The 65295-nt window shown below is 33.1% G+C and overlaps 4 protein-coding genes and 1 long non-coding RNA gene across 6 annotated transcripts; 2 read left to right on the forward strand and 3 right to left on the reverse strand.

Moving 5' to 3' along the window:
* The first annotated feature begins 1594 nt into the window (after nt 1-1594).
* LOC134718187 (uncharacterized) lies at nt 1595-5603 on the forward strand. The gene is made up of 2 exons (XM_063580679.1): nt 1595-4652; nt 5539-5603. Exons 1-2 carry the CDS (start codon nt 1595-1597, stop codon nt 5601-5603), a joined length of 3123 nt encoding a protein of 1040 aa, XP_063436749.1.
* A 1109-nt stretch (nt 5604-6712) lies between these two features.
* Nucleotides 6713-10459, reverse strand: LOC134719040 (histone H3.v1-like). Its single transcript, XM_063581971.1, has 4 exons — nt 9732-10459; nt 8946-9089; nt 8558-8739; nt 6713-7868 (listed from the first exon to the last, which is right to left on the reverse strand). Exons 1-3 carry the CDS (start codon nt 9960-9962, stop codon nt 8569-8571), a joined length of 546 nt encoding a protein of 181 aa, XP_063438041.1. The 5' UTR covers nt 9963-10459; the 3' UTR covers nt 6713-7868; nt 8558-8568.
* Nucleotides 10460-11882: 1423 nt separating this feature from the next.
* Nucleotides 11883-14315, reverse strand: LOC134719041 (uncharacterized). 2 transcript variants are annotated; one of them, XM_063581973.1, is made up of 4 exons: nt 13530-14315; nt 13259-13348; nt 12991-13063; nt 11883-12473 (listed from the first exon to the last, which is right to left on the reverse strand). In XM_063581973.1, exons 1-4 carry the CDS (start codon nt 13851-13853, stop codon nt 12307-12309), a joined length of 654 nt encoding a protein of 217 aa, XP_063438043.1. In that variant the 5' UTR covers nt 13854-14315; the 3' UTR covers nt 11883-12306. The 2 variants fall into 2 exon arrangements, with proteins under 2 accessions (XP_063438043.1, XP_063438042.1); XM_063581972.1 differs by lacking the exon at nt 11883-12473 and adding an exon at nt 12513-12685 and having other exon boundaries at nt 13530-14294.
* Nucleotides 14316-19352: 5037 nt separating this feature from the next.
* Nucleotides 19353-21175, forward strand: LOC134718188 (uncharacterized protein F54H12.2-like). The gene is made up of 2 exons (XM_063580680.1): nt 19353-19610; nt 19847-21175. Exons 1-2 carry the CDS (start codon nt 19353-19355, stop codon nt 21173-21175), a joined length of 1587 nt encoding a protein of 528 aa, XP_063436750.1.
* A 521-nt stretch (nt 21176-21696) lies between these two features.
* On the reverse strand, nt 21697-23934 carry LOC134719798 (uncharacterized). Its single transcript, XR_010107703.1, has 3 exons — nt 23835-23934; nt 23064-23162; nt 21697-21729 (listed from the first exon to the last, which is right to left on the reverse strand). It is a non-coding gene; the product is annotated as an uncharacterized LOC134719798 (long non-coding RNA).
* Between the last annotated feature and the right edge of the window lie 41361 nt (nt 23935-65295).

Below are 65295 nucleotides of genomic sequence, written 5' to 3' on the forward strand. Positions count from 1 at the left end.
CGAGCAAGAGGTGATCATCATGAGTTTGGTGAAATTTCAAACACCCATGACTTCAATATGTGTCGGTCCAACGGGTTCAGGAAAAACTACATACATTAAAAGATTATTAGAGAACGCTCAGGAAATGTTTACAATACCACCTCAGAAGATATACTACTGTTACAGCATATGGCAAGATGTCTTCGATGAATTGAAAAAAACTGTCTCCAACATTTCATTTCAACTGGAACTGCCTGATGAAAGTGATTTTCTTGTTGATAAGGATATACACACATTATGGATCATTGATGATAAAATGGATGAAGTAGTGGACTGTAAACTGATGCAGAAGATTTATTGCGTTTTAAGTCATCACACCTTAACATCAATTATTTTTATACTACAAAATTTATATCAGAAGGGGAAGGTTATGCGATCAATCAGTTTGAATTCTCACGTCTTTTTTCTTTTCAAAAATGGTAGAGATTCACTGCAAATACAATCTTTAGCTCGACAAATGTTTCCAGGTCAAGTTCGCTTTTTCATGGACGTTTACCAACGTGCAATTAGCAGACCATACAATTGCTTGATAGTGGATATAGCACCAGGTTCAAACCCTGAATATCAGTTGCGCGCAAATCCTTTTCCGGGGGAGGACACGATTGTTTATCAACCAAAATGATTTTAAAAGAATCAAGTAGAAGCTTCCTTAAATTATTGGCGAACACTACACCTGAACAATCTGCTCAAATCATAAAAAGCACGGACCACAGACAATTACAACTATTAGTAGAAATAGTATTCAACTGTCTAAAAAGCGTCATACCATTGTCTGAGAGGGTTAAAAGGAATCTTTCAACTTTTGCAAAGTTCATTCGTGCTGTGGTAGTTAATAATATAACACCTCAGTTGAGGAGAAAACGTTTACTGAAGATAATTGTTATTATTCCAACATTGATATCATCTTTTTTCAAATACTATGACTCGGGAGTTAATACTATTACCCAAGGAGAAATATGAAAGATTGATGAATATGTCCAACCAATGTGAAATTGTTAATGTGAAAGAAAAAGAAAAGGAATATGATGGTAAAGATAGTGACAGTATAAAAACAGAAATAAACCTAGAAGAAGATGTAACCAAACAACATGGTAGTGGTCAGGTTTTGCAAAAAACAGAATTGAAAAATTTAAAAGAAACTGTAGATCGATCAAAATCAGACAATCAAGAGGAAAATAGGATGGATGTTGATGAATATGATGGTGCAGCAGAGGGTAAAGCTATCAAGATGTCTCCTGAAAAATTCTTAAGAAATGTGGAAAAATCGCAAAATCGCAAAAGATTAAAGAGTAAATGGTTATCATTTCATTTGTAATGAAGAAGTGGATTATTTAAAACTATTGGAGACTTCAATCAATCACTTGTATTTTTCTTTAAATTTGTCTATATTTATATATGTATATAATATATTGTCTATTTGTATATTTACACTGTGTACCTTTAAATTTAATTAATAAAATAAATATTTAGATAACATATGTTCGCCTATTAGTTCTAGTCCACGATCGCGTAGTATATATAAAACGTTGAAAGTGCTATTGATATCACAATTGTCATGGCTGATGATCATTTCTGCGAGGATTTATTGCGTCTTTATCCTGACAGTAACCCTCAATATCAACAGCAGTTGCGAGAGTTAAATGATCGATTGAGTGTTGATAATGACAACAGATCAAATCTTACGGTTAAGGTCTATTCATGTTATTATTGTAAACTTCTGTTTGATCACCCTTCCAAACTGAAGAGACACCAGAGAAACAGTTGTACATTTCCATGTCGACAATGTGATAGACATTTTGATTCAGCGGAAAATTTGTTTAAACATAGCAACATCGATCATACAACTTATCAGACTGGTTCAGGAAACACTGATTCAAATTCACATACTACAATCAAACATAAAAGTGTGGATAAGTCTGCTCTCTTGGGAATAGCACGAGCTCGTTTCATTTATCCGAATGAGGATAATGGGGAAAAGTATGATCTTCTAGCATTTTTATCTGGAATTAAGCATGAGGTAAAAACTCATTTACAAGAGATGTGTGTTGAACTCGGTCATATTAAGTGGTATATGAATTGTCTTGTGCAAATGATCAAGCCGAATGGAGGTGAAGGTGGTAATGATTTAAAGAATAATGCACATTTTATCTCGAAGACATCGAATCTAGTTGATAGAGCAAATATAGATGATGAACATGATATTAATGTGACATATCAAAAAATATTCAAAAGTTTTGATGAGTATATACGAAATGGGAGCGGTTGGTCATTAGATCATATTAAACACATTGAGATTAATACAGCTAAATATAAACCTTTAGGCGGTGGATCGTATATACCCCTACCAAGAACTCTTGCTGCAACCAGAGCGTTACTCAACATAAGAAACTTAGATGAAAAATGTTTTGTATATGCTATTATAGCATCCATACATCCTACGTGTTCAGGTGACCCTTCTAAAGTGCATCACTACATCCCATATGAACATGAATTGAACATGGAAGGTATACAATTGCCCGTTGCACCATCATTTGTGAGTAAATTTGAAAGGCAGAATAACATTTCAGTAATGGTGTTAGGATTTGAAGAGGGTGAATTTTTCCCCCTCCATGTAACAGGTCTAAGAGAAGCTCATCATGAAGTTGACTTATTGTATTTGAAAAGTGGGAATAAAAGTCACTGGTGTTTGATTACAGATCTCAATAGACTTTTATATCGAACAAAATGCTTGGGACGCAGTCATAAGTATTGCAGATTCTGTTTATCAGGTTTCACCAGTGAACATACTTTAGAGAAACATATAAAATACTGCTCAAAATTTGAAGCTCAACATGTGACATATCCCACCAAGGGGGTAGACGATATACTAACATTTCAAGATCACGCCAAACAGTTACAAACATCATTTGTTATTTATGCTGACATGGAAACATTTTGCGAACCTATGGTTACTGAAGAGCCAGAAGATAATCGAACCAGCACAACGAAATTAACAAAGTTGATACCATGCGGGTACGGTTATCAAGTTGTTTGCATCGATGACAGATACACTCAACCACCTAAAATATATAGAGGTGAAAATGTTAGTGAACACTTCCTTCATAGTCTTCTTGACGAAAATAAACGTATAAAGGCTATTTTGAACAATCCTGAACCCTTGTGCATGACTGTTGAAGATGAGGAAGATTTTCAATCAAGTACACATTGCCACATTTGCATGGAAGAATTTACAGATTCCACTATCCGCGTTCGAGACCATGCACATGTTTCAGGTAAATTTCGTGGCGCTTCATGCAGAGATTGCAATCTTAATTTTAAAGAACACACATTCGTGCCAGTTATATTTCATAACCTGAAACAGTTTGATGCACATTTAATCTGTTCCTCGATAGGTATTTTCAAGAGTGAAGAAATTGGCTGCATAGCCACGAATGCAGAAAAGTACATCAGTTTCAACCTATCCAATCTGCGCTTTATCGATTCATACCAGTTTTTGAATTGTTCACTAGAGGAATTGGTATCGTCAATGTCTAAGGAGAATCCGAAAGAAACATTTAAACATTTTACAAAAGAATTTGATGATGATAAGCGGATTGCTCTTTTGTTGAAAAAAGGAACATATCCTTACGAATACATTGACAATGCAGCAAGGTTCAATGAAACTGAATTACCCTCTATAGACAAATTCTACAGCAATTTATCAGAGAAAACAATTAGTCAAACCGAGTATGAACATGCGCAACGGGTATGGAATCAAATGAATATTAAGAATATAGGCGAATATCACGATCTTTATCTAAAAACTGACGTTCTATTATTAGCTGATGTATTTGAAACTTTCAGGAAGAAGTGGATAACGAACTATTCCCTCGACCCTGCAAATTATTACACTCTTCCAGGGCTTTCCTGGCAATCTGCATTGAAAATGACTGGTGTGAGACTTGAGCTATTGACAGATCCTACAATGTGGCTCTTCTTTGAGCAGAGTATACGAGGAGGTTTAACAATGGTGAGCTGCAGACATGCAAAAGCAAACAATCCCTACTTGAGCAATTATGATCCAGCTTTACCAACTTCATACTTGATGTATGTAGATGCGAACAATTTATACGGTTTAAGCATGAGCATGCCATTAGCTGTGGGGAAATTCCAGTGGTTGTCAGAAGAGGAAATAAACGATTTCAATGTCTTAAATGTATCCAATAACGCTGACATCGGATATGTCATTGAATGCGATTTGGATTACCCAGATAACTTACACGATCTTCACAATGATTTTCCTCTTGCAGTTGAAAAAGGAGTGATAACAAATGAAATGCTTTCACCTCATTCACGTCATCTGTATGAGCAAGCAAATGATGATGGGAAAGAATACCAACCGAGCACCAAATTGCTAGCTACTTTGAAAGATAAAAAGCATTACATCTTGCACTATGTGAATCTAAAGTTATACCTCAAACTAGGTTTGGTTTTGAAGAAGATTCACAATATAGTTTCATTTGAACAGCGTCCATGGTTGAAACAGTATATTGACTTCAATACCGAAATGAGGAAAAAGGCTACTAGCAATTTCGAGCAAAAACTTTTTAAAAATGGCAACAATGCTATTTTCGGTAAATCAATGGAATCGTTGCGGAAACATATCAACTTCTCTCTCTGTCATAGGTGGGATAAGTTTCAAAAACTTACTGCAAAATCATCATTTAAAAGCTTTAAGATATTCAACGACCACTTGTGCGGCGTGCTACAAACCAAAACAAAAATTTTCTTCAACAAACCAATTTACCTAGGACAAATGATTCTCGATCTGTCAAAGGCGCACATGGTTGATTACTACTACAACCACATGAAAAAACTATACAAGGAGAATGTAACATTATGTTACACAGATACTGACAGTTTCATTATGCATGTGAGAACTGATGACATATATAGAGACATGTCGTTAAACAGTGAGCTATATGACTTTTCAAATTATCCAGCTGATCACCCTCTTTACACCAAAGACAGGAAATCGATTATTGGTTTATTCAAAGATGAATGCAAGTCCATTCAAATGGTGGAATATATCGGACTAAGAGCAAAAATGTATAGTTTTATCACCGCAGACGACAAGGAAACTGTAGTAGCAAAGGGTATTAAAACCCGAAATGTTAGATTCGAACAATATAAAAACACCTTGTTCAATTGTTCTCCACTACTCTCGCATATGTACACTTTGAGAAGTTTCAACCATCAGATTCACATGGTGAAGGTTGTGAAAAGTGGACTATCACCATATGATGACAAGAGACACTTGCTGGATGATAATGTGCATTCGCTAGCATATTTTCATAGAAAATTAAAAGAAAAACATTAATACAATTGTAAATTGAAAAAAAAATCCATATCCGTAATAAATTCAAGAAAAAGAAAACACACTGTACAATAATTATATAATATTTTATTTCATGTAAATAAATATATGATTTTATAATAAAATATATCAACATATTTAAGTTTTATCCGTTTGCTATCAACCTGGGGAAGTGAAATACATAGGGCAATGGGGAGTAGCATGGTAAAATGGCGACTTTAACTTAAAAACCCCAATGAAAATACATAACTTTAAAACCCAAATGGACCTTCAAACAAACTTCAAACATAATGACAATAGGACAATGGGGAATAACACCTTCAAACATTAAGGCAATAGGACAATGGGGAATAACACCTTCAAACATAGGACAATGTGAAATAACACCTTCGAACATTAGAACAATGGGGAATAGCACCTTCAAACATTAGAACAATGGGGAATAACACCTTCAAACATTATGTCAATGGGGAATAACACCTTCAAATGGGGAATAACACCTTCAAACACACCAGTGAAATACATTGGACAATGGGGAATAACACCTTCAAACACGATGAAAATATTACAAATAAATTTTAGATTAAAATATAAGAGACATATTCTTTGGTAAATTAAACACAATTATGAAAATGGGGAATTACACCTTCAAACGCACCAGTGAAATACATTGTGCAATGGGGAAAAAGACCTTCAAACACGATGAAAATATTACAAATAAATTTCTTAAATTTTAGATTAAAATATATGAGACATATTCTTTGGTAAATTAAACACGTGAAAATCGCATGTTTAATATTTTCCTTAAAATATCAGAAAAGTTCTCCCTATTGAACGAAAGTCCGAGTGAATTTAAAACAGACCCTGGGACGTTCTTTAAATGAATGAATATCTCTTCAGATGTGAAATGGCTGCATTCCCTTATCATTTTATTTAATTGATATCTTTGATCAAAAATTTCCTCGGCAGCATTAAACACATCTAATTCGGCAAATCCAGGATTTAAAACAAATTGAAAGTCTGCATAATCCATAAAAATAATTAAAATTGGTGAGGGAATTTTACAAAAAAAATCTCTCATTTGAATATCACATTTTGTTGTTAATTTATTATAAATACATGCAACAGATAAAGTTTGGTGAAGGTTGTGAAAAGTGGACTATCACCATATGATGACAAGAGACACTTGCTGGATGATAATGTGCATTCGCTAGCATATTTTCATAGAAAATTAAAAGAAAAACATTAATACAATTGTAAATTGAAAAAAAAATCCATATCCGTAATAAATTCAAGAAAAAGAAAACACACTGTACAATAATTATATAATATTTTATTTCATGTAAATAAATATATGATTTTATAATAAAATATATCAACATATTTAAGTTTTATCCGTTTGCTATCAACCTGGGGAAGTGAAATACATAGGGCAATGGGGAGTAGCATGGTAAAATGGCGACTTTAACTTAAAAACCCCAATGAAAATACATAACTTTAAAACCCAAATGGACCTTCAAACAAACTTCAAACATAATGACAATAGGACAATGGGGAATAACACCTTCAAACATTAAGGCAATAGGACAATGGGGAATAACACCTTCAAACATAGGACAATGTGAAATAACACCTTCGAACATTAGAACAATGGGGAATAGCACCTTCAAACATTAGAACAATGGGGAATAACACCTTCAAACATTATGTCAATGGGGAAAAACACCTTCAAATGGGGAATAACACCTTCAAACACACCAGTGAAATACATTGGACAATGGGGAATAACACCTTCAAACACGATGAAAATATTACAAATAAATTTTAGATTAAAATATAAGAGACATATTCTTTGGTAAATTAAACACAATTATGAAAATGGGGAATTACACCTTCAAACGCACCAGTGAAATACATTGTGCAATGGGGAAAAAGACCTTCAAACACGATGAAAATATTACAAATAAATTTCTTAAATTTTAGATTAAAATATATGAGACATATTCTTTGGTAAATTAAACACGTGAAAATCGCATGTTTAATATTTTCCTTAAAATATCGGAAAAGTTCTCCCTATTGAACGAAAGTCCGAGTGAATTTAAAACAGACCCTGGGACGTTCTTTAAATGAATGAATATCTCTTCAGATGTGAAATGGCTGCATTCCCTTATCATTTTATTTAATTGATATCTTTGATCAAAAATTTCCTCGGCAGCATTAAACACATCTAATTCGGCAAATCCAGGATTTAAAACAAATTGAAAGTCTGCATAATCCATAAAAATAATTAAAATTGGTGAGGGAATTTTACAAAAAAAATCTCTCATTTGAATATCACATTTTGTTGTTAATTTATTATAAATACATGCAACAGATAAAGTTCTTAATGAAGGTGGAGCTGACCGCTTTCGTTTTTCACTCAGTGTCTTTTTTTCTACTTCTTCTCCCATTGTCCTTTTTCTGTTCTGATTGGCTAAAAGAAATAAATAAGATACATAAACTCTAGTAAAATAGTTTTCACATCATAAATCTACAGATACATGCATGAAAACAAATGAACAAAGTGCGACACCTGTATTAAGAAATTGGATTTCATAATGGAGATTTCTAAAATAAATGAAAAGGATGAATTGAGTAGTGCAAATGTGGAAGAATATTCACTTAAAATGACAGATGAGCATGATTACAATTTTATCAATATGGATACAGCTGAAATCAGTGACCAGTTTCCACAACTGCACAGGCTTGGTGCAAAGATGAAAATTGTCGGATTGTTATTCTGTTCGATAACTCTAGCAGTTATATTAATAAATGGGCCATTAAACAGTGAAAATGATCCTCCATTCATATCTGATGATGTTAAACGAAACAGTAGCGGAAACGATTTATTTTGTAATAAAATGGACACTTTTGCTTTATCTGAAGATATTTTTGTAAATACATGTATATTGAATAGTGAACTGTTTGTATTATTGAGAAATGATCCTCTTAGAAATGAGATCGCTTTAAATCAAAGGCAATGGTTTTATCTTAAAGCGAGTATTTCACATATTGATAAATCAATCTTTGATTGGAAAAATGTTGCTAAGTTATGAATGATTTCTATCCTAACTATTGTATATAAGAACATATTAGAAACAGAATAAAAATTTGATCACTTACTGGTGTTATCTTCACTCGCCATCTTCAACTGCTTCAGAAAGTATGAATCCAGCTCCAGCTGTTTTCTTTTTCTTCTTTAGCCCCTTGAACGGGCCAGATTCTGCTGCAACAATCACCTTTCTGACGTCCGACTCTGACACTCCCGCCTCCTCATCGCTATCGCTGATAGCAATCACCTTTCTCTAAAATAAGAATATCATAATATAGAAAATCATCTTAAAATTTTAAAGTTATTTCAATGTTTTCAATTTTTTTTTTTTTTTTTTTTTTTTTTTTTTTCTTTTTATGGTACATTTAATTGGATAATTACTTTAAATTCATAAACTTGAAAATTATAACTACTTATTTTGATTTACATAGAAAAAAAAAAAAAAAAAAGTTGTTTTACCTTTCTTTTCAAAGTAACTTTTTTTACTTCTTCTTCTTCTACTTCTTCTTCTTCTTCTTCTTCTTCTTCTTCTTCTTCTTCTTCTTCTTCTTCTTCTTCCTCTTCAACAACTATAACCTTCTTTTTCCTGCTAGGTTTTTGCAGCTAAAAAAATTAATATATAATAAAAACAATTGAACGTGTAAGAAATCATATAAATCAACGTTTGCTGTGGGAAAGAAATTCGTATTTATTAGCGGTTGAGAAATTTACCTAGAAACAAAAATGTTGAAATATCTGCAACTGAACGTTTATCAAAACATTTTTTACTTGCTATCAATAACTTTGAAAATTAATACTAACAGTGGTGAAATCAACCCAGAAACAAGTGAAATATCTGCAGCTGAACGCAAGCCGCTTGTAAATACTCTCTATCAATAACTTACTTTTAACTAAAACGTTTGTTGTATATTAAACCTATAAAGTATATATTTATGTTCAATTATTTGCTGTTGAAGGATAATTAGAACGTTTATCATATAGTTTTTACTCGCTTTCAATAACTTTGAAAATTATGTGTACTTACTAGCAGTAGTGAAATTTACGAAAAAACATATAAGGTGAAACATCTGCAGCTGGTGCTTTTATTAAACACTCGCAATATCTTACTTTAAAATAATTTTGTAGATCGCTCCTATTTCTTAGAGAATAAAATATATATCACGCTCAACTATTTGCTGCTGAACGATAATAATTTAGCTATATGTTCATGTAAATATTTACTGCTAAATATTAGAAATCACTAACCTGTTTTTTTATTTCTGCCTCAGCTTTTAAAAGAACTGGCTTCAGATTGCATAGCTCTTTAAACTCATCAGTCCCAAGAGTTATGCTTCTGCTACTTGTTAAACTGCCTATGTGGATATAAACATATCCCTTGTACGGTGTAACCGCAATGTTCTTCTTTCTTCCAAAATTCAACTCAGCCCGCTCTACTTCTCCACCAAATCCCCTCATGTACTCAACCTGGTTCATCATTTTTATCGCTTTATGATAGAATTGAGTGTACCGCGTTAATAAAGGAATAAAGCTTCCGTTTCATTAAATTTGAATAATAGTTTCCAACACTTATTTACTCCTAAAGGCTCGCCAACCTTCCATTATCCATGTTACACCATTTTATTAATTCATATGTAATTTCAGTGTAGATCTGTCCCGATCGCGATTTTTCATGTCAGATTGATCTCCAATATTGCGGCAGTATTTGGATAATACACCTTCTGTTTACATTAAATCTTAGTTCATCAGTTTAAATATAAAGTGTTTATCACCTTTCAAATTTGAAAAGTGATCATTACTCAATAAATTTTGATTGTTTTTATTTAAGATCAATTATATATTATAGATTTGTTCGAACCGGATTTTGATGGTTATTTTTTACATCTCATTACTATTTTTTCTCTCTATATATAATTTTTCCTTCATTAAAACAAAACCTATTTTCTTTTCTTTTCTTTGGATCATATTTTCAATGGTAAATCGAGTTGGATTTTGACGATTATTTTTACATCTCATTACTATCTCCTTTTTTTTCTCTCTCTCTCTCGCTCTGATTTTTTTCATCGTTAAAACACCTTTTTTCTTTTCTTTGGATCATAGTTTCAATGGTGAATCCTATCTCCTTTTTCTCTCTCTCTATTTTTTCCTTCGTTAGAACATAAGCGACTTTTTTCTTTTCTTTGGATCATCTTTTCTTTGGATCATATTTTCAATGGTGGATCATATCTCCTTTTTCTCTCTCTCTCTATTTTTCCCCCTACATGCTACTTTTTTCTTTTCTTTTCTTTGGATCGTAGTTAATTGTTTTGCTCATGACTTTTTTGCAGCTAGCTAATTTTTCCCATGTGTAAATATTTCATTTGATAAGATTTGAGATTGAAGCTTGTGGATTACCATCTTTTATAATTAATAGTTGATAAAAATGTTTTAAGCAAAGTTTTTGTTTTGCAAATTTCTAGATATGCTCTTTTCTTTTCTTTGGATCATTGTAAATGGTGAATCTTGTTTTGTTCATGACTTTTTTTCAGCTAGCTTCTTTTTTCCTGTGTAAATATTTCATTTTCTTGACAAGATTTGAGATTGAAGCTTGTGGTTTGACCTCTTTGAAGAGTTGTCTCATCAGCAATTAAACCATATTTCTTTTATAATTAATAAATTTAAAGTAGATAAAAATTAATTAAGCAAAGTTTTTGTTTGCAAATTTCTAGATGATATACAAATGGTGTCAACTGGTAATCATCCACATTGATTGGGGTAGCAATGCAGTGGGAAAAGTTTAAGAAAAGTCTAATTTATTAACACATATCAAATACAAATACTTTATTCCATGAAACAACATAGTAAGTTTCAAAACAAATCAAGTTTTCTGCACTATTTATATAACAATTGTAAATAATATAAACAAGAGAACTATCAAATGAAATTTGGTTATAAAAAACTTACATCATTTGTAATGCACCATTTTTTTCACATAAAACATGTTATAGAAAGCACCATGACAGCGGTTACAAATCAAGAATTTTTATATATTTATCTCTAGGTTTAACTTAATCATATAGCACTATAAAAAGTAATAAAAACAAAAGAAAAAAAGTTTAAGCAAACACAATATGATAAAATAGGCGATAATATGTTGTAATTAAATTTGGATGCTGTAAATTCTCATATGAAAAAATTCCAAAGATGAAAATGATGATAAAGTAAACATAAAAACAAAAAGTTCTCCAAACATTATATACATATATATATTATTTACATATATACAATAATACCAATCATATTTGTTTTTTAATTTAATTTATTTCTATTACAAAACTAAACATATGTAAATGGAAAACTAAAAAGAATAATTTAATGAAAGGAATAGATTAATAATGAACTTTAATACCAGAGAAAGTAGATTATTTAATGAAAAGAATAGATTTATAATGAAATTTATGGTTTGAATGAGCATGAAACATATAAACTAAGGTGAATTTATAAAAACAAACTACATGTATACTACTATTTACAATATAATAAAATGAGAGTAGAGAAATGCGAGTATAATCAAAATCTTTTCTTTAATTAAAATAAAGTGTAACTAATCCAAATAAATCAAATGAAAGAAAATTGAAAAGTTTTGGTGATATAATTTTTCATAATATAAGTAGATTTGTAGAATACATCCTCATCAGTGATTATTAAAATTTAGATAACAGTGTATAAATAAGTTTATAAAATTTAGAAAAAAGATTATAAAATTTAGAAAAAAAAAAAAAAAAAAATATAAAATTTAGAAAAAAAATTTAAAAAATTTCATAAAATTTAAAAGTTTAGAAAATTAATCATAGGTTAGTCTCTGTGGCCGAATAGATATCCTGTTTGATCTTCTCAATATTCTTGGTGGTTGTTGTTGTGCTGGGGCTACTCGTCTGTTATTTTCACGTGGTGGAAAAAAATAATTTATAATTTCTTGAAGCCTTTCATAAATTGCGATGAGGATATATTCTACAAATTAAAAAGTAGTAAATACAGAGATACATTAACTTAAACAGTTTTTTTTGGTGTATTAACAAAATCTGCAATTTCTATTTCGGATAGTGAATCTGCATCGACATTGAAGGAGAATTGGTGTTGGCGGAAATTGGTTTTTGCAGTTCTCTTCTTTTTGCAGATGCAAAATAACATCAGCGACAAGAGCATAACACATGCTAGAGATGCTGTAAAGATAAATTTGAATATGTCACTTACTTTAAAAATTATAAAATATATTGATATATATAAATAGATTAGACCATTGGTTTTTCTGTTTGAATTGTCTTTATAGCTTACTGTTTGGTGTGAGCTTTTGCTCTGTGTTGAAGGTCATACTTTGATCTATAATACATTGGCACTCATACCGCATCTTTTTCTTATTTATAAATAAGTGTTTTTATTAGAACATGTATATATTTTTATTTTATTTATTTATTTTATTTTTATATTGTTTGTCAATCAAATAAATAAATTAAATTTAGATACTTACCAAAAATCATTATAAGAATGATCTTAATATTATCTAGACCCTTGTCTTCCTCCTGTGCATGTGGTGTTGACTTCTGAAATAAAGAAATAAAATCATGTATTTCATGAAAATGTTGATATTAAAAAATCTTATCCTTCACATTTTAATTTGTTTTTAAGCACTATACTATAGAGAATACAAATTGACTCGTTCATGTACATGTATTTCCTAATAAAAATAGAAAACAAAACGGACGTTTTAATTAAAAAAATATCAGATAAATGCTTACCAGTTGTTTATCAGTGGTGCCGATTGACAATGTGGATCCTGGTGTTACTCTTGTTGCTGCTGTTGTTGTTGTAGAAGCTATGACTCCATTCTGTAAAAAAAAATATACATAATGTAAGAAATGTTTTACACAATAAAATTAATAAATAATATATAAGATCTGCTCATAGTTTAGGTTGTTTCTAGTCACTTTACATATAGAGACAATACTACGTGATTACTTTAAAGCTCTTATTATTCTGTTATTCTTTTCTAATTTCCTATATACTTACATCACAATGTATACCATTAACAATTGTTATTGTTTCTGGTGCTGCTAAAACATTGCTGCATTTAGAATTTCCTTGTTTGATCTCAATTGAATGCAGGTCTCTATTATTTGCAAGGTCCAATTGTCCGGCAACAAAAAATCTTTCGAATACGACTTTCTTTACATCTAGTCGGATTCTGGTGTTGTAGAGCCCTGCTCCAGTCCATCTGCAATGGAGAGTATCCCCCTCCACTGTGCATACATCTCTCAATTCATGCGAGCATGAAACAGCTGACATTGTGAAACAAATGATGATGAATATAAACATGGTGTTGATGGGTGACATTTTGCAAATATTTTGAGGAATTAAATACCCGGATGAGAAATAAAAACAATAGTCTAATTAGGGAATGAATTAGGGGTAATTAATTCCGTGATATATGGTTGGGATAAGAGTGGTAGATGGATAAGGTTTAATTAATGTTTGAGTATGGATTGTTTTAATAAATAATAATAATAGTTTTTACAATATACGCTAGGGTTAGGGTTAATTAATATATTTTCAATTCTTATTCATTTTTTGTTACAAATGAAACTTAAAAGTTTTATAAAATTTCTTCTCTCAACGCGAAGTCATTTAATCTTCTATTTTTTCAGTTTTACTTTTAACTTCTTTATCCAAAATATTAACAATTTAAATTGTCTATATGTTAAATGCGATGGAAAATAAATCAAAACATTCTTTTATAAGTGAAAAAACAAAATTTTCATTTAATATTATACAACAGTTATATTATGTAATTTTCTTGACGTCTGCAAAATTCAACGTGTGAAAAAATCAAAACAGTCTTTTATATTTCTACAAATTTTAAAATCCAATATTTTGATATTATTCAGCAAAATTCAACGTGTGAAAAAATCAAAACAGTCTTTTATATTTCTACAAATTTTAAAATCCAATATTTTGATATTATTCAACAAATATATTATACAATTTTGCTAGCGGGAACAAATTTTTGTCAACGTGGCAAAAATATTTGCTGCTGCCACACAATATATACTACTATTATTAACATTATATATAAACGAGACGAAAGAAAAGGAAGGCAAACGAAGAAACCAAAAGAATACCTGGCATGTGCAAATACATAATTGATAAGAGAATGGATATTAAGAAAAAATATTTGTCCGGTATCTTTCCTTTCCTGGTATAAAAATATGATATTCAAGATTTTAGCTCAGCACAGGAAGAGATTATCTACCTGTGGGGTAATCTTTTTGAATATTCTCTATTGATATAACGGTTTGTGGTAAAAAGGATAAAACACAAAAAAACTGAACTCCGAGAAAAATTCAAAAAGGAAAATCAAAAGTCCAAACACATCAAACGAATGGATAACAACTGTCATATTCCAGACTTTCCCTGAAATTGCACGTATAACCTTTGCGAATCAACACATGGAACCTACAATAGATCTCGTACCATGAAGTTCAAATTCAGAACAAGCTGTTATATTCAACCCTTTTCAAATGAAACTGTTTACACTGTCGATTTGTAATATGAAAATTTTCGATTATTTGAAAATTCTTAAGATCTGCCGCCAGAAAATACTAAATTGTAGGAAAAGAGGCAACATAGAAAAGTATCAAATGGCTAGGTCATAGTTGTTAAACTAAGGTCACAAATTCCTCAGACAAACTCAACCTTTGATTGATTATATTTATGTTCTTGTTATATAGCTCTTAAAATTTTTCGGTTCTTACTCATTCTACACAAAACATTTCGAAACGTGAAATTATTCATCGTTGTCATTTTCTTGTTCAACAAAATATATAGCAAATGAGAATATGTAGTGTTCGTTTGTGGATAAAGAAATGATTGTTCACATGAGATATTCGTTCAACAGTTCTAGATTTTTTTCCTCTTTTGCATAGCTATGACGGGATTTTTGTGCTCCTACGGGTTGTTCTGTACTGTTTTTATTCATTATCTGTGGCATATCAGTATAATTGAGCATCTTTATTTTCCACAAGGTCTGAAATAGAGTCCGGCACTTTTTTCCTAACCCAAAATAAAATTCATCTTTATCCACAATAGTAATGTAGTAATAGGTATAAGCGCAGGTGTTAAAGTGGTTAAGAGTGGTTATATTTGTTTAGGGGTGGTTATATTTACCAGCGCTTAGGATAAACGCAGGTGTAAGAGTGGTTAAGAGTGGTTATCCAGATAAGCAAATCTGTCAAAGTGTTTAAGAGTGTATGGTTTTTTTTAAGGTGCTCATTTATACCTTTGCATGAGATAAGCAATCTTCTTAAAGAGGTAACGAGTGGCATTTATTTGTTTTAGGGTGGTTATTTAAATCTTTGCTTGGGCTGAGCAAACCTTTTAAAGAGGTTAAGGAGTGAATAAATATATAAAGTTTAATAAATTGTTTTATACATAAAATTAAATCGATCATGAGTGGACATATTATCGAGAATTTCGCTTTCTTAAAAGCCTTGTATTATGCTGAACCCATACAGAGAAAGTTAATGATCGATTTGATTTCCGACGAAAAAGTTCAAGCCTTTTCAGAAATTGCTTCTTTTCTTCTGCAGGGAAGAATAAGTCTTCCAAATATACACAAACATAAATTAAAAGACTATTGGCTTACAGTCAGATCTTTAGCAAAAGCTCGCATTAGTTTAGGAAGAAAAAAACGAACATTACGTACATTTCATTATTTGTTACCTCTACTGATAAAGTCAGTTTTGTGCATATTAGACGACCAATTTGATGCCCTTCACAATGAGTTTGCATTCTTGCATAGATCAAGCGAAGTGTACCTTTTCATATTGAAAACTAAAACCAGTATCTTAAAAGAATTGAAAGTTTTATATGAAAATAGTCCTCACATCATAGAAAATTGGAAGTACAGCATTTTACAAGACCACCTTAAACCTCTATTTTATTAGTATGAATAGTGTGTAGTTGCTCTTATTAAATGTAGTGTCGTTTATCTTTAAGTATTGCTTACAATACAAAAGGAAGTCCGTGAAACATCAATTCAGAGGTAATTAATCTCACTATAAAAAGTGTCTCTTTTCTAGCCTATATCATTATGAAATAAGAATATCCTTTCATATCTACCACGATGGAATTGGATTCACATTTATTAGATTTGTTTTGTTTCAATCCTCTCCACCCGCATATGCTTTATTACATTACCAGAGAACAAACTTACAAAGATTGGCCAACTCAACTTGCTCAGAAACCTGCAGATCTAATTCGAAATGGTTTTTATTATGCCAACGTAGGAGATCGCGTGACATGCTTCTGTTGTGGTGTGACATTAAAACAGTGGAACAGTTCTGACCATATCGAAACTGAACATTTGAAATATGAACCAAACTGTTTGTTTGCAAAAATGGTGTCACCCAAAGTTCCGAATTTCAATGCTTAACTTTTCTACCAACTTATTATACAAGATCGATTAAGTATGTGATTATCTGTTCTTTTCGAACCACCCTGAGATGACTCATCTATCTGCATTCTGAAACACTATATAAAGGGGTTCTTTTATCATCAGAAAAGACACTCCATCACGACAAGCATTGCTAGCAGCATGGAATATTCAAGGCATGAAAAATGTTTTTTGAACACTTACGATTTCTGCTTTGCAAAGAAAATTCAGGAGATGATACCCACTTTAACTAGAGAACATTGTTATGGTTGTATGGTAGACCACCCATCTCAAAGAGAGCATTCATGTTTATTTTTTACGGAACTGGAATGTTTGGAACAATTTTTTGTTGAAGCCTATGATAAAATTTCCTTAAAGGATGTTATCAGTACAGTGAAACCATGTTCTATATGGGATTGCATAGACGATTGCGAAATGAAATTGAAAAAAGAAGTGTATGACAAACTTACCCAGGATAGAAGTTATTGTGAGAAAAATAAACCAAAGCCAAGTAAGGTGTATCAGCTTGTGGAAGCTTTAATAAAAACTGAAGATAGATTTTCATAGTCCAGGACATTTTTAACTCTGACACTTCTATTCAGTTACACTTGACTACCATATGATTCATAGATCATCTTGCATTGTTTGTAACTGTATACTTGATTGGAAAAGGTACAAAATAAAATATGTTTACAATCGTCTTTTTGTTTGTTTGTTTTTTTTTCGTTTTTTTTTTATTTGTTTTTTTTCCCTTGTGAACTCATCAGTGAAACATTGCTTTTTTGTTATATGTTTCTAGTATAAAAGATCAGGTTTTCAAATTTGCAATCATTTGTCGTCTTGTGTTGAAAATGTGCAAAACAAAAAAAGTTCATGATTTATTAGAGAAGACATATTTCAATTTATCAAAGTCTGGTGCATATTCAGTTCCAGATAAACTTTTAAAGTTTTAAAATCCAGAGGCATATCCAACATCGGGAAACAAACAATTCGAAAATGGCTCCACAATCAAGATAGTTATAGTCTCAGAAAGGAACTAAGGCGACGCTTCACTAGAACTCGAGTCGTTGTATCAGGAATCCATGATCAGTTCGATATGGACTTGATTGACATATCCAATATAAAAAGTGAAAATTCAGGTGTGTCTTTCTTGCTTGTGGTTATTGACATCTTCTCCAAGTATCTTTGGGTTGAGACACTGAAAAATAAAACAGCAAAAGAAGTTGTAACTGCATTAAAAAAAATACTTAATCATACAACATTTACTAAAGGTAGATCGGATAAAGGTGGTGAGTTCAACAACAAAATAATGAAAGCTTATCTAAAAAGCAAAAACATTTACTACTTCACCACAGAAAATTCAGAAACAAAAGCTAATTTTGCTGAAAGAGTAATTAAAACCATAAAAAACATGATGTATCGTTATTTTACTAAACAAAGATCACATCGATATATCAATGTGCTACAAGATTTTGTCAAGACCTATAATTCGACACCCCACAGAAGTCTTAATAACATTGCTCCTAAGGATGTAAACAAAGAAAACGAAGCAGACCTTTGGGCTTTCATGTATCTAAAACCTAAAAAACCTAAAAAACCTAAAAAATTTCATTTTAGATTGAATGATTCAATCAGACTCTCTAAAATTCATATGGTTTTTAATCGATCGTACGATGAACATTTCACTAGAGAAATTTTCAAAATCAGAAAACGCTTTCGCATGCAAGCTATACCTGTTTATAAAATTTCCGAATTTGATAATTCCCCAGTCCAATGATTATTTTATGAGCAAAAAATGATAAAAATAGACAAAGGTTAAAATTCTATGTGGTTTATAAAAAAGAAAGTTAAAAAGCGTAAACGGAATGGACATATTCAGTGGTTAGTGAAATTTGAAGGATGGCCAGACAAATATAATCAATGGATTGAAGAGGGAGATATCACTGAGCCACAAGACTCTTAACCTATCGCAATGAGTATTTACGTGACCATGAGCAGTGACAAGGCATTGGAATATTTTCCTAACAATAAAGCATACAAATTTACTTCTCATCTGAATTCACCCCTATTTTTAGATGGTTTATGGAGGGTAGCTTTAGTCGAAGCAGAAATATCCTGTTCTTTATCTAAAGAGGAATCTATTTACCTGTATTCAAATCTATGTGGATAATCTATCGTTGATGGAGAACAGAAACCACTACTCCGAAGGCTTACTGCTATCAACCAAGGTAACTGGTCGTCAATTTTTGAAGCACCTCATTATGTTCCTGTAAGAATTCATGAAATTTATGATATGGATGTGTATATTACTACAAGTCAAGATGAATTAGCTTCATTTTTAAATAATACTTCAACGGTGACACTTCATTTTAAATCATTTCCATTCTTTTAAAATGAATAAAATGTATATTCCAAATACCAGTCATTGGATGGATTACTATGAAAATTTAGGAAACAATGGTAGCAATACTTACATAAATCAATTGAATAAAAGCGGAAAGCAAATAGGAGGTGGATCTCTAGTAGGTACACCTAAATCCTTTATTACACCAATCGGACCATCAATGAAAGATTCAACCAATGAAAAACTAAAAGTTCAACTTGTTTCACCAGTTCAACAAACAGAGGACATGGCCCGAGATATGGTGGAGAGAGAAAAGGTAAAGATTGGTATAAAAAGAAAGTCGCAAACTTCTCCTAACAGTTCTACAAAACGTGCTCTAAAGAGCAAGTCGCAAAAAAAGTCAAGAAAGTCAAAGATTAGGAATTCAAAAAAAGGAAAAGGAAAAGGGAAAAAAAATATAAAGAAGAAAAAATCTAAAACACCTCTAAAGACAGGAAAGAAAAGCAAAATCCTAAAATCTGTAAAAAGATTTAAAGATATTTTCGATTAAAGATGGCTGCATTGACTATGGATGGATTTCAAGAAAGTCAACCTTCTGGTCTAAACTTGTTCACTCTACCTCCTACACAAACAGCAGTAGAAAATGTATATTTTGATGAAAAAAAAATAAGATCAACTTCACAATTAGGTGGTACAGCTCCAATCGAATTCACTATTGCAGCACAGAATTCCCTAGAATATATAGATCTCAGAAAAACTCAACTCTATGTGCGTGCTAGAATTAGGCATTCTGATGGTTCAGATTTAAAACCATCCGAATATGTTGGACCTGTAAATAATTTTTTACATTCTATGTTTTCTCAAGTGGATATTACTTTGCAAAATAAACTGGTTACTTCATCAACTGCACATTACCCATATAAAGCCATGATTCAAACAATGCTATCTTTCGGCTCTGAAGCTAAGGAATCCCAGTTAACCAGTCAACTTTGGAAAAAAGACAAAGCAGGTCATTTTGATGATAATGATGTGAAGAATGGTGGCAATACTGCCCTTTTTGCCCGTTCTCAATATTTTTCTCAGAGTCAAACCTGTGACTTAGTTGGGAATCTTTTTCATGATTTGACTAGCTTAGACAGATACTTATTGAACCAAATAACAGTAAATGTGAAATTATGGCGCTCAAAGCCTGAGTTTTGTTTAATGACAAATGTAGTCAATCCAAACTTTCAAATATATATCGAAGACATTTATTTAAGAGTCTTCAAGTTAAAACTAAATCCTAGCGTCATAACAGCACATAGTCATAAATTGCTCACAACTAATGCAAAATATCCTTACACTAGAACAGAGGTTCGTCTCATATCTATACCTGCTGGAAGTCTTAGTTTCAACTATAACAACTTGTTTAATGGTTTGAGAGCTACACGTTGTGTTATTGGATTTACAGACTCTAGCAGTTCCAGTGGGTCATATGCTTTGAATCCATTCAACTTTCAACATTTTAACTTAAGTCAGATAGCATTAAAGCTGAACCAGGTTCCTGTTGGTGGAAATGTTATGCAGTTAAATTTTGCCCCTACCAGTCGCACCATATTACCTTCTTTTACTAGTATGTTTGAAGTTACAAATAAATGGATGCGAGATAGTGGCATTGATATCTCCAGAAATGATGTTTCAGGAGGAACTGCTTTATACTGCTGGGATATTGAAGCAAACTTTAGTGATGAAGGACAGTATTTAAACTTAGTGAAGCAGGGGACTTGCTCATTAGAAGTAATGTTCAGCAAACCACTACCGAAGGCAACAACTTGTGTTGTATATGCTGAATTTCCAGCTTACTTTGAAGTAAATTTAGAGAGAAATATAATTTTACAATGAATACAGATCAACTAGAGTGTGCAATAAAGTGTGATAATGAGATGAGAAAGAAGATATGTGGGGTTTTCGCTTCTAATGAAATCAGCTACATTCAACTTCAACCATCAACTGGATTTATTGCAAATACAGATGTCAAGCAGCTACCAGGAAAACATTGGGTAGCATTTAACTATAATGAAAATAAAGTGTTGGAAATATTCGATTCTTTCGGATATACCCTTAGTCAACTTTCAGTTTACTTTAATGAATTAATGAGTAGATATACATTTACTTCAGCAAACAAAATGCAGTTGCAAAGTGAAAAAACACTTGTTTGTGGACAATATTGTCTGTTTTACCTCATGTCTCGTTCTAGAGGAATTTCCATGGAACAAATAAAAGATGTATTTAGTGGTAGATATTATTTAAATGATCAATTTGTTTATGATTTCATTAATGAAAGATTTAACTGCTGTATGACTTCTGTAAATGTTACTCTTCAATCATGTATTTGTCAAAAAAAATAAAAATAAAAATACTTACTTATACGTATTTCATCATTTCTTTTCATCAGACTGAAAAAAATATATTAATATATAAGAATTCAAGGTTTATTTACATTATCAGTTCATGAAAAATATTCAAAGAGAATGGTTGACTGGTGGAATAAAGAAAGCTTACTCAAGTTTCAAAGTCCAACATCCCTTTTCATTGTTGGACCTTCTAATTCTGGAAAAACAGTCTACACTAAAAATCTTCTTCAAAATGCTGAAGGCATGTTTCAAATACCCCCCTCAAGAATATTTTACTGTTATGGTGTATGGCAACCCATTTATGACGACATGAAGAAATCCATTAAAAATATAGAATTCTATAAAGGTTTACCAAACATGGAGGCTATTAATGAATGGGGTGCCTTAGGAGGTCATAAGATTTTAATTTTCGATGACTTGATGATGGCTGCTGAAAATTCAACAGAACTACTTCATTTAATGACAATTGGTTGTCATCATTTCTCAATTAGTGTCATTCATATACTTCACAACTGTTTTAATAAAGGAAAAGTTATGAGAAGTGCTTCCTTAAACTGTCATTACTTCATTTTATTTCGAAATTATAGAGATCAACTACAGGTTCAAGCTTTAGGAAAACAAATTTTTCCTGGAAAATTGAAATATTTCATGGATGCTTACAACAGGGCAACATAAGTTAAGTTTCGTCCTTTAATTATTGACTTAAACCCTCACACAGACAAAACATATCAGTTGACTACTAACCGAGGAGTTGGACAGACACCAATTGTTTATAAACCTTTAGAATGAGCAATAAAACAAGTTTAGTGCAGTTTTTGATAGATATTTCGAATAACCAAATGATTCAGGTTATCAAAATACTAACTAAAGTACAGCTGCAAGAGATAATTGAAATGATTTATAATGTTGTTCAAGGGGTGTGCTCAGTTTCAGATTCAGATAAAATCCTACTAAACAAGCACAAACAGTTCATTCGTAAAATTCTCTTGAAACAGACAACACTTCAACATAAAAAATTGTTGCTGCTAAAAATTCGAAAAATATTACCCATTTTCTTGAAAGCTTATTTACAATATGTCTCGTGAACTTATGCTCATTCCAAAGTTAAGATATGAACAACTGATTAAACATGAAAAAGATGAAACAAGTGAAGAATTAGGAAAACCTATAATTCCTTCGGATAAAAACAGTGAAGAAGTGCAAACACCTGATCAAAGTAAGAAATCTGAGACATCACCAATCAAACTCAACCAAACTAGCTTAAATCAATCATCAACAAAACATAAACGAAAAAAGCAGAATGGTGGAGGGAAGTCATATTTGCTCATGCCACCAGAAAAAATGTTAAAATTATACAAGAAGAAAGGAAGACTTACCACAAAGAGAAAGTGGTTATCCTTTCACATATAATTCCTTGAGTATCCTTCCACATTTGTCTACTTGAATGATATCCTTCACTGATCCTACAAAGCACTCTGAAAAGAAGATTATGATGTCATCAAAATGGAATGCTATTGACTCAAATGAGGTATATAAATATCAAATTAATTTATCTTTCATTTTCTCAAGATGACTAGCTAACTTTAACACTATGCGCAAGCTTCCACCCATTATGTGTTAAAGCAGGAAGAAAATCAAATTCAATCTCTGAGGAACAATCTACCAGATGAGTTTGATGATTCTGACGATAATATTTTAGTGCAAGCAAGTATTCAGGCTGAGAAAGACTTTAAACGAAAGCGTAAAATCATCAGTTATGAGAAGGAAAATAAAAAGCCTAAATTAAGTGCGGGAATTTCTCGCTACATTGAAGACCTGTTGGTGACCTTCTGCTGTTGTGTTTTTTTATTTTGGTCGGGTTGTTGTCTCTTTGACACATTCCCCATTTCCATTCTCAATTTTATTTACTTGTGATCTCTGTGACAGACATTACAAACATCTTGGATCATTAGACCGTCATTTGCAGACTCATTTCCAGAAACATAGATGCGGGAAATGTGACAAATCATTCACTAGAAAGTATAAACTTACAAAACATAAGGAAAAATGCCTTATTTCTCACCAAAAACAATTCACACAACTTGATGCTTCTGAAAAAGAAAAGAATACAGATGAGAAAGGACAAAATTGTAAACAATGTGGAATACCTTTCAATAATTATGCTGCACTTTTTCATCATATGACTGCTGCTCATCCTTCAAATCAAACTGGAGGTAATATCCAACAACCTCCCACTGAAAATGTTCAGGAATCTGAAATAGAAAAAAAATCAGAACAGAGAAGAACAAAAGTCAGGAAAAATGCAATAAATAATTTAGCACAGCAAGTTGACATTATTCCAATGGAAGATGAAAAGTATGATCTTCTTCAATTTTTAGCTAATGTTAAAGAAAATGTGGAAAACGAATTAATTAAAACACGTGAGACACATCGTAGTATTAAATGGAATGTAATTGGAAGAGTTGAAATGATTCGTGATGTAGATAATGGTGAACAGGAGAAAACAACTCCACATTTCAGAAGTAAAAATTACATCTCACTACCAGATGAAAACAATGAACACAATATCAATGAAGCATTTCAAGGGGTTAACAAATCTTTAGAAGAATTTGTAAGCCATGGCAGCAATTGGGTCGTAAATAAAGTTCTTAGTCTAGAAATAAATACTGCAAAGTACTCACCAGTAAGTGGAAGCTCACATCTACCTTTACCTCGAAAAATCAGATTCAGTCGTGGTGTAATCAACATAAAAAAACAGTGATCAGAAGTGTTTTTTATGGTCTGTATTAGCAGCTTTACATCCAGCTCCGAATAATCCTCAAGAAGTTTACCATTATAGAAAATATGAAAATGAACTAAACATGAAAGATATCAACTATCCAGTATCCCTATCTAAAATGGAGAAATTTGAAAAGCTCAACAATATTTCCATCAATGTGTTTGGTTTTGAAGATGGAGATGTTTGTCCTTTGTATTTAACAAAACTCCCAAATGGATATAAAGAAGTTGATTTGCTGTATTTTTCAAATGAAGAAAAATCTCACTTCTGTTTAGTTAAAAATCTAGATCATTTTCTAGGATCCACTACCAAGTTTCATACAAAACGCTACTATTGTCGCAGATGTTTACATGGATTTATTAGAAGCGATTTATTAAATGAACATAGACCTTACTGCAATAAATTTGATTTTCAAAAGGTAGAATTTCCAAAACAAGGCAGAGATATTATATCATTTAAAGACTTTGACATGTACCCACGTTTATGCAACCCAAGAGGATGTTATACACCCTATATACCACATGTATCCTGGTGGATGTAACGCAGGAGGATGTTATACACCTTTAATATATACCACATGTACCCTGGTTGATGTAACACAGGAGGCTGTTACACACCTTATATACCACATGTACCCCGGTTGATGTAACTCAGGAGGATGTTATACACCTTATATACCACATGTACCCTGGTTGATGTAACACAGAAGGATGTTATACACCTTATATACCACATGTACTCTGGTGGATGTAACACAGGAGGATGATATACACCTTATATACCACATGTACCCCGGTTGATATAACACCGGAGGATGTTATACACCTTATATACCACATGTACCCTGGTTGATGTAACACAGGAGGATGTTATACACCTTATATACCACATGTACCACGGTTGATGTAACTCAGGAGAATGTTATACACCTTATATACCACATGTACCCGGGTTGATGTAACACCGGAGGATGTTATACACCTTATATACCACATGTATCCTGGTGGATGTAACACAGGAGGATGTTATACACCTTATATACCACATGTACCCCGGTTGATGTAACTCAGGAGGATGTTATACACCTTATATACCACATGTACCCTGGTTGATATAACTCAGGAGGATGTTATACACCTTATATACCACATGTACCCTGGTTGATGTAACACAGGAGGATGTTATACACGTTACATACAACATGTACCCTGGTTGATGTAACACAGGAGGATGTTATACACCTTACATACCACATGTACCCTGGTTGATGTAACACAGGAGGATGTTATACACCTTACATACATCAACCCGGGTCGATGTAACACAGGAGGATGTTATACACCTTATATACCACATGTACCCCGGTTGATGTAACACAGGAGGATGTTATACACCTTATATACCACATGTATCCTGGTTGATATAACACCGGAGGATGTTATACACCTTATATACCACATGTACCCGGGTTAATGTAACGCAGGAGGATGTTATACACCCTATATACCACATGTACCCTGGTTGATGTAACACCGGAGGATGTTATACACCTTATATACCACATGTACCCTGGTTGATGTAACACAGGAGGATGTTATACACCTTACATACACCAACCCGGGTCGATGTAACACAGGAGGATGTTAAACACCTTATATACCACATGTATCCTGGTGGATGTAACACAGGAGGATGTTATACACCTTATAAACCACATGTACCCGGGTTGATGTAACGCAGGAGGATGTTATACACCTTATATACCACATGTACCCTGGTTGATGTCACACAAAAGGATGTTATACACCTTATATACCACATGTATCCTGTACCCGGGTTGATGTAACACAGGAGGATGTTATACACCTTATATACCACATATACTCTGGTGGATGTGATACACCTTATATACCAAATGTATCCTGGTTGATGTACATAGTACTATCTTACTACACCAAAAAAAAAAACCAATTATACCTAGCATGTTTCAATAGATATGACATCATAGTACTATCTTACTACACCATAAAAACCAATTATACCAAGCATGTTTCATTAGATAGACCATCTAACATTTGGTTTTGAAGTTTGGTTGTACCTGTAGAAAACTTATTTCAAACGGGATAGCACATCCTCATTTTTACGGAAATGTTGTTAACCGTGCCCGGAAATTTAGAAATGATCCATGTAAACTTGTCCCTCCTTTAAATAAACTTATTCTAAAAGATTACCTATTCAACACTGTAATAAGATCATTGAATATTGTTTTTATTGGTATAAATATTGATTTTGTTATCAGTAAATTAAAAGCTAACTAAATATTACTAGTATGTGATATACATATACATATTCATGGATCTACAATCTGTCGATACCTGTAACTTGGTATTGCACAAGGTCATGTTTTTGTCTGGCTGTTTATGACGTCTTTACACTAAATCAATTGGATGTTGGATGTGTAAGGATTGATAGTTTAGTCTTAGATGCATGATTTTTGTATTAGTTGTTAGTGGCTTTGAACTAGCTGTCAGATAACTGCGAGTACTCTCAGATCTGTTCATTGCGTCTTTTTGTGTCGGGATGCATAAGTTCTCGGCCACGTCTACTTGTATTTTTGTCCATCTGATGAGTTAAGCTTTTTTCAACTGATTTTTATAGTTCGTTCTTATGTTGTACTGTTATACCACTGTCCAAGGTTAGGAAGAGGATTGGGATCCCTTTAACATGTTTAACCCTGCCACATTATTTATGTATGTGCCTGTCCCAAGTCAGGAGCCTGTAATTCAGTGGTTGTCGTTTGTTTATGTGTTACATATTTGTTTTTCGTTCATTTTTTTACATAAATAATGCCGTTAGTTTTCTCGTTTAAATTGTTTTACAGTGTCTTATCGGGGCCTATTATAGCTGACTATGCGGTATGGGCTTTGCTCATTGTTGAAGTCCGTATGGTGACCTATAGTTGTTAATGTCTGTGTCATTTTGGTCGTTTGTGGATAGTTGTCTCATTCGCAATCATACCACATCTTCTTTTTTATACACTGTCATTTGTAACATCCACCAGAGACCTGTATTATGTAAGGTGTACTACACCATCATATGTAACATCTACCAGAGACCTGTATGATTTAAGGTGTACTACACTCTGATATGTTACATCTACCAGGGACCTGTATTATTAACTAGAGGCTCTCAAGAGCCTGTGTCGCTCACCTTGGTCTATGTGCATATTAAACAATGGACACAGATAAATTCATGACAAAATTGTGTTTTGGTGATGGTGATGTATTTGTAGATCTTTCATTACTGAACATTCTTGTTGCTACAATTATCTCTATCTATAATGAACTTGGCACAGTAATTGCAGTGGAAAACATTTTCTAAATATTTACAAAAATGGATGAAAATTGTTAAAAATTTACTATAAAGGGCAATAACTCCTTAAGGGGTCAATTGACAATTTTGGTCATGTTAATTTATTTGTAGATCTTACTTTGCTGAACATTATTGCTGTTTACAGTTTATCTCTATCTATATTAATATTCAAGATAATAACCAAAATCTGCAAAATTTCCTTAAAACTACTAATTCGGGGGCAGCAACCCAACAACAGGTTGTCCAATTTGCCTGAAAATTTCAGGGCAGATAGATCTTGACCTGATAAACAATTTTACCTATGACAGATTTGCTCTAAATGCTTTGGTTTTAGAGTTATAAGCCAAAATCTACATTTTACCCCTATGTTCTATTTTAGCTATGGCAGCCATCTTGGTTGGTTGGCAGGATCACGCCACACATTTTTTTAACAAGATACCCTAATGATGATTGTGGCCAAGTTTGGATTAATTTGGCCCAGTAGTTTCAGAGGAGAAGATTTTTGTAAACACATGAAACAATAACAAAAATTTAAGAAAAATGGTTAAAAATTGCCTATTAAGGGCAATTACTCCTTAAGGGGTCAACTGACAATTTTGGTGATGTTGACTTATTTGTAGATCTTACTTTGCTGAACATTATCGCTGTTTTCAGATAAATCTTGACTTGATAAAAAATATTAATCCATGTCAGATTTGCTCTAAATGCTTTCGTTTCAGAGTTATAAGCCAAAATCTTCATTTAACCCCTATGTTCTATTTTTAGCCATAGAGGCCATCTTGGTTTGTTGACCGGGTCACTGAACACATTTTTTAAACTAGTTACCCCAATGATGATTGTGGTCAAGTTTGGTTAAATTTGGCCCATTAGTTTCAGAGGAGAAGATTTTTGTAAAAGTTAACGACGACAGACGACGGACCAGGGACACCAAGTGATGAGAAAAAAAATAGATGTTTCTCATTGCTTTTAACCGTATAAGAATGATTTTATGTGCATCGAATTAGTAATCAAACGATTTACCGTAGTTTCACTCACATTGTTGAAATTCTTTTTCTTTAACTAACGAGTACACGTACAATGCATGTGTTGTCAATCTCTAGCTAGGGGTTAAATTGAAGTTCACATGAATACAGATTTAAAGAGGTCGACTCATTCACTTGCAAGTGAATAACTAATTATCAATGTTTCTTAGCGCAATTTGACAAAATTGAACCTTTTTGGCTGCAAAAAGCGAATTGTTATTTCACTTTCATTATTGATTGAACAAAAAAATCAAACTTTCGATTTTTTATAAATACAAATACAAAAACCATGAAAGAGGATCAACATTGATACATAAGGTTTTAACAAGTGAATTAAAATGTAAGTTACAGATGGCATCACCTGGCCAAAATTTAACAATGAACACAAATAGAAAACATTTACATCATTCGATTGTCAAGTCTAAAAATAAACACTGTACTTCAGAATCATAAAATTTACTAATTGTTAATATACTGCATCAACATAATAATACATACTGGTCATATATATATATGTTATGTACAAGTTATCATTTTGTACAAATTATAATTAGTACAAAAATATTGTACAAATCATAATTTGTATTTTGACTTTGTACGAATTGTAATTTGTACAAAAAGTGCTTGTACAAATTACAATTTGTACAAAATACAAAATAGGACAAAAATTCACTTATAACTTGTACAATAATTTTTTATACGGATTTTGGCTTAAAAAGCATTGATACACATTATTGAATTGCTACGTACTAAATGACCAGAAAGTAAACCTAAGTTACATAATTCAAAAGTAGTTCTTTATCAATTGTTAGAGCAGGTGATATAGTGATTTATGGAATAAGGTATTGCAAACCATCTTTTGACTCTCAAATCGATAACGACCTGTTTTACAGGCATTTTAACTGTTTCATATAGCGAGCCTATAAGCTCAGGAACTGTTGCTGTGAATAAACATGTGTATTTAACTGCTTCGGTCAGACTTTTAGACAAAATAAATATCCCAGAAGATTAAACACCCCATTTGGTTAGGAATATGACTATGCTAAAGTCAGGAATATGTCAGTTGTTGTTTTGCCTTTTTTTATCAATGTTTTTTTTCCAACAATATGAAATATGAAATTTTACAAATATAATCGTTTGCAAAGTTTCTAAATAAAAAAAAAAATACCTCAAAATAACGATAAGAACTAATCAAGCAGTACTATTGAATGATAATTTTTTTTAAAGAAAAAGACGTTTATGTATTAAAAATTTGAAGAAAAAAAATCCTATATATCAAAGATCAACCTGCCTTTTGTAGTTGTGTAAAACGGTGTGTTATGTTAATAAGGTTTAGTATGTTGTCAGTTAATTACAATTCTACCATGTGAATCATTACATTTTTCACCAAAATTCGTATTAAAAACTGTTGTACAACATGTACAAGTTATCAGTGAATTTTGGTCAAATTTTGTACAAATTGTAATTTGTACAGGCACGTTTTGTACAAATTGTAATTTGTACAATATTTTTGTACAAATTATAATTTGTACAAAATGAAAACTTGTACACAACATATACACTCAATAGATAGACCATCTTACATCTTATTTATTATTCTATAGTAATAATTATTCTATTGTATCTATCACACCTTCATTTATAATGTCCTATCTAACACGCCAGTCATGCCCTTGTAACATCCTACTCAGGCATTTGTGACATCCTAGTCGTACACAATCAACTATATAATACATACAGACATCAAATCTTTGTAATAATTATTCTATTGTATCTATCACACCTTCATTTATAATGTCTTCATCTAACACCCTAGTCATGCCCTCATAGCACCCTAGTCAGGCATTTGGGACATCCCAGTCATACACAATCAACTATATAATACATACAGACATCATATCTTGGTAATAATTGTTCTATTGTATCTATCACACCTACATTTATAATGTCTTCATCTAACACCCAGTCATGCCCTTGTAACACCCTAGTCAGGCATTTGTGACATCCTAGTCATACGCAATCAACTATATAATACATACATTTTCTTTGGTTTCATCTTCTGACATCAGACTCGGACTTCTCTTGAACTGAATTTTAATGTGCGTATTGTTATGCGTTTACTTTTCTACATTGGTTAGAGGTATAGGGGGAGGGTTGAGATCTCACAAACATGTTTAACCCCGCCGCATTTTTGCGCCTGTCCCAAGTCAGGAGCCTCTGACCTTTGTTAGTCTTGTATTATTTTAATTTTAGTTTCTTGTGTACAATTTGGAAATTAGTATGGCGTTCATTATCACTGAACTAGTATATATTTGTTTAGGGGCCAGCTGAAGGACGCCTCCGGGTGCGGGAATTTCTCGCTACATTGAAGACCTGTTGGTGACCTTCTGCTGTTGTTTTTTATTTGGTCGGGTTGTTGTCTCTTTGACACATTCCCCATTTCCATTCTCAATTTTAGACATTCATATCTTTGTAATAATTGTTCTATTGTATCTATCACACCTTCATTTATAATGTCTTCATCTAACACCCCAGTCATGCCATCATAGCAACCTAGTCAGGCATTTGGGACATCCCAGTCATACACAATCAACTATATAATACATACAGACATCATATCTTTGTAATAATTGTTCTATTGTATCTATCACACCTTAATTTATAATGTCTTCATCTAACACCCCAGTCATGCCCTCATAGCACCCTAGTCAGGCATTTGGGACATCACAGTCATACACAATCAACTATATAATACATACAGACATCATATCTTTGTACTAATTGTTCTATTGTATCTATCACACCTTAATTTATAATGTCTTCATCTAACACCCCATTCATGCCCTCATAGCACCATAGTCAGGCATTTGGGACATCCCAGTCATACACATTCAACTATATCAGAATACATACAGACATCACATCTTTGTAATAATTGTTCTATTATATCTATCACACCTACATATATAAGGTCTACATCTTACACCCCAGTCATGCCCTCATAGCCCTAGTCAGGTATTTGGGACATCCTAGTCATACACAATCAACTATACAGTACATACAGACATCAAATCTTTGTAATAATTGTTCTATTGTATCTATCCCACCTTCATTTATAATGTCTTCATCTAACACCCAAGTCATGCCATTGAAACATCCTAGTCTGGCATTTGTGACATCCTAGTCATACACAATCAACTTTATAATACATACAGACATCACATCTTTGTAATAATTGTTCTATTGTATCTATCACACCTTTATTTATAATGTCCTATCTAACACCCCAGTCATGCCCTTGTAACACCCTACTCAGGCATTAGTGACATCCTAGTCGTACACAATCAACTATAAAATTGAAAATGGAAATGGAGAATGTGCCAAAGAGACAACAACCCGACCATAGAAAAAAACAACAGCAGAAGGTCACCAACAAGTCTTCAATGTAGCGAGAAATTCCCGCACCCGGAGGCGTCCTTCAACTGGCCCCTAAACAAATATATACTAGTTCAGTGATAATGAACGCCATACTAATTTCCAAATTGTACACAAGAAACTAAAATTAAAATAATACAAGACTAACAAAGGCCAGAGGCTCCTGACTTGGGACAGGCGCAAAAATGTGGTGGGGTTAAACATGTTTGTGAGATCTCCCCCCCCCTGCCCCCTATACCTTTAGCCAATGTAGAAAAGTTACGTAAATGCATAACAATACGCACATTAAAATTCAGTTCAAGAGAAGTCCGAGTCTGATGTCAGAATATGTAACCAAAGAAAATAAACAAAATGACAATAATACATAAATAACAACAGACTTCTAGCAGTTAACTGACATGCCAGCTCCAGACTTCAATTAAACTGACTGAAAGATTATGATTTCATCATATGAACATCAGGCACAATCCTTCCCGTTAGGGGTTTAGTATCATACCATCTTAACATATATGAGAAGATTAATTAGTCTATTCAAAGGTTTTGTTAGTTTTTGAGGTGAATACTGACACCTTTGTGCTTTATAAAGAATATTTCCATAAAAAATTGGATGTGAAATACCTGAACATATAAGAAGTCTGCATGTTGAGCTATATTTACGAATGATGTCCTTATACCGATGATAAATTTAGTAAATGTTTAGACTAGTTTGTGATATCGAAAACCCTGGTGTAATAATTTTTCAGTAATACATAAATTTCTGTCGTTAAAATCTAAAACATTGTTACATACACGAGCGAATCGTACAAGTTGAGATATATAAACACCGTAAGATGGTGACAAGGGAACGTCACCATCTAAAAATGGATAATTAACGATAGGAAATGAAAAATCATCTCTTTTATCATTATATTCTATTGCATCTATCACACCTTCATTTATAATGTCTTCATCTAACACCCAAGTCATGCCCTTGAAAAACCATAGTCTGGCATTTGTGACATCCTAGTCATACACAATCAACTTTATAATACATACATACATCATATCTTTGTAAAAATTGTTCTATTGTATCTATCACACCTTCATTTATAATGTCTTCATCTAACACCCCAGTCATGCCCTTGTAACACCCTAGTCAGGCATTTTTGTGACATCCTAGTCATACACAATCAACTATACAGTACATACAGACATCAAATCTTTGTAATAATTATTCTATTGTATCTATCACACCTTCATTTATAATGTCTTCATCTAACACCCCAGTCATGCCCTTGTAACACCCTAGTCAGGCATTTGTGACATCCTAGTCATACACAATCAACTACATAATACATACAGACATTCATATCTTGGTAATAATTGTTCTATTGTATCTATCACACCTTCATTTATAATGTCTTCATCTAACACCCCAGTCATGCCCTTGTAACACCCTAGTCAGGCATTTGTGACATCCTAGTCATACACAATCAACTATATAATACATACAGACATCATATCTTTGTAATAATTATTCTATTGTATCTATCACACCTTCATTTACAATGTCTTCATCTAACACCCCAGTCATGCCCTTGAAAGACCATAGTCTGGCATTTGTGACATCCTAGTCATACACAATCAACTTTATAATACATACAGACATCATATCTTTGTAATAATTGTTCTATTGTATCTATTACACCTTCATTTATAATGTATTCATCTAACACCCGTCATGCCCTTGGTAACACCCTAGTCAGGCATTTGTGACATCCTAGTCATACACAATCAACTTTATAATACATACAGACATCATATCTTTGTAATAATTGTTCTATTGTATCTATCACACCTTCATTTATAATGTCTTCATATAACACCCCAGTCATGCCCTTGTAACACCCTAGTCAGGCATTTGTGACATCCTAGTCGTACACACTCAACTATATAAAGCACACAGACATCATATCTTGTAATAATTGTTCTATTGTATCTATCACACCTACATATATAAAGTCTACATCTAACACCCCAGTCATGCCCACATAGCACCCTAGTCAGGCATTTGGGACATCCCAGTTATACACAATCAACTATACAGTACATACAGACATCAAATCTTTGTAAGAATTGTTCTATTGTATCTATCACACCTTCATTTATAATGTATTCATCTAACACCCCAGTCATGCCCTTGAAACACCCTAGTCTGGCATTTGTGACATCCTAGTCAGACACAATCAACTATATAATACATACAGACATCAAATCTTTGTAATAATTATTCTATTGTATCTATCACACCTTCATTCATATTGTCTTCATCTAACACCCCAGTCCTACCCACATAGCACCCTAGTCAGGCATTTGGGACATCCTAGTCATACGAAATCAACTAAACAATACACACAGATATCATATCTTTGTAATAATTGTTCTATTGGGTCTATCACACCTTCATTTATAATGTCTTCATCCAACACCCCAGTCATGACCTTGTAACACCCTAGTCAGGCATTTGTGACATCCTAGTCATACACAATCAACTTTATAATACATAAAGACATCATATCTTTGTAATAATTGTTCTATTGTATCTATAACACCTTCATTTATAATGTATTCATCTAACACCCGTCATGCCCTTGGTAACACCCTAGTCAGGCATTTGTGACATCCTAGTCATACACAATCAACTTTATAATACATACAGACATCATATCTTTGTAATAATTGTTCTATTGTATCTATCACACCTTCATTTATAATGTCTTCATATAACACCCCAGTCATGCCCTTGTAACACCCTAGTCAGGCATTTGTGACATCCTAGTCGTACACACTCAACTATATAAAGCACACAGACATCATATCTTGTAATAATTGTTCTATTGTATCTATCACACCTACATATATAAAGTCTACATCTAACACCCCAGTCATGCCCACATAGCACCCTAGTCAGGCATTTGGGACATCCTAATCATACACAATCAACTATATAATACATACAGACATAAAATCTTTGCAATAATTATTCTATTGTATCTATCACACCTTCATTCATATTGTCTTCATCTAACACCCCAGTCATGCCCTTGAAACACCCTAGTCTGGCATTTGTGACATCCTAGTCAGACACAATCAACTATATAATACATACAGACATCATATCTTTGTAATAATTATTCTATTGTATCTATCACACCTTCATTCATATTGTCTTCATCTAACACCCCAGTCCTACCCACATAGCACCCTAGTCAGGCATTTGGGACATCCTAGTCATACGAAATCAACTAAACAATACACACAGATATCATATCTTTGTAATAATTGTTCTATTGGGTCTATCACACCTTCATTTATAATGTCTTCATCCAACACCCCAGTCATGACCTTGTAACACCCTAGTCAGGCATTTGTGACATCCTAGTCATACACAATCAACTTTATAATACATAAAGACATCATATCTTTGTAATAATTGTTCTATTGTATCTATCACACCTTCATTTATAATGTATTCATCTAACACCCGTCATGCCCTTGGTAACACCCTAGTCAGGCATTTGTGACATCCTAGTCATACACAATCAACTTTATAATACATACAGACATCATATCTTTGTAATAATTGTTCTATTGTATCTATCACACTTTCATTTATAATGTCTTCATATAACACCCCAGTCATGCCCTTGTAACACCCTAGTCAGGCATTTGTGACATCCTAGTCGTACACACTCAACTATATAAAGCACACAGACATCATATCTTGTAATAATTGTTCTATTGTATCTATCACACCTACATATATAAAGTCTACATCTAACACCCCAGTCATGCCCACATAGCACCCTAGTCAGGCATTTGGGACATCCTAATCATACACAATCAACTATATAATACATACAGACATAAAATCTTTGCAATAATTATTCTATTGTATCTATCACACCTTCATTCATATTGTCTTCATCTAACACCCCAGTCATGCCCTTGAAACACCCTAGTCTGGTATTTGTGACATCCTAGTCAGACACAATCAACTATATAATACATACAGACATCAAATCTTTGTAATAATTATTCTATTGTATCTATCACACCTTCATTCATATTGTCTTCATCTAACACCCCAGTCATGCCCTTGTAACACCCTAGTCAGGCATTTGTGACATCCTAGTCGTACACACTCAACTATATAAAGCACACAGACATCATATCTTGTAATAATTGTTCTATTGTATCTATCACACCTACATATATAAAGTCTACATCTAACACCCCAGTCATGCCCACATAGCACCCTAGTCAGGCATTTGGGACATCCCAGTTATACACAATCAACTATACAGTACATACAGACATCAAATCTTTGTAAGAATTGTTCTATTGTATCTATCACACCTTCATTTATAATGTATTCATCTAACACCCCAGTCATGCCCTTGAAACACCCTAGTCTGGCATTTGTGACATCCTAGTCAGACACAATCAACTATATAATACATACAGACATCAAATCTGTGTAATAATTATTCTATTGTATCTATCACACCTTCATTCATATTGTCTTCATCTAACACCCCAGTCCTACCCACATAGCACCCTAGTCAGGCATTTGGGACATCCTAGTCATACGAAATCAACTAAACAATACACACAGATATCATATCTTTGTAATAATTGTTCTATTGGGTCTATCACACCTTCATTTATTATGTCTTCATCCAACACCCCAGTCATGACCTTGTAACACCCTAGTCAGGCATTTGTGACATCCTAGTCATACACAATCAACTTTATAATACATAAAGACATCATATCTTTGTAATAATTGTTCTATTGTATCTATCACACCTTCATTTATAATGTATTCATCTAACACCCGTCATGCCCTTGGTAACACCCTAGTCAGGCATTTGTGACATCCTAGTCATACACAATCAACTTTATAATACATACAGACATCATATCTTTGTTATAATTGTTCTATTGTATCTATCACACCTACATATATAAAGTCTACATCTAACACCCCAGTCATGCCCACATAGCACCCTAGTCAGGCATTTGGGACATCCCAGTTATACACAATCAACTATACAGTACATACAGACATCAAATCTTTGTAAGAATTGTTCTATTGTATCTATCACACCTTCATTTATAATGTATTCATCTAACACCCCAGTCATGCCCTTGAAACACCCTAGTCTGGCATTTGTGACATCCTAGTCAGACACAATCAACTATATAATACATACAGACATCAAATCTTTGTAATAATTATTCTATTGTATCTATCACACCTTCATTCATATTGTCTTCATCTAACACCCCAGTCCTACCCACATAGCACCCTAGTCAGGCATTTGGGACATCCTAGTCATACGAAATCAACTAAACAATACACACAGATATCATATCTTTGTAATAATTGTTCTATTGGGTCTATCACACCTTCATTTATAATGTCTTCATCCAACACCCCAGTCATGACCTTGTAACACCCTAGTCAGGCATTTGTGACATCCTAGTCATACACAATCAACTTTATAATACATAAAGACATCATATCTTTGTAATAATTGTTCTATTGTATCTATAACACCTTCATTTATAATGTATTCATCTAACACCCGTCATGCCCTTGGTAACACCCTAGTCAGGCATTTGTGACATCCTAGTCATACACAATCAACTTTATAATACATACAGACATCATATCTTTGTAATAATTGTTCTATTGTATCTATCACACCTTCATTTATAATGTCTTCATATAACACCCCAGTCATGCCCTTGTAACACCCTAGTCAGGCATTTGTGACATCCTAGTCGTACACACTCAACTATATAAAGCACACAGACATCATATCTTGTAATAATTGTTCTATTGTATCTATCACACCTACATATATAAAGTCTACATCTAACACCCCAGTCATGCCCACATAGCACCCTAGTCAGGCATTTGGGACATCCTAATCATACACAATCAACTATATAATACATACAGACATAAAATCTTTGCAATAATTATTCTATTGTATCTATCACACCTTCATTCATATTGTCTTCATCTAACACCCCAGTCATGCCCTTGAAACACCCTAGTCTGGCATTTGTGACATCCTAGTCAGACACAATCAACTATATAAGACATACAGACATCATATCTTTGTAATAATTATTCTATTGTATCTATCACACCTTCATTCATATTGTCTTCATCTAACACCCCAGTCCTACCCACATAGCACCCTAGTCAGGCATTTGGGACATCCTAGTCATACGAAATCAACTAAACAATACACACAGATATCATATCTTTGTAATAATTGTTCTATTGGGTCTATCACACCTTCATTTATAATGTCTTCATCCAACACCCCAGTCATGACCTTGTAACACCCTAGTCAGGCATTTGTGACATCCTAGTCATACACAATCAACTTTATAATACATAAAGACATCATATCTTTGTAATAATTGTTCTATTGTATCTATCACACCTTCATTTATAATGTATTCATCTAACACCCGTCATGCCCTTGGTAACACCCTAGTCAGGCATTTGTGACATCCTAGTCATACACAATCAACTTTATAATACATACAGACATCATATCTTTGTAATAATTGTTCTATTGTATCTATCACACTTTCATTTATAATGTCTTCATATAACACCCCAGTCATGCCCTTGTAACACCCTAGTCAGGCATTTGTGACATCCTAGTCGTACACACTCAACTATATAAAGCACACAGACATCATATCTTGTAATAATTGTTCTATTGTATCTATCACACCTACATATATAAAGTCTACATCTAACACCCCAGTCATGCCCACATAGCACCCTAGTCAGGCATTTGGGACATCCTAATCATACACAATCAACTATATAATACATACAGACATAAAATCTTTGCAATAATTATTCTATTGTATCTATCACACCTTCATTCATATTGTCTTCATCTAACACCCCAGTCATGCCCTTGAAACACCCTAGTCTGGTATTTGTGACATCCTAGTCAGACACAATCAACTATATAATACATACAGACATCAAATCTTTGTAATAATTATTCTATTGTATCTATCACACCTTCATTCATATTGTCTTCATCTAACACCCCAGTCATGCCCTTGTAACACCCTAGTCAGGCATTTGTGACATCCTAGTCGTACACACTCAACTATATAAAGCACACAGACATCATATCTTGTAATAATTGTTCTATTGTATCTATCACACCTACATATATAAAGTCTACATCTAACACCCCAGTCATGCCCACATAGCACCCTAGTCAGGCATTTGGGACATCCCAGTTATACACAATCAACTATACAGTACATACAGACATCAAATCTTTGTAAGAATTGTTCTATTGTATCTATCACACCTTCATTTATAATGTATTCATCTAACACCCCAGTCATGCCCTTGAAACACCCTAGTCTGGCATTTGTGACATCCTAGTCAGACACAATCAACTATATAATACATACAGACATCAAATCTGTGTAATAATTATTCTATTGTATCTATCACACCTTCATTCATATTGTCTTCATCTAACACCCCAGTCCTACCCACATAGCACCCTAGTCAGGCATTTGGGACATCCTAGTCATACGAAATCAACTAAACAATACACACAGATATCATATCTTTGTAATAATTGTTCTATTGGGTCTATCACACCTTCATTTATTATGTCTTCATCCAACACCCCAGTCATGACCTTGTAACACCCTAGTCAGGCATTTGTGACATCCTAGTCATACACAATCAACTTTATAATACATAAAGACATCATATCTTTGTAATAATTGTTCTATTGTATCTATCACACCTTCATTTATAATGTATTCATCTAACACCCGTCATGCCCTTGGTAACACCCTAGTCAGGCATTTGTGACATCCTAGTCATACACAATCAACTTTATAATACATACAGACATCATATCTTTGTTATAATTGTTCTATTGTATCTATCACACCTTCATTTATAATGTCTTCATATAACACCCCAGTCATGCCCTTGTAACACCCTAGTCAGGCATTTGTGACATCCTAGTCGTACACACTCAACTATATACAACACACAGACATCATATCTTGTAATAATTGTTCTATTGTATCTATCACACCTACATATATAAAGTCTACATCTAACACCCCAGTCATGCCCACATAGCACCCTAGTCAGGCATTTGGGACATCCTAATCATACACAATCAACTATATAATACATACAAACATAAAATCTTTGCAATAATTATTCTATTGTATCTATCACACCTTCATTCATATTGTCTTCATCTAACACCCCAGTCATGCCCTCATAGCACCCTAGTCAGGCATTTTGGACATCCCAGTCATACACAATCAACTATTTAATACATACAGACATCATATCTTTGTAATAATTGTTCTATTGTATCTATCACACCTATATATATAAGGTCTACATCTAACACCCCAGTCATGCCCTCATAACACCCTAGTCAGGCATTTGGGACATCCCAGTCATACACAATCAACTATACAGTACATACAGACATCAAATCTTTGAAAGAATTGTTCTATTGTATATATCACACCTTCATTTATAATGTCTTCATCTAACACCCCAGTCATGCCCTTGAAACACCATAGTCTGGCATTTGTGACATCCTAGTCAGACACAATCAACTTTATAATACATACAGACATCATATCTTTGTAATAATGGTGTTATTGTTTCTAGCACACCTTTATTTATAATGTCCTATCTAACACCCCAGTCATGCCCTTGTAACACCCTAGTCAGGCATTTGTGACATCCTAATCATACACAATCAACTATATAATACATACAGACATCAAATCTTTGTAATAATTATTCTATTGTATCTATCAAACCTTCATTCATATTGTCTTCATCTAACACCCCAGTCATGCCCACATAGCACCCTAGTCAGGCATTTGGGACATCCTAGTCATACGAAATCAACTATACAATGCATACAGACATCATATCTTTGTAATAATTGTTCTATTGGGTCTATCACACCTTCATTTATAATGTCTTCATCCAACACCCCAGTCATGACCTTGTAACACGCTAGTCAGGCATTTGTGACATCCTAGTCATACACAATCAACTTTATAATACATAAAGACATCATATCTTTGTAATAATTGTTCTATTGTATCTATCACACCTTCATTTATAATGTATTCATCTAACACCCGTCATGCCCTTGGTAACACCCTAGTCAGGCATTTGTGACATCCTAGTCATACACAATCAACTTTATAATACATACAGACATCATATCTTTGTAATAATTGTTCTATTGTATCTATCACACCTTCATTTATAATGTCTTCATATAACACCCCAGTCATGCCCTTGTAACACCCTAGTCAGGCATTTGTGACATCCTAGTCGTACACACTCAACTATATAAAACACACAGACATCATATCTTGTAATAATTGTTCTATTGTATCTATCACACCTACACATATAAAGTCTACATCTAACACCCCAGTCATGCCCACATAGCACCCTAGTCAGGCATTTGGGACATCCTAATCATACACAATCAACTATATAATACATACAGACATAAAATCTTTGCAATAATTATTCTATTGTATCTATCACACCTTCATTCATATTGTCTTCATCTAACACCCCAGTCATGCCCTCATAGCACCCTAGTCAGGCATTTTGGACATCCCAGTCATACACAATCAACTATTTAATACATACAGACATCATATCTTTGTAATAATTGTTCTATTGTATCTATCACACCTATATATATAAGGTCTACATCTAACACCCCAGTCATGCCCTCATAACACGCTAGTCAGGCATTTGGGACATCCCAGTCATACACAATCAACTATACAGTACATACAGACATCAAATCTTTGTAAGAATTGTTCTATTGTATCTATCACACCTTCATTTATAATGTCTTCATCTAACACCCCAGTCATGCCCTTGAAACACCCATGTCTGGCATTTGTGACATCCTAGTCAGACACAATCAACTTTATAATACATACAGACATCATATCTTTGTAATAATGGTTATATTGTATCTAGCACACCTTTATTTATAATGTCCTATCTAACACCCCAGTCATGCCCTTGTAACACCCTAGTCAGGCATTTGTGACATCCTAATCATACACAATCAACTATATAATACATACAGACACCAAATCTTTGTAATAATTATTCTAATGTATCTATCACACCTTCATTCATATTGTCTTCATCTAACACCCCAGTCATGCCCACATAGCACCCTAGTCAGGCATTTGTGACATCCTAGTCATACACAATCAACTACATAATACATACATACATTCATATCTTGGTAATAATTGTTCTATTGTATCTATCACACCTTCATTTATAATGTCTTCATCTAACACCCCAGTCATGCCCTTGTAACACCCTAGTCAGGCATTTGTGACATCCTAGTCATACACAATCAACTATATAATACATACAGACATCATATCTTTGTAATAATTATTCTATTGTATCTATCACACCTTCATTTACAATGTCTTCATCTAACACCCCAGTCATGCCCTTGAAAGACAATAGTCTGGCATTTGTGACCTCCTAGTCATACACAATCAACTTTATAATACATACAGACATCATATCTTTGTAATAATTTTTCTATTGTATCTATCACACCTTTATTTATAATGTCCTATCTAACACCCAAGTCATGCCCTTGTAACACCCTAGTCAGGCACTGAATTTTAATGTGCGTATTGTTATGCGTTTACTTTACTACATTGGTTAGAGGTATAGGGGGGGTTGAGATCTCACAAACATGTTTAACCCCGCCGCATTTTTGCGCCTGTTCCAAGTCAGGAGCCTCTGGCCTTTGTTAGTCTTGTATTATTTTAATTTTAGTTTCTTGTGTACAATTTGGAAATTAGTATGGCGTTCATTATCACTGGACTAGTATATATTTGTTTAGGGGCCAGCTGAAGGACGCCTCCGGGTGCGGGAATTTCTCGCTACATTGAAGACCTGTTAGTGACCCTCTGCTGTTGTTGTTTTTTATTTGGTCGGGTTGTTGTCTCTTTGACACATTCCCCATTTCCATTCTCAATTTTACACTCAACTATATAATACACACAGACATCATATCTTGTAATAATTGTTCTATTGTATCTATCACACCTACATATATAAGGTCTACATATAACACCCCAGTCATGCCCACATAGCACCCTAGTCAGACATTTGGGACATCCTAGTCATACGCAATCAACTATACAATACATACAGACATCATATCTTTGTAATAATTGTTCTATTGTATCTATCACACCTTCATTTATAATGTCTTCATATAACACCCCAGTCATGCCCTTGTAACACCCTAGTCAGGCATGTATGACATCCTAGTCGTTCATATGATGAAATCATAATCTTTCAGTCAGTTTAATTGAAGTCTGGAGCTGGTATGTCAGTTAACTGCTAGTAGTCTGTTGTTATTGATGTATTATTGTCATTTTGTTTATTTTCTTTGGTTACATCTTCTGACATCAGACTCGGATTTCTCTTGAACTGAATTTTAATGTGCGTATTGTTATGCGTTTACTTTACTACATTGGTTAGAGGTATAGGGGGAGGGTTGAGATCTCACAAACATGTTTAACCCCGCCGCATTTTTGCGCCTGTCCCAAGTCAGGAGCCTCTGGCCTTTGTTAGTCTTGTATTATTTTAATTTTAGTTTCTTGTGTACAATTTGGAAATTAGTATGGCGTTCATTATCACTGGACTAGTATATATTTGTTTAGGGGCCAGCTGAAGGACGCCTCCGGGTGCGGGAATTTCTCGCTACATTGAAGACCTGTTGGTGACCCTCTGCTGTTGTTGTTTTTTATTTGGTCGGGTTGTTGTCTCTTTGACACATTCCCCATTTCCATTCTCAATTTTACACTCAACTATATAATACACACAGACATCATATCTTGTAATAATTGTTCTATTGTATCTATCACACCTACATATATAAGGTCTACATATAACACCCCAGTCATGCCCACATAGCACCCTAGTCAGGCATTTGGGACATCCTAGTCATACGCAATCAACTATACAATACATACAGACATCATATCTTTGTAATAATTGTTCTATTGTATCTATCACACCTTCATTTATAATGTCTTCATATAACACCCCAGTCATGCCCTTGTAACACCCTAGTCAGGCATTTGTGACATCCTAGTCGTTCATATGATGAAATCATAATCTTTCAGTCAGTTTAATTGAAGTCTGGAGCTGGCATGTCAGTTAACTGCTAGTAGTCTGTTGTTATTTATGTATTATTGTCATTTTGTTTATTTTCTTTGGTTACATCTTCTGACATCAGACTCGGATTTCTCTTGAACTGAATTTTAATGTGCGTATTGTTATGCGTTTACTTTACTACATTGGTTAGAGGTATAGGGGGAGGGTTGAGATCTCACAAACATGTTTAACCCCGCCGCATTTTTGCGCCTGTCCCAAGTCAGGAGCCTCTGGCCTTTACATAACAAATCTACACTACTGTAAATAAGTGTACACTGTAGCAATCAACGTGGTTACCGCCTAATCTCGATAACTGAAAAATCGAGACCCTTTTCTTATATACTACCCGCGAAATTTATACCGGTTCTCACAATAGGTACTACGCGACTAAAAATTACTACGAGGAGCGCATAAATATATAAGGTGACCAGCGGTTACCAAATTAAATGAGAGTGTAATTTGACCAGAGCATCATTGTGACTGGACTAGAGGTAAAACTAGACAAAATATGTCCAAGGTGACCAGAGGTAACCAAATTCAATATATGTGTTTGGTGACCAGTAGCAACCAAAGTAAATGATTGTGGTATGTGTGCATTCTTGTAAGGTGACCAGAGGTCAACAAAGTGAATATATTATGTACAAGGTGACCAGATGTTACCAAATAAAATGAGTGTGAAATGTGACCAGAGCGTCATTGTAACTGAACCAGAATTAAGCATAGTCAAAATGTGTTCAAGGTCACCAGAGGTAACCTAGGTCAACATATGAACAGCGGTGTAAGGTAACCAGATGTAACCATAGTTGATATTGGTCCGGGAACATACTTTCAAATATAGTCCCTAGTGTTGACAGTGTGTAACTTGCTATTTTTTATACCTTTTTCAAGTTTATTTCTTCATGTTTTTATGCCTCAAATGGCAAGAAGGGGGATGAAACTACACTGAAACAAGAATGTGTCCATATAGTACACGGATGCCCCACTCGCACAATCATTTTATATGTTCAGTGGACCGTGAAATTGGGGTCAAAACTTTAATTTGGAATTAAAATTAGAAAGATCATATCATAGGGAACATGTGTACTAAGTTTCAAGTTGATGCAACTTTAACTTCATCAAAAACTACCTTGACCAAAAACTTTAACCTGAACTTCGCACTATCATTTTCTATGTTCAGTGGACCATGAAATTGGGGTCAAAATTATATTTTGGCATTAAAATTAGAAAGATCATATCATGGGGAACATGTGTACTAAGTTTCAAGTTGATTGAACTTCAACTTCTTCAAAAACTGCCTTGACCAAAAACTTTAACCTGAAGCGAACGGACGCACAGACGGACGAACAGACGGACGGACGGAGACACAGACCAGAAAACATAATGCCCCTCTACTATCGTAGGTGGGGCATAAAAAATGGGTCATCAATTTAAAAGTAAAGTAGTGATTTGGTTCATCTAAAAAAAGGTTAAAAATTAGTATCTCGGAAGCTTCCAAAAGAATTCAAGACCCCTTCAAAATAAAAATGTCAATATTTTGAGTTTTCTATGATTTGTCCCAAAAGTATTACACCACTCTGTAAAAAATATTTTTAAGAAAGCGCAGGTGGGATTTTTTCAATTTCCAATTATTGTACCTCAAGTACTGACCAATATAATGTAAAAACAGCTAACCGTTGTGAATACTAATATGTGTAACCATCTAAACTTTCAAAATGTTTCGTCTTCTCGATGTACAGATCAATTGTACCTCAAATACTGACCGATATAATCTACAAACATCCAACCACCGTGGACACTAATGTGTGCAACCATTAAAACTTTTAAAATGCTTTGTCTACTCGACGAAATATCAACTGTACCTCAAGTAACACTGTTTTTCTTGTTATCAGATCTCCTCCGCAACTGTAAAAGAAAGCGACAAATTTATTTTTCAAAATTGCTCGTTATATCCTCAGGATGTTACGTTTTATTTGACCGAAGCTTTACAAAGACCCCATATGAGAGTAATTTCCCCTTTTGTATTGAAATACGTGAAATAAATTTGTAACTGGAAAACTATAAGTGATAGAGGCTTAGGGTCTTTTTGATTTGAGGCCCTTGGTCAAAAAGTATGAAAATGAGGTCAAGGTCAAAGGTCAATGTCATGATCAAATTTTTGATTTTGGCTTGTTATCTCTTATTTCAGAAATCATACAAGATATCTACAAAATATTTTCAGACAATTGTTAGTTGCGACATGTCGTAACATGTAAATTTTACTTAAAAGGGTACGTAACATTTAATGCGAGTTTTGCCCCCTTTTATTTCTAATATTAGTTGTATGGTAATATAACTCATTAACAATATAAAGTAGAGGCCTAGAGTCTTTTTATTTGAGGTCCTTGGTTGATTACCTTGAAATTGAGCTCAAGGTCATAGGTAAATTTAACGTTCTAGATTTTGACCTTTGCTTTTTTCTCTTATATACATGTATACATATAAAGCCATGGGACTTTTGGCAAAAGTTTGCAAGCAATGTGACCTTGAAAAATCCAACCGGAAGTGACCTTTTGTAAACCGGAAGTAGCCGGTTTTTTTGTACTAATTTAATGTAAAAGTATATAGAACCATCTATTTTTGGAATCAGTGTCAAGTAAACTATCAAAACATACCGAAAGTAACATCTTTTATACCGGATGTAAAAAATGATCTCCTTATTTATATCTTTTTGTATAGAAACCATACATTTTTGGAATCAGTGTTCAATAAGATCAGTGGTCAATAAGCTGTCATTTGACGCTAAAATTGACATTTAAAACCGAATTTTAATATTTTCTTATAAAAAAGATCCTTACTAGTGGAAAGACCATCAATGGTTCTCTGAACAATTGGTTTTTAATATTGTTCTTACATCTCTTCTGAAAAAAAAATCCACATGTTTGTTATCAGTTATACTCTGAAACTACAAGTCCAATCGACCCCAAAATTTGTATTCAGCAGGGCATACATGTACTAAAAGTTTATACAACAACGTGGTGCAGATATCTCTCAAGACTTTTCCAAGAGAAAAGAAATTGCAACGCCGTAAAAATCGCTTTCTAGGTCCGTAAATCTCAGTGAAACCCTACAATAAAATGTCCGCTCCTAGATTGAAATACTAATCTGTGTTACAAACAGGTGCTGAAAAATGTACATTATCAGAAAATAATCCTTAAATGTGTATTAAAGTTACACCGGATCAATTAAATCCAAAACATGCACTGCTGGTGAACTGTGATCAAAATGTCAATTTCCTACAATGACAAAAGAAATTACATTGTGTACATTCCGTCTTTATACATGTGTCTGTTCAACGTCCCCACCTAAAAAGGAATAAATATACTAAAAGTTTTCGTTATAATAAACCCGTGTCACGTGATGTCTCCTCAATCTGGCGCGAGAAGTCGCGCGCTGGACCTGAAATAAAATAAAAACTTTCCGAACTAAACATGAAACTTCCCCGGAATAATATAGACCCCTTACAGAAACAAACAAACAAACAAACAAACACACATACACATAACAAACAATCATGTTTCAAAGGGGGGAAATACCGCTTACATTACAATTGCTTTTTAGAAGCAATTGATTTATATTTAATGTTTAATTTTGTCCTTTCGTTTAAATTTACAATAAAAACTGAACGCAATAATTTTTTGATCTTACAGTTATCATGAAAATAACATCAACAGTATTAAAAATAATTAACATTTAATAAAAATGGAAGAAAACAACATTATCAGTTGAAAAAGCATAATAATATATATAGGTAATGGTAAATTCAAAAACAAAAAAAGCACAAAAGGGTCTGTGCATCTCATTTACTTGTTAAAAACAGAAATGATGAAAAACACCAATAATAGTTTCAGCAATATTTTGAAATTTTCTAGTAAATCTTGAGATTGTGTTCTTATTCTCATTTCTTTTCAGACTTAAAACAGTTCACTGTCATCTGTATCCCTACCTTTCTCAGTGTGTACACATGCCAAGATGGTGACCAGTATTATATAGTGTTCACCTATAGGCCTACCTACTTGCTTCAGATATAACTATAGTGCTGTTGCTGAAATGCTGCTGCAACACTTTATATTTATACTATAGATTCAAGTCTTTTTGTAAATGTATCATGCACAAGCAGAACAATTTCAACGAGATCAACAAAAGATGAAAACTTTTTGATACATTTGTAAATGATAAATTTTATAATCTGTGATATTGGCATGAAATGGTTGTAGTAGATTATATTTTAATAACTTGAATTAATGAAAATTATTGATTTTGTAACTATGTTTCAAAAGTGTTGCAAGTATCTTTTTTTGTTATGTTATTTGTTTTGGAAAAAAAGTCCCACTGAATTTATGTTTTTTTTTTAAATTAAAAAGATATTTCACCCATTTTAAACCTAATATTAAAACACTTTTACATCTTTTTGACCACATGCTGAAGCCGATTTTGTTATATGGCTCAGAAATTTGGGGTCAATTCTCTCCAAATAAGTTACAATCAAAAGGAGACAACTATTTTTTCCAAATGTGCAAAGATCTAATTATTGAAAAATTACATATTAAATTTTGTAAATATTCTCTACAGGTACCTAGAAGATCAACAAACCTAGCAGTGATGGGAGAGTTGGGGCGCTACCCCCTATCTTTTGAGGTTATTCTTAATATGGCTAAATTTTGGCTCAGACTCACAGAACAAAATAACTCTCTCATTAAAGAAGCATTTGAAGAGTCTAAATTTTTATCTAAAACATATAAAGACAATTGGTTGGAAAGCATTTATTCATTATTTAAATAACTTAATTTAACCCCAGAATATTTGTTAAATCACAAATCTCATATAAAGTCAATTATCATTAAAAAAAACTCCGAATTAAATATGATGAAATTTGGCTTAACCAATTAAATAATGACAAACCTGGCATGGTGCAAGGAAATAAATTAAGGACCTACAGACTATTTAAAAATAATATAGGCCTTGAAAAATATTTATTGTTCAATAATTGTAAAACATTAAATGAGTTAACCAAATTTAGAATTAGTGCCCATGAACTTGAAATAGAAAAGGGAAGACATAAGGGAATACCCCCAGATAAAAGATTTTGTAAATTATGTAATAATGACATTGTTGAGGATGAAATTCATTTCTTCTTCAATGTCCATCACTTAAAACTGAAAGGTCCAGTTTTATTTCAGATTTATCCTCTAAATTTACTAATTTTAAAACTTTAAATGACCAATCTAAATTTGTATGGTTGATGTCAAATGAAGATCCATTTGTTAATAACATAATGATTAAATTAATAGATAGTTTAATAAAATCTAGAAGAGTTAAATTAAGCATAAACACATGAGTAGTCCAGCTCTTCTTCTAATTATAAAACGGTACTGATTGTGTTCACTCACTCATTATCTTTGAGAATATATACTGTATTTGTTGTCTCCCTTCTCTTATATAATATTGTTTTAATTTTATTGTCATGTATTGTAATTTCAATGAAAAAAATCAACACAATTATTTGTACACTTTAATTTAAACTGTAATTGTACTGCTCCTCGGGGCGTCTTGATTGACAAATAAAAATTGTTGTTGTTGTTGTTGTTGTTGTTGTTGTTGTTATTCAAGGAAGATAATTATGTAAATCCAAATTAAATTAAACCCAAATAATTTTTTAGACAACTGTATTTTATAGTTGTAAAACTGAGCTCTTAAGGTTTTATGTTTTGCAAAATTGCTGATACAACAAATGATAAAAAAAGAATTTCAGAATAGATGTTTGGTGCTTACATGTGAAGTGCAATTGATTGATAAGTTGGTTGTGTTCTGATCTCATTTAAATTTTTAAATTTTATGTAAAATTTCATATCACATTCATCAAAATAAAGTTGTGACTAAAGTTTTATAATGAGAAAATACAATATTTTTATTGTGAATTTGTCCTTTATTTTATTTTTCATTATAATTTCCATGACAGTTAACACTGTATTAACTAATAGCTGATTTATGATTTCCTCTACCAGTTGATAATTTTTTTTGTAATCAGCACATGGTTTGTTTTATTTCAGTCCTCCATTGATCAAAATTAAATTTTAAAGTAAAATTTTCTTGCTTTCTCCTGATTTTGCTATTGGAATATCATGAAAAAAGGATGACCTGTCTGAAATAACTCTTTATGCAGATTATTGAAAGCAAGATAAAGTTTGTCTAAAAGTTAATCTAGAAGTTCAAATGCAATTGTGAAGAAATTTAATCAATTAATTATTATTTGTATTTCAGAAATGCAATACGTGAACCTTATTTGTTTTTTCCTGTTTAAATTGTTTTATAACAGTGTTTTGGGTCTAAATAGAGCCCTTAGTAGGATGCTGTCCAATGTGAGCTAGGCCTTTGTGTTGAAGGCTGTATTATAACCTATTATTGCTTACTTTACCTACACTGTGTCTTGATGGAGAGTTGTCTCGTTGGTACTCCTACCACATTAAAAAAGATATTCCCTCTGACATTTGAAATTGAACTGAAGTTGCCTTGTTACTAAGGTTTCTTATATTGACATATCCCTTTCTCTCTTGCTGGATAGTTTAATACTGGTCATTTGGGGGCACTATGTAGCATACTGATCAGTGAGATGGCTAAAACTGAAAATTCATCATCTGATGGCTTATTCTCATTTCGCCTTAGCTGTCAAAATAATTATATAAAATTAATCCCAGTTTGCCTTAGTACAAAAATTCAGGTACACAGAAATAACTAAGGCGATATGGGAGCTTCTGTAAACAATGTAATTAAGTTATGTTTTGTTTGTATAATGTAGACGAAAGAATGTGTTTTATGTGTAATAATAACATAGAAGACGAAAAACATGTAATATTTTCTTGAATATTTGATATATCTTAATTATAATAAAAGAAATACTGTTTGTTTTTTATCTTTATTTAAGTTAAAATACAGAAAACAGTATAAATACATGTGCTTCCCTTAATTTTGCCTCAAACTTTGTGTACATTTAATAATAATACTTCCTGTCCATTTGTACTAAAGACAGATAAAACAGATGGCACATAACATTCATATCACCAGGTCATATTTCTAATTGCTCAACTTTTGCTCAACTATAAAAAAAAATCTAGGTCTGAATGCTCAACTTTTCCTCAACTACAAAAATTTCAAAGTCTGAATGCTCAACTTTTCCTCAACTACAAAAATTTCAAAGTCTGAATGCTCAACTTTTGCTTAACTATATGAAAACAAAAGATCAATTGCTTAACTTATTCCTCAACTTAATGACAAGCTTCAGTTGAGGGCCAGTTGACCGACATCTATCAAACATACAGTGCTTGGCCAGGTTTGAGTTGAGCTAAGATGCTGACAACACCTAGCCCTCAACTATTTTGCTTAAAACAGCTAGCCCTTAACTGTCCGCCACATGGCCATCAACTGGCCCTCAACTTTTTTTTACTGTAGGGGTACTTCATGTATCAGACTTATGAAAAATGGCCAGAAGTTCATTTTATATGAGCCTGTGCCAAAAAATAGAGGTTTTCAAATAAAGTGAGGTCTTATATCAAATGTAATATTTTTCATTAACCACAATTTTCTGAAGTTGTTAAGTTTTCAAAAAAACTTTAACATATTATAAATGTACTTTTAATGGAAATATAAGTTTCAAATAGCATAACACATGTGGATAAAATAGTCTTTAGCAATGTTAAGCTTAAAAAAAAACAGGTTGTCAATTTAGGCCGTTCCCCGCATTTGCATATTAAAAAGCATATAAATGATATGGGAGATGGAGATATGCTTCTTTTTGCTTAAATCTGTGCTTAGATATGACAAAACATGGAGCCTGGATGTAACGAGACTGTCACTTTCAACTATATATGTAGACAGTATGGTCTGATGCAAAGTTTATTAACTTTACTGTTTAAAACCTGAATGAAATTTCAGCCTCAAAAGGCCAATATTTTAACCACTAGCTATCCAACAGAAGAAAATAAAGGTAGTCTGTTAAACAGAAATGGTTAAACAACCAGTAATAAGTGTTTTTTTTATATAGATTCAATTCAATCTATTTAGGAATACAACTTTTAAGTGCATAGAACTTCACATTTCACCTGCTGTGTATACTGACCGTTAGACTTAGACTATTAAAACAGCACATTTTGCACTCTTTTATGTTTTTATCTACTTTTTTTTGTGTTCAGAGTTCACAAATGAGTAAAACAACTGAAATAAATACCACAAACACAAATAGATATCAGAAAAAACCTGTCAGAGAGAAATTAAGCCTGCTGTTTTTGCAAAAATATTGAAAAAAGTGAAAAAGCTACATTTTGGTCATTTAACCTGGAAAGTGACTTTTTCACAAATTTCTATCAAATGAAAGTGAAAATCATTTCTTCTCATGTAGTTTGACAAATTAATACCAATAGATCATTCAGAGAAGCTGTTAAAGTAAAAATTCAAAATTTATGCACCTCTTAGGGGCCTAAAACTTGACCAATTCTGATAAAACGTGGCATGATTTAAGCTTAGTATATTATAAAACAGTTTACAAAGTTTCATAGCCATATGATACCAAATAAAAAAAATGTGGCATTTAAACACCTGAGTCTAAAGGTCAGGCAACCTTATGGTAATGCCTATCATTTGTACCTAGTGTGGACAAAAGCTTAGCCGTAGAAAATATTGAATGAACTCAAGAACGGAGGTGGTAGTGTCTCCTTACCCTAACTATAGACATCAATTAAAAACGTTCCATAATTTAACAACCTGGGTCTTTGGGTCCAGGCAACCTTGGGCAGTTACCTATCATTTGTACCTAGTATGGACAAAAGGTTAACGGTTGGAATTTTTTTATGAATTAAAGAAGGGGGATTGGAAAGTAAGTCTACCCCATTTTTGGAAGTCAATTTATAAAGTTTCATAAATTAAACCACCTGAGTCTTAAGTCAATGCAATGGTTGATGTAACACAGAAGGATGTTATACACCTTGTATACCACATGTACTTTAGTTGATGTAACACAGGAGGATGTTACACACCTTATAAACCAGATGTACCTGGGTTGATGTAACACAGGAGGATGTTATATACCTTATAAACCACATGTACTCTGGTTGATGTAACACAGGAGGCTGTTATACATCTTATATACCTTAGATACGTAAAACGAAAGAGGAACGAAGGTAAGGACTGTGCAGTTGCAAGTAGCATGTGTATAATGTTCTGATTACTGGTAGAGTACATCTATGGGAATGACAAGTGCCATGTATAATGTTCTGATTACTGGTAAAGTACATCTATGGGAATGACAAGTGCCATGTAAAATGTTCTGATTACTGGTAAAGTACATCTATGGGAATGACAAGTGCCATGTATAATGTTCTGATTACTGGTAAAGTACATCTATGGGAATGACAAGTGCCATGTATAATGTTCTGATTACTGGTAGAGTACATCTATGGGAATGACAAGTGCCATGTATAATGTTCTGATTACTGGTAAAGTACATCTATGGGAATGACAAGTGTCATGTATAATGTTCTGATTACTGGTAAAGTACATCTATGGGAATGACAAGTGCCATGTATAATGTTCTGATTACTGGTAAAGTACATCTATGGGAATGACAAGTGCCATGTATAATGTTCTGATTACTGGTAGAGTACATCTATGGGAATGACAAGTGCCATGTATAATGTTCTGATTACTGGTAAAGTACATCTATGGGAATGACAAGTGCCATGTATAATGTTCTGATTACTGGTAAAGTACATCTATGGGAATGACAAGTGCCATGTATAATGTTCTGATTACTGGTAGAGAACATCTATGGGAATGACAAGTGCCATGTATAATGTTCTGATTACTGGTAGAGAACATCTATGGGAATGACAAGTGCCATGTATAATGTTCTGATTACTGGTAGAGTACATCTATGGGAATGACAAGTGCCATGTATAATGTTCTGATTACTGGTAAAGTACATCTATGGGAATGACAAGTGCCATGTATAATGTTCTGATTACTGGTAAAGTACATCTATGGGAATGACAAGTGCCATGTATAATGTTCTGATTACTGGTAAAGTACATCTATGGGAATGACAAGTGCCATGTATAATGTTCTGATTACTGGTAGAGTACATCTATGGGAATGACAAGTGCCATGTATAATGTTCTGATTACTGGTAAAGTACATCTATGGGAATGACAAGTGCCATGTATAATGTTCTGATTACTGGTAATGTACAACTATGGGAATGACAAGTGCCATGTATAATGTTCTGATTACTGGTAAAGTACATCTATGGGAATGACAAGTGCCATGTATAATGTTCTGATAGCTGGTAAAGTACATCTATGGGAATGACAAGTGCTATGTATAATGTTCTGATTACTGGTAATGTACATCTATGGGAATGACAAGTGCCATGTATAATGTTCTGATTACTGGTAAAGTACATCTATGGGAATGACAAGTGCCATGTATAATGTTCTAATAGCTGGTAAAGAACATCTATGGGAATGACAAGTGCCATGTATTATGTTCTGAATACTGGTAAAGAACATCTATGGGAATGCCAAGTGCCATGTATAATGTTCTGATTACTGGTAAAGTACATCTATGGGAATGACAAGTGCCATGTATAATGTTCTGATTACTGGTAAAGAACATCTATGGGAATGACAAGTGCCATGAATAATGTTCTGATTACTGGTAGAGTACATCTATGGGAATGACAAGTGCCATGTATAATGTTCTGATTACTGGTAAAGTACATCTATGGGAATGACAAGTGCCATGTATAATGTTCCGATTACTGGTAAAGTACATCTATGGGAATGACAAGTGTCATGTATAATGTTCTGATTACTGGTAAAGAACATCTATGGGAATGACAAGTGCCATGTATAATGTTCTGATTACTGGTAAAGTACATCTATGGGAATGACAAGTGCCATGTATAATGTTCTAATTACTGGTAAAGTACATCTATGGGAATGACAAGTGCCATGTATAATGTTCTGATTACTGGTAAAGTACATCTATGGGAATGACAAGTGCCATGTATAATGTTCTGATAGCTGGTAAAGTACATCTATGGGAATGACAAGTGCCATGTATAATGTTCTGATTACTGGTAATGTACATCTATGGGAATGACAAGTGCCATGTTTAATGTTCTGATTACTGGTAAAGTACATCTATGGGAATGACAAGTGCCATGTATAATGTTCTGATTACTGGTAAAGTACATCTATGGGAATGACAAGTGCCATGTATAATGTTCTGATAGCTGGTAAAGTACATCTATGGGAATGACAAGTGCCATGTATAATGTTCTGATTACTGGTAATGTACATCTATGGGAATGACAAGTGCCATGTATAATGTTCTGATTACTGGTAAAGTACATCTATGGGAATGACAAGTGCCATGTATAATGTTCTGATAGCTGGTAAAGTACATATATGAGTATGACAGTGTGCTGTTTAATGTCATGTTTTAACTGTAATAACTGGGGCCTTAACGCACTGTGGTACCCTATTACTATATTTGATACCATGGTGCTATCTTGGCTGATTTTATGATGAAATGTAGAGGCCACGGTGCTATAACTTTTGGCAGACCAGTGCTATGTTAATTTCCATTGTGCTATTTGAAATTCTAGGGAATACTCTGAGTAATACACATTTATAAGAATTACAGTGCTATGTATAATATTCTGATTACCGGTATAGTACATGTACAAGTAAGGCTGTGCTTTGTATAATATTTTGAATATTTGTATTGTAGATATACAAGTTTGGCTATACAATTTAGATTTACAAACTAGCAATTTCGCAAATCAGTTTACAATTTGTAAGCACATTCATTTCTAGTGTGTTATACAGAGAAATACAAGAGAAATAAAGAGACCTCAATATTCCACACAATTTTAATAATAATGATAAACAAAAAATCATACACATACATTTACATAATCTAATAAAGTGATTGAATAGTCAATAACAAATGATTAAAATAGAATAGAAATATTGTTAGGGGATGAGATGTACATACATGTAAATAAATAAACATTTAAAGAAGTAACCTTTGAAAATTCATAATTTATAATTAAATTTAATAAAATTTAAATATAAATTCATTAAGATTCATTAGTAAAATGAGGAAGTAGAAACATGTATAAATGTAACAACAGTTGACAAACTATAATGTCTGCATTACTGGTCATGATGAGGATGAACACAAATACCTCCACTTTCATTTTTGACAAAAAAAACATCTGAAAAGTGACATTTTTTTGGCATATTTGATAGATTTTATATTTTTATGCTTGAATCGGAGCGTTTTTAATGACTAAAAAAATTCTCTCCCCCTAAACAAATTGAGAAAATATCCACCTCCCTAATTGTTTAGAACGCATCCCCCCCTCCCATAAACTTTTAAAAAAGTCATAAGAAACCTCAAATTAAAAAAAAATATGTATATGTTTATTATAACTAAATGGATAGTTTTCATTATATAACTTATGTACATGTTCCAGACCATATGAGTATTTGGACCGTACGCGTACGGTCCGGACCGTATGCGTATACTCGTACGGTCCGACCAGACGCGTACGGTCCAGCTGACCAGACATGTTTTGAGATCATATGGGTTAAACTTTAAACAAACATTTATCAAAATCTTTATTTTTAGTTATAAAAATTGTTATTATTACAAATAGATGGATGAAGTGAATAAGCGAACAATTGACATTAAATATGTGTTTAAAAAAAAAATCAACGGTACCAATTTTGTTGCACCAGATGCGCATTTCGACAAAATATGTCTCTTCAGTGATGCTCGTGGCCAAAATATTTGAAATCCAAAGCTTATATAAAAGATGAAGAGCTATAATCCAAAAGGTCCAAAACGTATAGTCAAATTCGTGAAAGGAATCAGAGCTTTGCATGAGGGAGATACATTCCTTAATTTATAATAATTTCTAATATTTTGTAACAGCAAATTTAAATAACACAAAAAAAATCCGTATTTTCATGCCAGTACCGAAGTACTGGCTACTGGGCTGGTGATACCCTCGGGGACTAATAGTCCACCAGCAGAGGCATCGACCCAGTGGTAGTAAAAAAATCAACGGTACCAATTTTGTTGCACCAGATGCGCATTTCGACAAAATATGTCTCTTCAGTGATGCTCGTGGCCAAAATATTTGAAATCCAAAGCTTATATAAAAGATGAATTGTATATCTGAATCCTATTGTGTTACTCTGGCCCAAGGTGACACTAGTTAGTCTTGCTACCACAAGGAACGTCATATTTTTTTTTTACATTTAATAACATGTTTTGTTCATGCATGTTCCTTTGCATATGCATTTTTTTTGTAAAGTTCTTAAATATTCTATAACAATTGTGCTCCTACATTATGTTTACTTCCGATAACTTCAATTTCAATGAGCATACTGGGCTGCAATTAATGAATTACTGACATGCTAAATAAAGGAGATTAACAGATTTGAATAAGCGTGATTTTTCAGTTAAATAGTTAAAATATTAAGTTTTCATTTCAATTACTATTGAACTTTTTATATTAATTTTAGATATAAGTTATGTTGATCTGTTATATACATTTGTATCTAATAAACTTGACCAACTTCTTAATATTAGTCAGACCGTACACGTACGGTCCGACCATATATGTATTTTGAAAAAGTACGCATACGGTTTAGACCGTACGCGTACGGTCCAAATACTCATACGGTCTGGAGATCTGTATTACATAAGGTGTACTACACCATTATATGTAACAGCAACCAGAGACCTGTATTACATAAGGTGCACTACACCCTCATATGTAACATCAACCAAAGACCTGTATTACATAAGGTGTACTAGACCCTCATATGTAACATCAACCAGAGACCTGTATTACATAAGGTGGATTACACCCTCACATGTCACATCGACAAGAGACCTGTATTACATAAGGTGTACTGCACCCTCATATGTAACATCAACCAGAGACCTATATTACATAAGGTGTACTACAACCAACATTTACCAGAGACCTGTATTACATAAGGTGTACTACACCCACACTACACCCGTATATGTAACATCAACCAGACACCCGTATTATATAAGGTGTACTTCACCGTCATATTTTACGATAAACCGACCGTGCGAGGACTGTATAGCCAGTCAAGGTCGTTAAACACTTCCATATATATATTTTACGTCTAGCAGAGACCAGTATCATATATGGTGTACTACATCCTCATATATGTTACATCCACAGGAAATCTGTATAACATAAGGTGTATTACACCTTCATATGTTACATTCACCAGAGATTTGTATTATATAAGGTGTACTACACCCTCATAGGTAACATTTACCAGAGATCTGTATTACATAAGGTGGACTACACCATCATATGTAACATCCACCAGAGACTTGTATTACATAAGGTGTATTACACCCTCATATGTTACATCAACCAGAGACCCGTTATCATATAAGGTGGACTACACCCTCATATTTAACATCAACCAAAGACCTGTATTACATAAGGTGTACTACACCCTCATATGTAACATCAACCAGAGACCTGTTTTATATAAAGGTGGATTACACCCTCATATGTTACATCGATCAGAGACCTGTATTACATAAGGTGTACTACATCCTCATATGTAACATCAACCAGAGACCTGTATTACATAAGGTGTACTACACCCAACATCAACCAGAGACCTGTATTACATAAGGTGTACTACACCCTCATATCTAACATCAACCAGAGACCCGTTATCATATAAGGTGTACTACATCCTCATATGTTACATCCATCAGAAATTTGTATAAAATAAGGTGTATTACACCTTCATATGTTACATCCACCAGAGATCTGTATTTTATAAGGTGTACTACACCCTCATATGTTACATCCACCAGAGATCTGTATTACATATGGTGTACTACATCCTCATATGTTACATCCACAGGAAATCTGTATAACATAAGGTGTATTACACCTTCATATGTTACATCCACCAGAGATCTGTATTTTATAAGGTGTACTACACCCTCATAGGTAACATCTACCAGAGATCTGTATTACATATGGTGTACTACATCCTCATATGTTACATCAACCAGAGACCTGTATTACATAAGGTGTACTACATACCTCATATGTTACATCAACCAGAGACCTGTATTACATAAGGTGGACTACACCCTCATAGGTAACATCAATCAGAGACTTGTATTACATAAGGTGCATTACACCCTCATATGTTACATCGAAAAGAGACCTGTATTACATAAGGTTAACTACACCCTCATATGTTAAATCTACCAGAGACCAGTATTACATAAGGTGTATTACACCCTCATATGTAACATCGACAAGAAACCTGTTTTACATAATGTGGACTACACCCTCATATGTAACATCAACCAGAGACCTGTATTACATAAGGTGTTCTACTCCCTCATATGTAACATCAACCAGAAACCTGTATTACATAAGGTGGACTACACCCTCATATGTAACATCAACCAGAAACCTGTATTACATAAGGTGTACTACACCCTCATATTTAACATCAACCAGAGACCTGTATTACATAAGGCGTACTACTCCCTCATATGTAACATCAACCAGAGACCTGTATTACATAAGGTGTATTACACCCTCATATGTTACATCCACCAGAGATCTGTATTACATATGGTGTACTACATCCTCATATGTTACATCCACAGGAAATCTGTATAACATAAGGTGTATTACACCTTCATATGTTACACCCACCAGAGATTTGTATTATATAAGGTGTACTACACCCTCATAGGTAACATCTACCAGAGACCTGTATTACATAAGGTGTACTACACCCTCATATGTAACACCAACCAGAGACCCGTTATCATATAAGGTGTACTACACCCTCATATGTAACATCAACCAGAGACCTGTATTACATAAGGTGTTCTACTCCCTCATATGTAACATCAACCAGAAACCTGTATTACATAAGGTAGACTACACCCTCATATTTAACATCAACCAGAGACCTGTATTACATAAGGTGTACTACACCCTCATATTTAACATCAACCAGAGACCTCTATTACATAAGGTGTACTACTCCCACATATGTAACATCAACCAGAGACCTCTATTACATAAGGTGTATTACATCCTCATATGTTACATCCACCAGAGATCTGTATTACATATGGTGTACTACATCCTCATATATGTTACATCCACAGGAAATCTGTATAACATAAGGTGTATTACACCTTCACATGTTACATCCACCAGAGATTTGTATTATATAAGGTGTACTACACCCTCATAGGTAACATTTACCAGAGATCTGCATTACATAAGGTGGACTACACCTTCATATGTAACATCAACCAGAAATCTGTATAACATAAGGTGCATTACTCCTTCATATGTTACATCCACACATATTTTTAGATATTGGAAAGTTATTAGAATTTCTTTGTGAACAGTGATACTTAGATGTTAACAGAAATACTTTGTGGTGAAGGAAATATACACATATTTTGTAATCAACTGGGATTCTAAGTATTATCATCACAACTTTGGACAGCCTTTGTTTTCTTGAGATACACATCAACACTACTTCAAGACTGGAAGTGCAAAACTATTCTACCTACATACAGTCACCCAGATATGATAAATGTTAATGTATTGCCATAAATAGTTTGGAAGGCTTTGTCTACATGAGGTTCATATTATTTGAACCTAAAGTCCAAATTGTCTCGAACTTTATCTTAGATGGTATATATTACAGCTAGGACCTTGGTACTCGTTTAATACATATACATGTACATCTATTGGGAAATCTAAATTGACATCCGATTTACACTTATGGATTTGTGTAACGTAGTAGCATATTAATTTTGTGTTTCTTATTTTTTTGGAGGCCAAACGACCCCGATGACTTCCGTACACTATATACAGAATTAATGGCAAATCATCGGCACAGACATATCTAATGTATGGTCAAGCTATATTTTTATTTATTGTGGTCTACTAGTATTAGACAGATATTAGTAAATTTATTTTTTCACAAGGGCAAATAAATACACATTTAATATTTGATTATCAAAAACATCTTCAAATACAGCAAATATGACATGTTGACATGTTGCCACACATTAAAAAATGTTTTTAAAAATTGTTTTACACCTTTTGGGAAAATATTGTGTACGCGTTTTTCCAAGGGCAACTAATCTAAATGAACGACTATTCTTGCACCTGAACAACCGCTATGGTAAACCGTCAACAAAAAGATGCAAACAACTAAATCATTGAACACTGTCATCCTGAAGAATATATTTTGTACAGAAGATTCTCCAATCAGACAATACTATATATTGAGACTATATAAAACATAATTAAAAATTTTAAGATGTGCAAATCACAAATCAGATTCACATTTTGAGATCAAATACAGAAACTTCAAAACATTTAATGATGAAATGTTTTTACAAGATTTGTCAAATCAACCATTCGATATAATACAGGAAATCAATGATCCAAACGAAGCAATGGACATGTGGTATTACTTACTTGTCAATGTATTAGATAAACATGCACCTGTTGTTACTAGACGTGTAAAAAATAAAATATCAACTTGAATGGTATACTAATGAAATTGGTAAATCAAAATTCCAAAGAGATTATTTTCACAAAAAGAAAGACACTGAAAATTATAAAAAATATAGGAACAAAACTAGTGAATTAATCCGTTCTGCTAAAGCAAAATATTTTATGGATGCAATAGATAACGATAAAAACTGTAACATTCTTTGGAGGCATTTGAAGGATATGAATTCAACAACAACAGGGCCGTAACTACATTGTGGCAAATGAGGCAAATGCCTCATGTTTGAAATTTAAAAAAAACCCAAACAAAACAAAACAAAACTGAAACAAAAGATTGTCTTCATATCAAATTGTTTTCACGGAAAGTGTCTTGCAAGACGCAAGTTCTCTTTACTCTCAGATGTCGCCCTTGCATGTTTATCGTGGTCCATGTTTCTACTTTATTTTTAGTTTTCAGAGTTGATGGTCTATTGTTTGTACTTTTGTGTCCCGGGTTTATCTTTTGTTCATTTATTGTCCTACTTTATGACTATATAGATATAGGAAGATGTGGTGTGAGTGCCAACGAGACAACTCTCCATCCAAATAGTCTGAATGTTGATTTTCATTTGTAAACGTGTGATTTTGCAATGTTGCATGTCCACCAATGTCCAGGCATTGTACGAGAAATTTTTTTAAGAATATTTACGATGCTACTGGACAAAGAAAAATATGATCGTTTCTGGATGGAATTGAACTTGATACCAAAGAAAACAAAACTGGCTCTTTTTGTTGTACATAAAACTAGATAGCTGACATGGTTTAAATTAAAGTAAGACCACCAATTTCCCGGTATCAAATTATCTATAAAAACATCAATGTATTGCCATATGATCTTTTACATTAAACACAAAACTAATGCATAGAAAAAATACAAATGATCGGTGGTCAAAGTTTTTATTCTTGTTCTTCATCTTGATAGTTTCTGGTGGGGTTTTCAACAATAAAAGAATCATTAATACCATAAAACAAGGTCAAGATTATCCTTAGTGTCGACTTAAGCAGTACTTAAAGTATACTACTGCACTGTCACTATATATAAATCTAGTCACAAAAAGATCACCAAAGTCTAAGAACAATACGAGACAAAGAACAGACAGACGGATTCGATTTTAATGATTGTAAGAATTACGATTATTGCTTTATCCTTCATATCGGTCTACTTTTAATGTTGTCCCCGTAAAACCCGTAAAAGTCTTAAATTACAATGAATCTATATTTTTGCTTTGAGACCAGAATATTGTCAAAAAAAGCGCTAAAAATAAATTGCGTTTTAATGTAAGAAAGAGTCCGGGAAACGCTCAGAATGCACGATTTTGCTTCAATTTTCTCAGAGCTTCCCCAGACCCTCGCCAATTTTTTTTCGCCCCTTACGCTCTGCGAATATGTTTTGCCTCACTATTAAAAGTGGCTAGTTACGGACTTGAACGAAACAGGAAATTGACATTTTAACACACGAAGGAAAAGTACTTATAAACAAAAATGATATTGCTAACTGCTTAAATGATCATTTTAGCACAGTAGGTGAGAAGCTTATATCAAATCCTCACAAAAGTTTTAAATCTGAGAAAATTAATAACTATGTTAATTCAAAAATAATTGATGATACTAAATTTTCATTATATACTGTCACAAATGACGAGGTTCTACAAGGTCTAAAAAATCTAGACATAACTAAATCAACTGGAACTGATGGAGTTGGACCAAGAATTTTAAAACTATCAAGGTCGATTGTAGCAAGCCCCCTTGCTCACATAATAAACCTTAGTTTAGGTACAGGAATATTTCCTAATATATTAAAATCTGCTAAAGTTGCTCCCATATTTAAAGGAGGGGATAAAACAGACCCAAACAATTATAGACCCATTTCAATTTTACCAACTGTGTCCAAGTTATTTGAAAAAACTGTCTTTAAACAACTATATTTATTCTTAACCACACACAAATTATTAATACAACAGCAGTCTGGATTTAGAGAAAAACATTCTTGTCATACAGCACTCATTAAAATAATTGATAAATGGTTAGAAAAATTTCTCTTTTTAGATTTTAAGAAGGCTTTTGATACGGTAAATCACAATATACTTTTATCAAAACTCAAATTATACAAATGCGATGACCACTCTGTAAAATGGTTTTCATCGTACCTCTCTCAGAGAATGCAAAAAGTTAAGTTAGGAACCACTGAATCAGAATATAAAACTGTAACCTAAATGACTTACCATTAACATTAAGTCATACAGAATATGATCTATATGCTGATGATACAACTTTACATTTATCATCTAAATCTATTGTAAATTTAAATATATGTTTGAATAAAGACTTAAACAATGTTATTAAATGGTGTAAAGAAAATGATATGAAGATAAATAGCAAGAAATCAAAATGTATGCTTGTTGGATCAGACAGAAAACTGGTAAACTGTAATGAATGTTTATGTGTTTTATCACAAGACAATATCGCTTTAGATAATGTTGAAGTTGAAAAACTTCTCGGAATTTACTGTACAACAGTAGTCAATAATGGGTAATATATAGCTATTGTAAAAAAGAATAAGACCCTTTAATGGTAAATAACGTTTCAACCTTTTTAACAAATATATTCTGGTTGAAATAGTTTCGCATATTTTATCAATTTAACATTCAATATTTAAGCTGCTATATTTTACTGTATTATGTTAGAAAGTAGATACAATGATAATATTGTCAGCTTTAATTTATAAAATCTTATGTTATGATTAGGTATTAAAATACAACCTTGTCTAGCTTTAACTAGTTCAGTAGTATTCCTATATAAAATAAGGATATGTGGTATCATTGATAATTAAACATCCATCCAACAGAGTCGAAGTGCTGTGAATTTAAGCAACAAGAGGTGTCTGTAAGGCCAATAAGCAAACCCAATATCATATAAAAGTCCAAGACAT

Source organism: Mytilus trossulus, chromosome 5 (assembly GCF_036588685.1).
Source record: "Mytilus trossulus isolate FHL-02 chromosome 5, PNRI_Mtr1.1.1.hap1, whole genome shotgun sequence".
In the NCBI taxonomy this organism is placed as follows: Eukaryota; Metazoa; Mollusca; class Bivalvia; order Mytilida; family Mytilidae; genus Mytilus; species Mytilus trossulus.

Coding starts and splice junctions, on each gene's coding strand:
- LOC134718188 (XM_063580680.1), top strand. CDS start 19,353: ATGTATATTCCAAATACCAGTCATTGGATGGATTACTATGAAAATTTA. Junction 19,611..19,846: donor ATATGGTGGAGAGAGAAAAG/GTAAAGATTGGT, acceptor TTTCGATTAAAG/ATGGCTGCATTGACTATGGA.
- LOC134718187 (XM_063580679.1), top strand. CDS start 1,595: ATGGCTGATGATCATTTCTGCGAGGATTTATTGCGTCTTTATCCTGAC. Junction 4,653..5,538: donor TGGCAACAATGCTATTTTCG/GTAAATCAATGG, acceptor AACATATTTAAG/TTTTATCCGTTTGCTATCAA.
- LOC134719041 (XM_063581972.1), bottom strand. CDS start 13,853: ATGTCACCCATCAACACCATGTTTATATTCATCATCATTTGTTTCACA. Junction 13,349..13,529: donor TTAATGGTATACATTGTGAT/GTAAGTATATAG, acceptor TTTTTTTTACAG/AATGGAGTCATAGCTTCTAC. Junction 12,686..12,990: donor CATTCTTATAATGATTTTTG/GTAAGTATCTAA, acceptor TTATCTTTACAG/CATCTCTAGCATGTGTTATG.
- LOC134719040 (XM_063581971.1), bottom strand. CDS start 9,962: ATGATGAACCAGGTTGAGTACATGAGGGGATTTGGTGGAGAAGTAGAG. Junction 9,090..9,731: donor AGGCAGAAATAAAAAAACAG/GTTAGTGATTTC, acceptor TAATTTTTTTAG/CTGCAAAAACCTAGCAGGAA. Junction 8,740..8,945: donor AAGTTACTTTGAAAAGAAAG/GTAAAACAACTT, acceptor TTCTTATTTTAG/AGAAAGGTGATTGCTATCAG.